Source organism: Bidens hawaiensis, unplaced genomic scaffold, assembly GCF_021521415.1.
Source record: "Bidens hawaiensis isolate Kalapana, Puna unplaced genomic scaffold, B.hawaiensis_p1.1 tig00004773_1, whole genome shotgun sequence".
In the NCBI taxonomy this organism is placed as follows: Eukaryota; Viridiplantae; Streptophyta; class Magnoliopsida; order Asterales; family Asteraceae; genus Bidens; species Bidens hawaiensis.
Genome location: NW_027491297.1, coordinates 1,170,403 through 1,242,491, shown reverse-complemented (window position 1 = coordinate 1,242,491; position 72,089 = coordinate 1,170,403).

Genomic DNA, 72,089 nt, shown 5'->3' with positions numbered 1-72,089 from the left:
TATGCATGCTGCGTTGTCTTCATGTAAAATTGTTGGTCCCTCGCCTGCATAAGAAATACCACAAGATCCACGAATGTGTTGTATTATAGTTCTCAACCAAACACATTTTCGACTAGCTTCATGGATTGCCAATAATTCTGTATGGTTAGATGAAGTGGCTGTGATTGTTTGCTTCACAGAACACCATGAAATTGCAGTGCCTCCGTGTGTGAATTAATATCCTGTTTGGGATCGGCCAGTATGATGAACAGACAAATACCCTGCATCTTCAAAACCAACCAAACTTGTTTACGATCTAGTAAAATACAAGCCCATATCTTTAGTTCATTGGAGATATCGAAATATTTTTTTTACCCAATTCCAATGTCTCCTTGTTGGGCATGAACTATACCTTGCCAACAAATTTAATGAAAATGATATATATGGTCGTGTATGGCTCGCAAGGAACATTAATGCACCGATTGCACTCAGATACGATACTTCTGGACCAAGAATTTTTTCTTTGTCTCCTGGTGATCGGAATGGGTCCTTTTCAACATCAAGCGACCTTACAACCATTGGAGTGCTCAATGGATGTGATTTGCCCATGTAAAACCTTTTGAGTAATTATTCTATGTAAGTTTCTTGATGGATAAGTATTCCACCTTTAAGATGTTCTATTTGTAACCCAAGACAAAATTTGTCTTTCCAAGTTCTTTCATTTCAACCTCCTTTTTCAATTACTCGATTGCCTTTTGGAGCTCCCCAGGAGTTCCAAATATAAAAAATTCAGATTCTGATCTTTTTGAAAAAATGCATTGACAAACAGAGTCATTTTTGTAACCTTCTTTCGACAAATACTCACTAAGGCGATTTTACCACATATGCCCGGATTTTTTTAGCCCATATTATGATTTGTTTAGTTTAATTGAAATATGATGTCGAGAACTGATTTACATGATTCTGGTAGTTTGAATCCTGCAGGTAGTTTCATGTAAATTTCTATATCAAGTGAGCCATAAAGGTAGGTTGTCACAACATCTATTAGACACATATCAATCCCTTGTTGTATTACCAGACTAACAAGATAACCAAAAGTCGTTGCATCTATCACAGGAGAATACGTCTCCTCATAATCAATTCCAGGTCTTTGCAAAATCCTTGTGCTACCAATCGTGCCTTGTAGCGTGTAATCTCATTCTTTTCATTACGTTTTCGCACAAATACCCATTTATAACCAACATCATTTACACCTTCAGGTGTTTGAACTACGGGACCAAAGACTTCCCGTTTCGTGAGGGAATTTAATTCTGCTTCTATTGCGTCTTTCCATTTTGGCCAATCATGTCCCTGTGTACATTCATCAACAGATATTGGTTCATGATCCTCATTGTTTTCCATTATTTCTAGCGCTACATTATATGAAAAGGTGTCATCGACGTCAACTTGGTTTCGGTTCCATACTTTCCTAGACATGATATAGTTTACTGAGATCTCTTCATTTTCTGGTACCTTACATTCGTCTTGAACCATCATGTCTAGTGTCTTTTTAGGAGACTCTTTTTCTGGCATTACTGCTATCTTGATTTAACTGCGCTCATTATTTGCTCCTTTTTTCTGTCGAGGATTTTTGTCTTTGGAACCAACTGGTCTACCACGCTTTAGGCGTGCATTAGATTCATTACCAATATGTGCTGGTCCTTCTGGGACATTGAATTTGATGGGATCATAAGCAGCCGATATATGTGACTTAGTCACTCTTTTTGGGTCAGTAAATGCATCTGGTAATTGATTTGCTAATCTTTGTAAATGAATTATTCTTTGAACTTCAAGTTCACACTGTTTAGTTCGAGGATCCAAATGAAATAACAATAATTCATTCCAACATATATCACCTTGTAAGGCCCCGTTCCCGGTGCCCTACATTGGCGTTGGATTTACTCATAAACACAGTTCTAAATATCAGAGTTAATTAAAACTTTCGTAGAATAGATAAAACTTCAATCATTCATTACAAAACATTCAAACTTGTCTTTAGAGACATAACAAAAACATCTTATTAAACATCATGAAAAATCCTTCAGCAGATGCCAGCTTCTTCAGATCCCGCCATGTGCCTCCCTCAAGTTAGTTGCCTCAGTCTATTAACCTGCGTTCATACTAAAAGTCAGCTACGCTGAGTGAGTTCTAGTCAATACAGGTAACATACAATACATTCACATACTTACTCATACGTATCCGAAGATACATATAACTTACTTAACCTGCTTATCTTTCTTTCATACACACATAAGTATATACCTTCCTTCTTCCTTCATTTCTTTCTTTCATACTTTTATAATTAATCATACTTTACATACACATACATTTTAAAGAGCCTTCCGCCTATAAATTCTCAAATATTATAAGGGTCTGGTCCCTATCATCTAAGATATTATAAGGGTCTCGTCCTTATCCCTTCAAATATTATGAGGGTCTGGTCCCTATCCTCTCAGATATTATAAGGGTCTGGTCCCTATCCTCTCAGGTATTATAAGGGTCTGGTCCCTATCCTCTCAGATATTATGAGGTTCTGGTCCCTATCCTCGTATCATCATACCTTCTTATATTTATTCATACTACCATTTACAATTTCATACATATCCTGCTTTGTCATTCATACATACTTTATAAAACAATCACATATTCAAATAAATTACCTCCCTTGACAACACGTGCAATATCCGAAGATCGTTCACGTACTGACAAGAATTCATTCATAACCTCAATAGCTATCACATAAATCATACATGGCATACACTTACCACTTAAGGTAAGTGTATTAACTCTTCACATCGGGTATGCACACAGCCCCGAAAACATAACAAGGAAATGGGGCTAGAACTCATCTATAGAAGATTCTTCTCGGAGTTTACTGTTATGCCCTTCCTAAGTTGTGCACGGCTAATTGTGTATTAATTAACAAGTATTACTTAACTATTCCTAACCATATTGCATTTCTAAGCCATTTCCCGTTTTAAACGTTACCTTTCATTATTAATTAATTACTGATTTTTAGTTCATATATCATATAAATCCATGTCTATCGATTACGTACGTATACGTTGTTTGTCTTTCGTTTATTCATAAAATCATTACTGCGGGCGTGTAAGTTTATTATGGGCGTATAAGCCGCTGTGGCGTGTAAGTCTACCCTTAGCGTATAAGCCACACATACACATTTCATACATATACGACACACATGCATACATACACGCTACCATACATATACGGAACAAGCACACATACACGCTACCATACGTACACGGAACATGCATACACGTTACCATACATATACGGAACATGCATGCATACACGTTACCATACATATACGAAACATGCATTCATACACGCTACCATACATATACAGAATATGCATACATACACGCTACCATACATATACGACGTATATACTTATACGCCGTATAAGCACTGTTCAGCGTTCATATACCCATTTTGGGGGTTTTTTCTTCGATACCAGCGCCATCAGCTGCCGTTAACCTCCATGGTTGATCGAGGTTTGATCGTTTATGGTCTAGGTAGCTTCGGGGTGTTCAAATATGAGCTAAGGTGGTCCTTAAGCACGTTTTTGGTTGATTAAACACCCGAATAAAGCTAGAGCTAGATCCAAACGGGTCGCACGACATCACAGGGGCTGCGGTGTCGGGTTCTAATAAGTTGGTACAATTGAGTTAAATCATTTCTTACCTTCGGTTGGTCTCGGATCGTTGAATATAGTAGAGTAGAGAGTGTTTGGCTTAAGTGTGTGTTTTTGATGGTGTAGGCTAAGGTGTAGAATGGATGGAAATGGAAATGATTAAGGTATAAGGGTTATTATACTCTTTTAAGCCCATGGACCTTAGGCCCATCTTTCCTTTTTGGTCCATATTTAATTTCATTTAATTAGCCTACTTATCCTTTCATCTTTATTATTTTATTATTTCTCTGCTAGCTCAAGTAAACTTTTCCATCATAATTAAATAATATATAAAATATTATTCCTAGAAATTTCGAGATGTTACACACCTTTTGGCTGCTTTTCATCCCCCCCCCAATTTTGGGAATGCTGATTCATCAAAATGACAATCAACAAAACGTGCCGTAAACAAATCTCCTGTTGTTGGCTCTATATATTTAATAATAGATGGTGACTCATACCCGACATATATTCCTAACCTCCTTTGAATTCCAATCTTTGTACGTTGTGGTGAAGCTATTGGAATATATACAACACAACCAAAATTCCTTAGATGAGAGATATTTGGTTCCTGACCAAAAACCATTTTCAATGAGGAGGAAGTATGGTAACTCGTTGGTCTGATGTGAATTAGGGTTGCTGCATGTAAAATTGCATGCCTCCAAGCAGTCACTGGTAGTTTTGATTTCATAATGATTGGTCTTGCAATAATTCTAAGTCGCTTAATTAGCGATTCAGCTAGCCCATTTTATGTGTGGACATGAGGTACATGATGCTCTACACTTATCCTAATAGACATGCAATAATCATTAAATGTTTGGGATGTAAATTCACCAACATTGTCTAACTGGATTTTCTTAATGGGGTAATATGGGAATGTGCTCTTAACCTTATTAATTGAGCAAGCAGTCGTGTAAATGCCATATTACAACTTGATAATAAGCACACATGAGACCATCTAGTTGATGCATCAATTAGGATCATAAAGTGTCTAAATGGTCAACTAGGGGGATTTATAGGTCCACATATATCACCATGTATTATTTCTAAAATTAAGAGATTCGGTCCCCTCCTTATCCGGGGATGGACGAGTAATTAAATTTCCTTGCGAGCATGCAGCACATGTAATGTCCTTACGCTGAAGAACCTTTTGTTTTTTTTAAAAGGATGCCCGCATGTATTTTCAATATTTGTTCACATCATAATTGATCCGGGATGGCCTAACCAATCATGCCAAATAATAAAATTTTCCCGGTACATAAACTTCTGGTTTATGACCATATTTGATTCAATTATATTAATTTTAGTATAGTAAAAACCGGAGGCAAGTGCGGGTAACTTTTCTAATAAATGTTTTCACCCGAAATCATACTTTTGATTTGAAGATACTAATTATGTCCCTCACATGTTGTCTCAAGATGAAATCCATTTAGACGAATATCTTTAAAACTTATTAAATTTCTTTGAGACAATGGGGAAACAAAGCATTATTAAATTTGAAACGTGTTCCACCCAAAAATACAACATTTTCTACTCCAAAGGCTTCAATTAATTTTGGACTACCCGATATAGTACCAAGGTTTGCCTATTTTATAATTAAATTTGAGAAAAAATTTCTTTTCATGAAAATTGTAAGCGTGGTTGCACTGTCGATTAGACATATGCCTTCACCACTAATAAGACGTTTTAAATGCCCCATACACTTCAAAATAATAACAAAAACATCAGATAAATAAAATGGCTTACGCGTTTCAAATATAACAAGTCCAAAACATTAAAATGGAAATATTATTTCAAAATAAATGTCCAGACATAACATAAGGAAAACCAAAAACTTCCAGACATAACATAAAGGAAAAAATTTATTAAAGTCCAATCATTCACATGTAATGGAAACTGAAAGCATCCAACTAGGGTGTATCATCCATGATACCACCGGAATTCATATCGATTGAATCAATAATGAAATCATCCACATCAAGAGCAGTTTTATTAGTATGCTCATTGTGACCATTAGGGATATCAATGTTTCCATCTTCATATGGAAAGTTTGTTCTTTTCCTTTCGTTTATTTTTGACTGATTGTCGGTAGGGTGTCACCAAGCAAACAGGTGTACGACAAGTACGTGCCTAATAGTTATTACTTCCACATCGGTGACATGCATTTGATGTGGTTTACATTTGTCTATTTATCACTTTCATAATTGGGCTTCTTTCCATTTTCTTGCCCTTTATGATGGGATCTTGTGTTCTTAAACTGAACACCATGATAAGTTCCCCGGTTATATCCATGTCCACGACCACGACCACGAACCCGATGGTAACCATGACTTCCACTTTGATCGTTATATGCTGCCACATTCGCTTCAGGGAATGGGGTTGTGCCAACCGGTCGGGTCTCGTGATTTTTCATCAAGAGCTCATTGTTTTGTTCGACCACAAGTAAATATGAATAAGGTCACAATATTTTGGAAAACCCCTTTCATGATATTGCTGCTGCAATATCACATTCGATGCATGAAATGTGGAGAATATTTTTTCCATCATATCCTCATCAGTAGTATTTTGCCCACACAAAATCAATTAGAGGTTATTCTAAACATAGCCAAGTTATACTCGCTTATTGATTTAAAGTCTTGTAACCTTAAGTTGACCCAATCATAACGAGCTCATGGTAATATTACTGGTTTTTGGTGGTCATATCTTTTTGTTAATTTGGTCCACAAGTCAAGTGGATCCTTAACCATTAAGTACTTGACGTGAGGTCGAAGACTCACTCAAAAATAAACCGAATACAGCTAGTTAGATAGCGATAAGCGGGTATCGAACACATAGAGTTTTTGGAAATTGTGTTACCAAGTAGCTTTATAATTAAACTAAATTAAACTAAGTGCAAAAGTAAATTCAAAGAGTTGGTTTTTTGGTTTTGATTAACAAAAATAGCTAAAGCAATAAACGAGTTTTAAACAATATGAAGAAGTATGCCTTCCCTCAGTTTCAGGTTTCTACAAGAGTCAACTTGAATGTTTAACTGAGATGAACAATAAGTATATAGTTCGTGATTATGCAACAATTGTGATAGTTGATGACTAAGTACTTGGATTATAAATGCAAGGTAATCACTCAATTATCAATTAGATTATCTAATCCCAAGCCCCTCCCGATTAATCTCGATTACATACAAAACCAAGAATTGATGGCTTAGAACACGAACTCAATAATCTAACAAATTAACAATCAATTCATAACAACATAATAATGAAATCAACAAGATTAAACTATTATCTCAGAAATTCATAAACATTCAATTAACAATCATAAAGAAACCTTACAATCCGAGGGAAAACATAAAGAGAATTAACCATGCATCGTTTGATTCATCACCATATCAATTAAGTTGTAGGAATGAATCACAAACATCAAACTAATAATCACAATCACCACAATAGTGTCCTTGGACTCCAAAATCGTCTCTGGGGTATTTTGGAATGAAAAGATAACGAAAAGACATGGAAAAACGTCTAAAAATAATAAGCAAAACGGGTAGTTACGCCCCGCACCGTGGCCCACGGTCTCCACCGTGGGTCACGGTGTCTCTGAGAAAAACTGGACCGTGGCCCACGGTCTCCACCGTGGGTCACGGTGGGCTTCACGGTGACCACAGAGGCCACGGTACGGTGTCCTCTGTGGTGTTTGTTCATTTGGACCATGGCTCACGGTCTAGACCGTGAGCCACGGTGGACTTCAACCACGAATCCTCATTTTCTTCACTTGTTTGATCTTCTTAACTCGTCGGTTCCATAGGTTTCTTCGTTATTCATCATAATGGGCCCCGAAACCTCCTTTAAACCTGCAATTCAACAACAACACCATAGTTATCTAATTCCACAAAATAAACTAATTTAAAACATGATTATTACGGCTTTAACTCACTTAAGGGTTGTCCCATGGACCACCGTCAGTACTCGGTTTTTAAGTCGGCGTGGATATGATGGCGAAGGAAAAACATCGCCTTTGCCTTATCTTGGGTGGATGTTGTATTACCTTCTTTAATCGTGTTACCAATATTGTTAGCATTTAAATGTATTTCCGCATCCAACACCCATAACAATTAAATCTTTTCGGTAATGTCTAAAGCTAATAATTCAAGCTTTGCTAGGTTTGACATATTGAACTATTATATCAAAACACATGAATTAATATATGTCACTCAAGTTATATTCACGTCAATGTTGGAACAACATTGGCTACAATTTTGATTATTATGAAAGAAAAACATAGCAATATGATAACAATATATACAATCGATCACAATAATAAAGTGTGGTGTAAACAAAAAAATGTGTAACATAAAAGTAGTAGTAGTGGTGGTGGTGGTGGTCGTGGTCGTGGTCGTGGTCGTGGCAGTGGTAATGGTAGTGGTAGTTGTAGTGGTAGCAGCAGTAGCAGTAGCAGTAGCAGTAGTAGTAGACTGTAACATTACATTTGCCCACAGAAGCATCATTCTAACAAAATTATATTATTTTAACACGTATGATGACACTGAGATTTTATCAAAAGAAAATGGCATAGATCAAATTCAAACATGTACGTAAAATGTTGGGATCAAGATTCAACAAAGGAAATATTGGAATCTTCTCAACCTCCTCAGAAATGTCTAAATTTGAAAACCGAGCAAACTTGGCACTTCGAGCAAGCCTAGACTTATTAAAACAAGGTATTTCACTTTGGAGTAAATTTATCTTCTAGAATTCTTCTAAGTGTATGTTCGAGCAAACTACACTTCATCAAGAAATGTTGTTCTTCTAGTCGAGCAAGGTTTGTATCAGAGCAAACTCTTGACTTAACCAAGCTAAAACCAAGCATTTTGGTGGATCGAGCAAGGTTTATTAATAATCAGTGGTCCAAGCACACTTTAAGGATCTTATTGAAGAAAGTATTGAAGAAAGCTACAGTGCCACCAGCACACTTAACTTGTTCAAATAAGTTAAAGACAAAAGATTGAAGGGATAAAAAAAGAACAAGTTTGCTCGTAAGATATTATCGAGCAAAGTTTGGTAATATCATGAAGATTGAAGTCTGCTTGAAGGAAAATATTCTAAGTAAAGCTTACTCAGAGAATTGTTCCAAGCACACTTATGGTTACAAGGCCTGCTCGACAAGGATAAAAGCTCACAAGCTTACTCGAAGACCTGTTTACACTTGTAATATTTTTGAATACGTTTGAATATGTAATTTATCAGTCATTAGGTTCTCTAGAAGATGTCAGGTGTGCCTATTTAAGGAAACTTTATGGCACATTTATGAAAACGGACACGGATCAAATATTGTGATTTGACGGCTGACACTTTCTCGTAAAAGAATATCTTTGTATGGAAAGCTGCCTAAAATACAAACATTCCACCTAGAAACCCTAATCGATTTTATTTTTGTATCCTTCACAATATTAATGGAAATATTTTGAGTTACTTTGTGTGTTTGTTACATTTCTGTTGTTCTAGCAACAATTTGAATATTATTGATTCAGCCTTTAATATTCATTGGATCTTCACAAGATCAGAACTCGTAACCGTCTTGTCAACATGTTGTTGTTGGTTATGAGACTGATTGTTGTGGTTGATAGATCGGTCCTGACAAGTGATACCAGAGCTTCGTTTATGCACTTGTCAAGGTTTGTTGCTGATTGTGAGATTTACCGAATATTTTGCTGATTTTGAAGAAGAATGATGATGATGTCAGCTAAGCACTGTTCCATTGATTAGTAACATCAGCAGCTCTGTTTTTCATTTTCTCAGATCAACTATTTTTTGAGGTTTAAAAGTTCTCTATTCTCATATTTACTTTAATTTATCCTTTTTGAGTCTAGATCTTGATCTTATCCATTAATTTTCATCAGATCTGAGGATGAAATCCTCAGATCTGATTGTTTTTCTAAAGTTTGTCAAGTTTTGAGTAAAATTTGATTTCTAAAACCATGGCTAGATTAATAGCTAATCAGGAAGTGTCTACTAACAAAATCCCGAGATTGTTAGGATAAGAGAATTATATCAAGTGGAATGTTTTGTTTAAGGAAGCTGTATGCTATAACGATGTTAACATGTGGATTTCAATCAAAAATGGCCCATATGTTCCTGATGGCATAAACAACAATCAGACCTTGGAAAGAAAGATGAAAAAAATGATGTCAGAGCACTGTCTATGCTAAAACTTGGTCTGTCATGGGAGATCTTGACAAGTGTGGTTCATCACACTACATCAAAGGACATGTTTGATGCAATTGTTGAAATGTTTGAAGGAAACACTGAGCTTAAAGACATCAAGAAAGATAGACTAAAGAAACAACTCGATAGATTCAAGTTCAAGGAAGGAGAGAGGTTGATATATGTTTTGCAAAGGTTTGTTGCTATTGTCAATGAAATCAAAACCACTGACCTTGTAATGACATATTTTGACCTAAACAGGAAGTTGTTATCATCTTTATCTGGAGAATGGTACACTGCAAGCAAGTTCATCAAGGAAAAGACAAATTTCCAAACATTCAAGCTTAATGATGTTATTTGCTTTTTACAAGCTGCTGAGCATGAAATGATTGAGAATCACATGATCAAGGAATATAAACCAAGCTTCCAAGTTGCAAATGCTCTAATTGCACCAATGGGGAATATGTCAACAAAGAACCAACAATAAGTCCCTATAATTGAAGAACCTACTGAGTTTAATGCTGAAACCCAAAGAGTCTTTGTTGATGGTCAGTCTAGCAATCAAAGTGGGTAGTTAAGTTTTAATGTGCAATTGATGGGTGATAGTGATACATCCTTAATGGCTAGTGGACATGCTCCCCATATTGCTAGAAATATTAATCATGGAAATGATTATCAAGTTCCTCTTGTTAATGTTCACTAATTCTTACAATGCATTTGTAGCCAAGAATTTAATTCACACAAGTGTAGTGCAAGAAGATCTTGAACAGATTGATGTTGATGATTTGGAAGACATGGATCGTGGCAAGCTTCCATGTTGGCTGTGAGAAGTAAAAGGCTATACAACAGAGCTGGTAGGTCTTTGGTTTTTGTACCAAATGATAGAAAAGCCAAAGAAATTTGCTATAATTGTCAACTACCTGGTCATTTTGCAAGAGAATTCAACCACCAAGACAACTTCAAAAAATAACCAACAAAGAAACCAGTTCCAATTCCAAAATCAGAATCAAGGCCAACAACGACAATTTAACAACAACAACTTTCAACAACAAATAGTCCCACAACAACAACCATTTCAGAAACCAACAAATCCCTCCACAAGCTCCTACCAATTAAAATAGGAACAATGCCAATCAGCCAAGAAATCAAGGAAATGTTGTCTTAGCTCAACCATAGCCTAATGGTGTGTTTGACTGGAGCAACCATGCTGAAGACATAGAGAAGACAAATGTGGCATAAATGGTAAAGATTGGAAATGAAGCTGAGTCTTCTTCATATTAGGTACATTCAAATACCACAAACTTTGAATTACTTGAAATGAATGATACTTTGAGAAAGGAAGTTGGTAAATTGCAAAGTGAGTGCTTTAAGAAACAAAGTATGATAAATGTTTATGAGATGAGTGAGTTGACATATGAAAACCAAATCAAGAGTTTATGAGATGAGTGAGTTGACATATGAAAACCAAATCAAGAGTTTGGAATAGGACTGTATGGGCAGTTACAACATTCAGTCAAGATATACGACTGAAATTGAAGGTTTTAAGAAAATGTTTCTTGATGAGAAGTTGAAAAATACTCAACTTCAAGTTAAGGTTGGTTTTCTAAAGAATTTGGTGTCTACTAGAAATATTTGTGGAAAGTTGAAGAAAATCAAAGAGGAGGAAAAGTACAAAGTTGTTCCTCCACCCTTTAATGATAATTATTCATTAAAGGTGGACAAGGAAAATAGAATTGCTTATCTTGATCAGTTCAGAGATGTGTATGAAGATAGAAAGGAGTTTGTTGAAAACTATAATATGGTTAAGGTAAATGAGAAAGGTGAGTTTGTGATGAAGGTTATTGAAACAAAAGAAAGATCTGTTGGTGTATAAGTTTCATTGGAAGAACAACTGAGTGACTTGTTGAATAAGAATGATTTGAATGATTCAAGTGACAAATGTTCAAGCTGTGGAAGTTTAAAAGAAATGAAAAGGGGTAAACAAAGTTCATAGGACAAGATTCCTTTGTTACCAAAGATTAACCCAAGATGAAGAAACACCATGAGCAAATGAGAAGAGAACATAGATCATTTGATCTTTGTAGTGGATCCAAAGAATAGAAAAACATTGAAAGATCTACAAGAAAAGTGTCACCAAAAACAGCAAGTGTCAAGAACAACAAGAATAATGAAGAAACCATAAAAAATGATGATCTATTTCTTCCTCTTTATCCAATTTTCTCTAATCAATAATTGTTTGATGCTGGAGGATGATTACATAAGAAGATGGCCAAGAAAAAGAAGTGATAAACAAGATAGCCTAACCAAGATGGAGAAAATTAAATTTGTAAAGAGTACCGTGTCAAGAGAAGAAACAAAAATTGAGCAAATTATGCCATTTTCAATCAACTTTAATGGTCCCATTACTCATCAGAAAACTATTGGTGTTGATCCACCTAGACCAAGTGAAAGATACTATAAGGGTAATTCAAGTGAAAAGTTCAAAGGGCAAGTATGGTGAAAAGTCTATGATATCTATGGTCATCACACTGACTCATGTCAGGAAAGGCTCATCCCTGAACCATTTCATGTCCCTGATCATACAATGTTTGGACAAGATTTTGCATTTTACAAGAAAAGGTATAATGAGTACTTGAGTAAAGGTGAGAAACTGAATGATGATCAAGTCAACTATGAGACTAAAGTTGATAAGAAAAGAGATTTTGTTGACAAGAAAAAGGCTCCATTTCTTAAGAAACTAAAGAGATCACAATATGTTCAATCTCAAGTTTCTTTGAAAACTACTGACTCTGATAAGTCAACAAGTTGTGAAAGGGAAAACAAAGTGAAGAAGAAAAAGGTCAACATGGTTTCCTTTGTGAAAAGAAGAACAAGCAAAGGAAGAAAATTCCAATAAAAAGAAATCAAATGCACTGACTGGAGATTAAAAATTTCCATTGAAAAATGGTTTTGAACCACATGGTTTCCTTTGGAAACCAAAAATATGAAACTCAAGTGACTATCATGAAGAGAGAAACAGTCATTGAAGAATGTACTAGCATAATTCCCTATATTGGAAACTCATGTGATACTGGCTATGAATCTGATGACTCTTATGAGCTAGTTTATGAGGATTCCAAACCAGATGCAATAGTTGATGCAGTTGCTGATGATTTGCAAGCTGAATCAGCTTGTATTTCATCATTTAACTGATTCTTTCCTTTGTTGTGCAAGACAGTCCACTACAATGAATGATGTATGGTACTTAGACAGTGGATATTCTAGGCACATGACCTGTGACAAAAGATCATTGGTCAAATATGAAGAGAAATTTGAAGGACCAATTGCATTTGGTAGTGATGAAAATGGAGGGAAATTCTTGGGGAAATGCATTCTTACCAATGGCAGAGTGTCATTTGATAATGTGTTTTATGTGGAAGGATTACAATATAAACTTTTGAGCATATATCAGATGTATGATAAGGGTTATAAGGTTGGATTTGATGACTCTCACTGTTTAAACCTCAAACCTGAATGTGTTATTCCTCCTGATATGACCATGATAATGGCCCCTAGAAATGGAAATTTGTATGAATTAAGGACAAAATATGCCATTTCTAGAGGTGGTACCTGTTTTTTGTCAAACCTATAACATCCTAGATTTTATAATAATAAATAAAGGAATTTATATTTGTTGAATGTGTGTTAATATTTAATTAAGATTAAATATAATAAAGAGTATGGACTTGGGTGGGAAAAGATGGAATAAGGGATGGACGGGCCTTAGGTCCATGGGCTTAAGTGAGTATAAATACTCCCTTAAACCTCTCTAAAACCCTCATTTATCTCCATCTTATTCTTTACACACTCTAAAAACACACACATAGCTACCATATACGGCCGTGAGCAAAGGGAGAGATCCAAGACCCAAAAACCAAGATAAATATTGACAGATCTTGGATATTTAAGCAAGACACAGGATTTTAGTTCATAATCAAGCTAAACCGTAACCTAAAAAGGAGTAAAGGTACATTCTTTATTGTTAAAGGTTATGTTTGTATGAATGGTTAGCCATGAAATAAATGAACCATAAAGTAGCAAACTTGATGTTAAAATGGACTCAACAAACTTATGGTTATGAATGGTTCATCAAATAAACCCTAGGTCTAGTTTGTGGACATTTTACCATTAAGGTTCAATCTTTATGGTCACTTGGGTTAAGTTTAAGCCAAAAACGGTTAGGGAAACATTTATGGGTCCATACGGAGCCATAACAAGGTGTTAGGGTTAAAACGAGTAAAGATAATGAATGTAAAGGACCAAACCCTGACCCATTTATTCAGCTCGTTCGATTACAATAATGTAGCTCGCTTATAATCTTGATAATCACATACAATAAGCCAAGTCTCTTGCAATCCTTACTCGCTTACAATACTTACTCGACAAGATGATAGACTCGCTTACACTGTTCAAATTCGTATACAACTTATAAACTCGCTTACAATGTGATCATTAGCTTACAATGTGTTCATTAGCTTACAATGTGATCATTAGCTTACAGTGTGATCATTAACTTACAATGTGATAATTAGCTTACAATGTGATCACTAGCTTACAATGTGATCATTAGAATACAAATGTATTCTAATACAATTCGAATACAAGGTATTCAAATACAATGAATAGAATATAGCAGACTTAACCATTTCTGGTGAAACCTGAATAATGTGATTAGGACAAGTATTGATACGTGTAATTAATATACAGTTAGCAGAGCTTAGTTATGGAAAGGATTAATTATTAACAGAGAACGAAACAGGATCTAGGTGAGTTTCTAGTCCCATTTCCTTGTTATGTTTTCAGGGCTGTGTTCATACTCAATGTGAATGTTAATACACTTACCATAAATGGTAAGTATATGTCTTAATGTTGAATGTAATAGTTAGGTATATATTATGAATGAATGCTTGAAAGTACATGAACGATCTTCGGACATTGCACATATTGTTAAGAAAGTTCGTATGTATTAAGTATGAAATGAGTTAATGAGATAAAGTATGTAAGAATAATGCATGTATGATATGTATGTATATATGTATTAATGTTATAAGGATAATGGCAAGGAAAGGTAATGTATGGTTATTTGGTAACGAAAAGGAGCCGGGCCCTAATAATACTCGAGGCAAGAGGGAACCGAACCCTAATAATATTCGAGGCAAGAGGGAACCGAACCCTCATAATATTCGAGGCAAGAGGGAACCGGGCCCTAATAATACTCGAGGCAAAAGGGAACCGGGCCCTAATAATACTCAGGGAAAGTAGTGCGTAATGCTCTTTAAAACGAAAGGTATGAATATGAAAGAAAGAAGGTATTTAGGTAAGTAAGTGTATAATGAAAGAATTTAAGAAAGTATAAAGTATGAATGAAAGTATGTTATTATGAATGTGTTGTATGTTATATGATTAACTACAACTCACTCAGCGTAGCTGACTTTTAGTATGCACGCAGGTGAGTAGAATGAGACAGCTGGCTTGAGCGAGGGCACATGGCAGAAGAATAGGAGGCCGTCATATGAAGAGTTTAGATGTTTTATGTTTATTGTTTTTGATTTTGAAAGAAAAGATGTTTGTTTAAGACAAGTTATGAATTAATATGTAATGTTTTATGAAAGTTTTTATATTCTGCGAAAGTTTTATTTAACTCTGATGTTTAGAACTGCGTTTATGAGTAAATCCAACGTCCAATGTGAGGCACCGGTAACGGGGCCTTACAAGTTGGTATCAGAGCAAAGTTCAAGAGATTTAAGCAGCCTACATGCTTAGACTCGAACAGAGAATGGGGTTAAAGTAAGAAAAGAAAGAAGATGCCAGTTCAAGATAGCCATGTGTCACTCAAGCAAGCTTAGTAAAGGTAAAGTGTATGGTTAAATATTGGATGTTAATATTAGCTTAATTTCTAAAGGAAGGTATGTGAAGGTTAGGGATATGATTAATTGACTGTTTGATTGATTGACTGCTTAAAAGTAGACTTAGCACAAATAGACTCATAAAGGGAAATGTATAGGACACGGAAAGTAACGTGATCAGCTAATCACAGCTGGCCACTGTTATTACCTGTTAGCGTTACTATCATTGTACTAAATAGTTCTTTGAGTGATGACGTTTGTGTTTTCCCTTCCAGAATACGATAGCTGGAGCTAGACCGGTAGTCGGAACAGGAGGTCGCACTGGACGTCATTGTAGGCCACAGATTGTCCGACCATCTTCTGTAGAATCAGCTTCTAACACAGGGGAAGAAGGAAGTGCAGCTGGGCGAAACCCGAGCAACAACGAAGGGTATCAATTTGACCCTGCAGTTCAAGCTGCTATTGTTCAAGCTGTAGCTACTGCTGTGAAGAACTTAAGTCCCAAAGGATCTGCTAGAAGCTATAGAAGAACCGCTGAAGGATCAGGAATAAATGGTAAGAAGGATGATGAAAGAGAGAAGGAGGACTCGAGTGAGGTTAAGTCCGTGAAAGTTGGTGATAGGAAGAGAGGCCGAGGTGGGTGCAACTATAAGTCCTTCAAAGGTTGTGACCCGTTGAAGCTAACTTTTTTGGGAGACGCAATCACTACTCTTCAATGGATAACCGCGATGAACAAGGTTATCCGAATCAGCGAATGGCATCCAGACCAAGCTGTGGGTTATGCTACCCAATCTTTCGGTGATGAAGCGATGTATTGGTGGGAGTCCATTGATCAGAGGAAGAGTCAAGAGGAGATTAGGACAATGAAGTGGGAGGATATGAAGGGGTTAGTGATGAAGAGGTTCTGTGCTGATGCCGAAGTTGAGAGAGCGGAGATGAAGTTTGAACTTGAAAGCTGGAACGATGACACATCGTGAGTATACCACAGAGTTCAACCGAATGTTTAGGTCGGTGCCCGACATGGTTATCACTGAGGAAAAAAGGATCAAGTGCTATGTAAGGGGATTGCCACAGAAGGTCCGCACGTTAGTCAGGGTGAATAAACCTGCTACTTTTGACTCAACTGTCGAACTCGTAGAGATGGTTTATTAAGACCTGGCTGTGGACGATGTGGTGATGGGAGAAGAGAATAAAGATAAGAAGTGGGTCAATCATGCTAAGCGACCCGGTACTCAGTTGTGGAACTCCAAGGACAATAAACAAAAATTATGGGAGAAGAAGTCGTGTAAGATTTGTGGTAAGATGCACAGTGGTGAGTGTAGGTGGGGTATTGGTTCTGATACATGCCATAAGTGCGGGAAGATACATGCTGGGAGTGCAGAGTTGGAACATATTTTTGCTATAAGTGTGGAAAGGCAGGCCATTATGCTCATGAGTGTAGTGTAAAGCCTGCATGTTACAAGTGCGGTAAGACATGTCATTTTGCTAGGGAATGCACCGATGGTGGAGCTGGGGGAAGTGGAAAGAAGGATGCCGAGCCAACAAGACCAAATACCAGAGCCTACATGTTGACCCAAGAGCAAGCTAAGCAGATTCTAGATGTCATGACAGGTACATTTCTAGTAAACCGTATTTCTGCTTCAGTATTATTTGATTCACGACCGAACAAAAGTTTCATAGCCACGCCATTTAGTAAATTAGCTAAAATGAAATGCTGTCGAGTATCTGAAACCTTTATAGTAGAAACTACTAGTGACACTTCGGTTAAAATAATGAAATGGTTAGGGACTGTAAGATAGGGTTAGAGGGACATGAGTTCCCTGTTAATTTGTATGTTATGACCTTAGGAGGGTTTGATGTGGTTTTGGGAATGGACTTGTTATCTGAGTATAAAGTTCAGATAGTGTGTAAGAGTAGGATAATAAGGTTAAAGTCCTTGGATGGTATTGCAGTGACGGTATATGGTGATAAGAATAGTTCTGGGCTTAATGTCATTTCGATGATAAAGCCGAGGGTTTGTTAAGGCGAGGGTGCGGTGCCTACCTAGCGTATGTTGTCAATGCTACAACCGAGAAGAAAGAAATGAAAGATGTTCCTATGTGCGCGACTACCCAGAAGTATTCCCTGAGGATCTTCCAGGGTTGCCACCGGAGCGTGAGATAGAATTCCAGATAGATTAAGTACCAGGAGCCCAGCCCGTCGCGAAAGTGCCTTACCGTATAGCGCCGTCTGAGATGAAAGAATTGATGTCCCAACTACAAGAAATCCTCGACGAAGGTTTTATCAGACCAAGTGTTTCCCCGTGGGGTGCACCAGTGTTATTAGTGAAGAAGAAGGATGGAAGTATGAGAATGTGCATAGACAATCGCGAGTTGAACAAGCATACGATAAAGAATAGATATCCTTTGCCAAGGATTGATGATCTGTTTGACCAACTACAAGGTTCAAGTTGGTTCTCACAAATAGATCTCAGATCAGGCTATCATCAGCTGAAGGTGAAAGAGGCAGACATTCCTAAGACAGCGTTCCGAATGCGGTACGGACACTACAAGTTCCTCATGATGTCATTCGGTCTAACGAATTCTCCTGCAGCATTTATGGACATGATGAATATGGTGTGTCGGCCGATGTTGGATAAGTCATTTATCGTCTTCATAGATGATATATTAATTTATTCAAAGAACGAGTCTGATCATGCTGAGCATCTGAGGGAAGTGTTGGAGACTCTGAAGAAAGAGAAGTTGTATGCTAAGTTTTCGAAATGCTCATTCGGGTTGCGAGAAGTGCAATTTCTAGGTCACATGATAAATCCTGAAGGGATTACCGTGGACCCAGCTAAGATTGAGGCGATAACGAATTGGAAGACTCCACAAGATCCGACTGATATACATAGCTTCTAAGGTTTAGCTGGCTACTATAGGAGATTCATCGAAGGCTTCTCCAATATAGCCGTACCATTGACGTAAGTTTCAAGAAGAAGCTTTTGAAGAATTAAAGAAAAGACTCACACAAGCTCCAATCCTTGCTCTACACGATGGATACGTGGTTTTGGTTGTTTGTACTGATGCTTCGCATCATGGGTTAGGTTGCGTGTTGATGCAACGAGGGAAAGTGATAGCTTATGCGTCTAGACAATTGAAAGTCCATGAGAGTATTTATCCGACGCATGATTTAGAGCTAGCAGCAGTAGTGCATGCTCTCAAGATGTTAAGACATTATCTGTATGGTACTAAGTGTACTATTTACACGGATCATAAAAGTTTAAAGTACTTCTTCGAGAAGAAAGAATTGAACATGCGGCAGAGAAGGTGGTTACAATTGATAAAGGATTACTACTGCGACATTAAGTACTATCCTGGCAAAGCTAATGTGGTCGCCGACGCGCTAAGTCGTAAGAACGAGGAAGTCATTGCAACAGTGAAGTCATACCAGTTGATTATGAACTCAAGCCTTTTTGAAGAAATCATCAAGGTGCAGTCAAAGGTGCTTGTAGATGAAAGACTAGTGAAAAAAGAAAGGATTTTTGGGCAGCAAGACAAATTGATGGAAAACACTCATGGTGTTAAAACTAGGTTTGACCGTATGTGGATTCCAAGCCATGGACATGTTAGAGGTCGAATCTTATATGAAGCTCATAAGTCAAGATATTCGATTCATCCAGGAACTACAAAGATGTACCAAGATTTAAAAAGAGACTACTGGTGGCCAGGGATGAAGAATAATGTAGTAGATTATGTCAGTAAGTTCTTAACTTGTTTACAAGTCAAGGCTGAACATCAGAAGCCGTATGGGAAGATGCAACCGCTAGAGATACCTGAATGGAAATGGGACACATCACCATGGATTTCATAACTAAGCTGCCTTGTACAGCTAAGCATCATGATACCATCTGGGTGATTGTGGACCGTTTGACCAAATGTGCTCACTTTCTGCCCATACGAGAGGCTATCTTGTCAGAAATGTTAGCAAGTCTGTTCGTCAAAGAGGTTGTATCTAAGCATGGAGTACCATTATCGATCGTGTCTGATAGAGATACTCGGTTTACTTCGAGGTTTTGGAAGAAGTTCCATGAAGATATGGGGACAAGATTGAACATCAGTACGGCGTATCATCCTCAAACAGATGGACAGTCTGAAAGGACGATCCAAACCCTTGAGGATATGCTACGTGCTTGTGTTTTAGACTTTGGAGGAAGTTGGGATGATCATCTGCATCTAGCAGAGTTCTCCTATAACAACAGCTACCATTCAAGTATTGGTATTTCGCCATTTGAGATGCTATTTGGTAGACATTGTAGAACTCCCATGTGTTGGGTGAGAAATTGGTCAGAAAGAGATGGGAAGTTTCGAAGTTGTTTAAGAAACCTCTTCAAAGTTCGATCAGATTAAGGCAAGAATGAAAGCTGCTCAGTACAGACAGAAGTCGTATGCTGATAAGTGGCGACGACCGATTGAGTTTAACGTTGGTGACAATGTTATGCTCAAGGTCTCGCCTTGGAAAGGAATTATCCGTTTTAGGAAGAGGGGAAAGTTGAGTCCAAGGTAGGTTGGACCATTTAAGATTATGGATCGTGTGGGTGAGGAAGGTTACAAGCTGGATTTACCCGAGGAGTTAGAAGGAATTCATTCAACCTTCCATGTTTCTCATCTGAGGAAATGTCTAGCTGATGACACGTCTCATGTGCCATTGGTGGATATTGAGGTTGATGAACAACTGAACTACATTGAGCAACCGATAGAGATTGTTGATCGCAAGGAAAAGCAACTTCGACACAAGGTTATACCCTTAGTGTATGTGATATGGAAGCATCGCAAAGGATCGGACGCTAAAAGGGAAGTTGAAAAAGAGATGCACAAGTTTTACCCAAATTTGTTTAGCAATAGTTAGGTTTCGGAGACGAAACCTCTTTAAGGAGGAAAGACTTGTAACATCCTAGATTTTATAATAATAAATTTATATTTGTTGAATGTATAATTAAGATTAAATACAATAGAGAGTATGGACTTAGGTGGGAAAATATGGAATAAGGGATGGGATGGGCCTTAGGTCCATGGGCTTAAGACAGTATAAATACTCCCTTAAACCTCCCTAAAACCCTAAACCCTCATTTCTCACCATCTTATTCTTTACACACTCTAAAAACACCCACATAGCCACCATATACGACCGTGAGAAAAGGGAGAGATCCAAGACCCAAAAACCAAGATAAAGATTGATAGATCTTAGATATTTAAGCATGCCACAAGATTGTAATTCATAATCAAGCTAAACCGTAACCTAAAAATGAATAAAGGTACGTACTTTATCTTTAAAGGTTATTTTTTATGACCGTTTAGCCATGAAATTAAACCCTAGACTAGATCGGGTTAAACGAACCATAAAGGAGCAAACTTGATGTTAAAAAGGACTTAACAAACTTATGGTTATGAACGGTTCATCAAATAAACCCTAGGATTAGTTTGTGGACGTTTTACCATAAAGGTTCAAGCTTTATGGTCACTTAGGTTAAGTTTCAGCCGAAAACGGTTAGGGAAACATTTATGGGTCCATACCGAGCCATAACAAGGTGTTAGGGTTAAAATGAGTAAAGATAATGAAGGTAAAGGACCAAACTGTGACCCATTTATTCAAATCTTTCGTTTACAATAATGGAACTCGCTTACAATCTTGATAATCGCATACAATAAGCCAAGTCGCTTAGAATCCTTACTCGCTTACAATCCATAATCGATTACATGATAGACTCGCTTACACTGTTCAAATTCTCATAGCACTTATAAACTCGCTTACATGAACTCACTTACAATGTGATCATTAGCTTACAATGTGATCATTAGAATACAAATGTATTCTAATACCATTCGAATACAAGGTATTCAAATACAATGCTAATAGAATAGATCAGACTTAACCATTTCTGGTGAAACCTGAATAATGTGATTAGGACAAGTATTGATACGTGTAATTAATATACAGTTAGCAGAGCTCAGTTACGGAAAGGGTTAACGATTAACGGAGAACGAAACATGATCTAGGTGAGTTTGTAGCCCCATTTCCTTGTCATGTTTTCGGGGCTGTGTGCATACTCAATGTGAATGTTAATACACTTACCTTAAATGGTAAGTGTATGTCTTAATGACGAATGTAACAGTTAGGTCTATATTATGAATGAATGCTTGACAGTACGTGAACGATCTTTGGATATTGCACGTATTTTTAAGGAAGGTATTATGTAGTAAGTATGAAATGAGTATATGAGATAAAGTATATAAGAATAATGTATGTATGATATATTTATATATGTATGAATGTTATAAGGATAATGACAAGGAAATTTAATGTATGGTTGTATGGTAACGAAAGGGAACCAGGCCCTAATAATACTAGAGGCAAGAGGGAACCGAACCCTAATAATATTCGAGGCAAGAGGGAACCGGGCCCTAATAATTCTCGACGCAAAAGGGAACCGGGCCCTAATAATACTCGATGAAAGTAGGGCGTAATGCTCTATAAAACGAAAGGTATGAATATGAAAGAAAGAAGGTATGAAGGTAAGTAAGTGTATAATGAACGAATTTATGAAAGTATAAAGTATGAACGAAAGTATGTTATTATGATTGTGTTGTATGTTATATGATTAACTAGAACTCACTCAGCGTAGCTGACTTTTAGTTTGAACGCAGGTGAGTAGAATGTGACAGTTGGCTTGAGCGGGGGCACATGGCAGAAGAATAAGAGGCTGGCATCTGAAGACCCAAGATGTTTTATGTTTAATGTTTTTGATTTTGAAAGACAAGATGTTTGTTTAAGACAAGTTATGAATTAATATGTAATGTTTTATGAAAGTTTTAATATTCCGCGAAAGTTTTATTTAACTCTGATGTTTAGAACTACGTTTATGACTAAATCCAACATCCAATGTGAGGCCCCGGTAACGGGTCCTTACAAGCCACTGAAAATTAAACAAAATTGTGGCACAGAAGCTTTGTCATGTCAATGTGAAAAGTATGAACAAACTTGTTAAAGGTTAACATGTCATTGGTTTACCTACAAGAGAATTCAAATTAGATGACAAATGCATTTCTTGTCAAAAGGGAAAATAACATAAATCATCACACAAAACAAAACTTATAAACTTCATTAAACATGTACTTGAGATGCTTCATATGGATCTCTTTGGTCCTGTGAGTGTTCCAAGTATTGGTAAGAAGAGATATTGTTTGGTGATTATTGATGATTTTTGAAGATATACATGGGTTTATTTTCTGAACTCAAAAGATGAGGCTAATGAAATGTTTAAAAGCTGTGTGACAAGGATTGACAACCAACTAGATGCAAGGGTGAAGGTCATGAGAAGTGATAATGGTACTAAGTTCAAGAATGAGATAATTACTGAATTTTGTCAAGCTGAAGGAATTTTTCAACAATTAAGTGCCCCTAGAACTCTTGAATAGAATGGGGTTGCAAAATGAAGGAACAAGATATTGACAGAGGCTGCAAGAACCGTGCTAGCAGATGCTTACTTGCCTATTACATTTTGAGCAGAAGCAATAAACACTACTTATAATGTTAAGAACATGGTCCTTCTCAACAAAAGTCATGCCAAGACTCCGTACGATATTGTACAAGAGAAAGCCCTACATCAAGTTCCTCAAGCCTTTTGGTTGCAAGTGTTCTTTATTGAATACAAAATACTATTTGAACAAGTTTTAATCTAAATATTTATATTGTTTCTTTGTTGGATATTCCACACACTCAAAGGCTTACAAAGTCTATGTGAAAGTTTATTCGAGTGTGATAGAATCTTCAGATATTATCTTCAATGAAAATCAATTTAGCACTATTGATGGAGCATCATGGCTATTTGATCTAGATAAGTTAATCAAATCTTTCAAAATTTACCCTAAAGACTTTAATGAAACTTTATATAGAACAAGTGTCCCTGAAGCTACTTTAGAGAAGAATGTTGATTTGGACAGATTATGGTCCAAGGTTGCTGATAAAAACACTGAATATTCTTTTAATAAGAATGCTTCTGTTGTTTATTATGATGAAGAACAAAATGAACATGTTGATCATCAACAAGATCAAGAAAATCATGTCTTGAATGATGAACATACAAGTAACAAGCAAGATCAAGAACAAGCTGATAGACAATCAAGATATGAAACCTTGTTTCAAGACTTGAACATTAGAAGTGACCTTGCTTCAACATCAACTCATATTGTTGAAGAAGAAGCTGATATGAACAATATAGCATCTGATTTAGTTATTGAAGAACCTGATCTGAATGACACAAATCTTGATTCAACAATTACTTCAAATCAAATCATCCAAACTTCTTCTGTTGAAAGAAATCTTCTTGCTGAAAACATAATTGGTGATCTTTATGAGAGAGTAACAAGAAGTGCATCTGAATATGCAAACATCTGTTTGTACTCCTGCTTTTTATCCCAAATTGAACCCAAGAACATAGTTCAAGCATTGAAAGACAATAGTTGGGTGGAAGTTATGCAAAACGAGTTCAAGAATCTGCAAGTCTGGGAGCCTGTTGATAAGCCAAGATGAAAGTTTGCAATTGGCACCAAATGGGTTTTCAGGAATAAGAAGGATAAAAGAGTGATTGTAAAGAAGAACAAAGAAAAACTAGTTACACTAGGATGCTTACAATAAGAATGGATTGATTTTGAAGAGGTTTTTGCTCCAGTAACAAGGCTAGAAACTATTATAATCTTCATAGCCTATGATGTTTCTAAAAAATATCAGAGTATTTCAATTGGATGTCAAATCTGCTTTCTTAAAAGGTAAGATTGAAGAGGAGGTGTATGTCACTCAACCTCCAGGCTTTGAGGATCATGAGTATCCTAATAGAGTTTATAAACTGAACAAAGCTCTATATGGACTACATCAAGCTCCAACAGCTTGGTATGATGAGTTGTCAAACCATCTACTTGTGAATGACTTTCAAAGGGGAGCCATTGATAAGACACTCTTCCACAAGAAAAAAAGGAAGATATGTAACGATTCCGACGAAACCAGGTATACCCTAACCGGTAGACGTTAGTTACGTCATATGTAATGTCGGGTACATGAGTTACCATGGTAATTATACGAGAATACATGGTTCGTTGTATTAATTGTATGTGAATATATAACTCACCGTATTGAATATGCGATCAAACGATCGATAGTTATTGAAACCCGAATGAATCGAGGGTTCAATTATAGACGAGATATATGTTATTTAGTGATGTTACGAAGTATTAAAGCTTCGGAATAAGTGGATTAAAGCACTGAAAAAGGATTTCGATTTAATAGTACGTCGGTACGTTAAACGAAACCTTTAATACCAAACAAAGTCAGAGACGATCGATCAAGCCGAAAAAGATGCACGATAATTAATGATATGATATTTTAAGTTAATAAACATCATGGTTTAAGTTTTTAAAGTTTTTAAATCGGTTTTATATAAATTTCTTTTTAAAGCCGAAAAACGACCGTTTTAAGCCGAATTAGACGTTTAACTGAAAAACGAACTGAACCAAATTATCCAAAACATTATCGAGATTACGGAAATCGGAATGAGTGGCTAGAAATGAAGTTGTGGGACCCCCCACCCACCCAACATAGTCCGATCGGACTATCAACACCACCAAAACAATTCATTTTCTTTTTTTTACAAACACAATCCCACAAACCATGAATTCTCTCAAGCTCTTGAACCAAAACCCGAGCTTTCAAGCAAGAACACAAGGTAAAAACCGAGTTGTAATCGTGTTTATCTTCCTTTCTTAGGTTTTCTTTCAAGAAAATGAGGTTTCAAATGAAAAATGGGTGAAAACCCGAGATGAAACCGATTCTTGCATGATCAAGTGATGTATACGGGTTATACAAAGGATCTTGGTCCAAGAAATGAGTTAAACGAATTAAAAACGAATTTTTACGGTTAAATCTTTGTTTTCAGTATCATAACCGTAACCATGAAAGAAATGGCTTGATCGTGAGTGTAACTTGCTTGGTATTGTGGTATGTTGTTTGTAGGCTCTGTATTTAGTGGTAGATAAGGCGGAAAGATGAGTTTGTAGCTTGTAGTGGGGAAAACGAAAGGTATATTCGGTTTTTGTCGGTGTATGTGTTTTTGGACAGATTGTTGGTCGTTTAGAGTTAGGTCACGAAATTTTACAGAGGTGTTAAACACATGGAAATATGAGTTCTGTGAATATTTGGTAATTTTTGGATGAAGGATGAATATTTGGTGAATTTAATGCTCGGTTTTGGCCAAAAATGGTGAAAAATAGTTAAATATCATGAAAAATTCTGGAAAATTGTGGATAAGCTTTTCATATCATGTATAAGTCACACACAAAATTTGAGGTCCGTTGGAGAAGTCTAAGTAGGCTTTTCGGTTAAACGAGTTCTAGGGATTTCTAGCTTGGTTTTAATAAAAATGGCATTTAAAAGAAGATTTTGGTTCTGGAAAAATTACAGGGGATTATGTGGATGGTAGGGGACATCCAGGAAAAATTTGGGATTTTTCTAAGGTCGTTTGGTATTTACGACATATTTAGTGTTTAAATGGTGTTTAAAAATAGATAAATAAATTTTAAATATAAGAATTAATTCTGGAAATATTTTTATAAAATTCCCCACTATTAAAAAAGTGATTTGTGCAAAATTTCAAGATCCGAGAGTAAACGGATAATTAATCGTGCTAATTATCAAACTTTTAAAGTTAAAACGCGTAAACCGGTGAAGTTCGCTTAAGCGAGCTGACTGGTGTACAAAAACCCTAAAAATGAACTATTTTCATATAAATGAGCTAAACAAGTAAAAATAAATCATCCGAAAATAATTCGGATGATTTGAGTAATTTTAATCTATTTTAACAGTTTCCGGTACGCCAAAGACGGAAACGGGTCCCGCGGCCAATCGGACGTCTAAACCGAGCTATAATTTCACATTTTAAATTAAATTATCAGACAACCACTATTTTCGGGTCGTGTGTGACCAAACTCATTTTTGAAACATAAAACGGATATTCGTGCTAGGCACGCAAAACGAGAAAACGACTAATAGAAATTGTGACCATGGAACTCTAAACGACATCACAATCTGAGTCCGGAGAAGTATTTCTGGGTTAACATTGCCCCCGGAACAGGTACAGTACTGGGTTAACAGTGTCCCCAGATGTACCGATTGATAAGGTTAAAGATCATATAACCAATAATTGTATAATAACGATCGTAGGGATCATATTACAGATTGGACGTATTAATTGATAATGATTGTTGTTACCTGCTTGCATGTGCTAAGGTGAGTTTTCACGAGCCCCTTTTACTGAATTGTTTTAAATATTTTCCCGGGGCGGAAAGCATGTTTTTATCAAAGTGTTTAAGTACATGCTGATCGCATGGAAATGAACGTATTTATATAATGTTTATTGTACGGGAATCGTACGGTAATGAATTAAGATGGTAATTGTCTGAGTTGCTAACAGTGTAAGGCCCGAAACAGTGTTTCTGGGGTAACAGAGTTCCCAGAGGTTATTGGAAGTATTCTGGGTTAACAGTGTCCCCAGAGGTTATTAAATGTGATTCTGGGGTAACAGAGTTCCCAGAGGATATTGGAAGTATTCTGGGTTAACAGTGTCCCCAGAGGTTATTAAATGTGATTCTGGGGTAACAGAGTTCCCAGAGGTTATTGGAAGTGGTCTGGGTTAACAGTGTCCCCAGGGGTTATTTGATATGTGTTTCGGGATTAACAGAGTTTTCACTTGTGAACTCAGCATAATTACATCACTTATTTATGATTATTATAATGATTTGTCATGGTTTATTTAAATTTGTGAAACTCACCAACTATTCGTAGTTGACCCGTTTTCTCACATGCTTTTCAGGTACAACTAAGATAAAGTGATTGATTACGTGCTAAGTGCTTGATGTGTGTAAGGTTTGCGTGCTGGACGTTAGGATACATTATAACAGATAGAATTATGAACCGTATTGTATGATGTGTGTATCACCTAGACGGTAAAGAAAGATGAGATAATGTAATTTTGAAGTATATTAATGCATTCGGTTTTCTTTATAAACAATGTGGTTGATATCATAGGTGTCTGTTGCATCCCGTTTACGTTTCCGCTGCGGTCACGGGGTGTTACAGAACTTGGTATCAGAGCCATTGGTTATAAAGAATTAGGATGTCCTTAAAAGATACCTAAAATATAACTAGTAGCTCAAGTATTATAGGATCTGAATATCAACTAATAATTTATAGTGACGAGAGCTGGATGAACTTGGATGGACAAGTGGGTTATTATGGTCCGGAACATAATAACAGACTTGTCCGCACGAGGGAATTCAGGGGAAGTCACGGGGTACGTTAATAGGTAAAAATGGCAACATATGTGTAAAGTATATTATATTATTTATACGTGCTAATGTGTATATATATATGTACATATCTTGTGGGTACATGTATTGAGAAATGGGACCCGGATAAGGAACCGGGGAAGGAAATAATAAAATGTACCGAGGATGCCGAAATTTCTAGAGCATCGGTTGATGATAAGTCTGACTTATCGGGTTATAGTTATGATGGTACCAAATCAAATCTCCCGTTTGACATTAACCAGAAATGTCTAGTAACCGTCACTCCCAACCAAAAATTGATAAATCCCATACCCTACCAACACCGGTACCGCCTATTCTAATAACTTCCTATGTTATCCTTACATACGTTAGATGTTTACACCCATGTATGCTCGAATAGAATGATTACCTATACACAAAGAAGTGTTGGAATCATTATGGCATAGTTGGTTGTTCGTTCGTAGGAGGTATACTGTGTATGCCGGATATACGAATAGACACGGATATTATAACTCCGTGGTACGTAATCGTTCGGTGCTCACGGTGAGCGTGTATCGGTTATGCGGACATGCAAAAGGATATTGAAATCAAGCATATTAAACATTGATCTTTGTTGAGAAAGGTCTATATGTCAGTTGGTGACAAGGGTTATGAAACACATTTAAACGTTAACCGATGTCAGGTTAAGTCCATATGTTATTATATTTGTGGGACATATATACTAGATGCCGGTATGTGTAATATATGTGATAATATTTGGTGTGTATGTGTACCTGTTGTTATGATTGAGCTGGTAACGAGTTATATGGTGAGATTAGTATTGATTACTGCGTACGGGATGAGTACGGCAGAATGACATAAAAAGAGTAACTCCAATGATGGAGATTGATATGATTCAGTTGATTGCTCAAAGATAGCAGATGATGATACCGAATGTCGTATCACTGTTCACTGCTAGTGTTGATGCAAATGTGATCGCAGAATTATAGATCGAGCAATCACATGATTATGAATATTTCAACTCTTAATGTAATTACTAAGAGTGAAAATGTTACACCGAATGCTATTATAACTATAAGTATTAGTTATAAACTAAACATGAATAGTAGTCGTAATGAATTAGATCCGGTATGAAGGATATGTTTGTTGTTTGTGGTAAGGAAATTATTAATAGTTTACTGATGGTAAAGGGAGGAATAGATTAGCGAGTGGATGGAAAAGATCGAAATGGTTAAGGATATTGGGAAGAGTCTAGAACATTGTGTAGTGAAATATGCTACAGATATGTTGGTAGATTATGTTGTACCGTGATGGAACACGATGGTACAAAATTATAGTTAGAAAATTATTGCTCAGATGATATGGTCAGGATTTAAAATTCTTGTGCTAGAGCATTTTTATTCGAGTAATTAAACTCAGAGATTGGAAACTGAGCTATGAAAGATAGAAATGTTGTGTGCTGATCACTTAGAACACGCAAATCGTTTGAATGAATTGTCATGTCTGGTAACATGGCTAATTACTCCTGAAACAAAGCAAAGTGAGTGCTAGATTGGGGACTAACTCCATCGATAAGGAGTATAGTCAACCCTGTAAAATATATACAACCTTTGGAAGGGTTGTGGCACAAGCCAGCATTGATATATTTGACTTTATGGGAAGCGGAATGGAAGGACGTTAGGTGAGACGTCGAGTGTTAAAGAAGGGTAATGATAAAGGTATAGTGCAAGATAGACTTGTGAATAAGTAGGTATGTCCTACAACCCAGAATTATACTAAGACTAGTTCTGGGGTGAAACCATGAACCGCATAAAGGGTCCTTCCCTGAATGTGGAAAATATATAGTTATCGGCAGGAAGAAAAATGTCGAGTGATAGTGGGCCACAGGTGTAGCAAGGATGGACGTAATGCCCCAATTGTAGAACCAATTGAAGCCATGTGAACCAGCAACCCCCAACCCATTCCTGTACGACCACTCCGAACCCAACAACTTCAATAACAATCCACCTAAAGAAATCAAATTATGCCAAACAGTTGTATTTGCTATGAATGTGGCAGTACAGAACGTTTCAAGAGAAATTGCCCAAAGTTGAACCAAGGTGTAATTGGAAGACGAACCTCATGACAAGCATCAACCTCTGATCAAGCAAGGAGCCGTGCTTTTGTGAGTAATATGAATAAAGCACGTCATGATCCAAAGGTGGTATTAAGTATGTTGTAGTTTCAAATCAATAGGCACCAGTGATATTTTTACGGTCGTCGATAGTAGTTAATTCCTGTTAATCTCCTACCCTTTGGAAAGATACCGATTAGTGAAACTATAGAACCCTATACTGTAGAATCGCTAACGGTAAATCCCTAATGGTTAACTAAATTGTTCGGAATTGTCCTATTATTCTGAACGATTAACCTTTCCCTTTTGACCTACGACCAACAAAGTTAAGAAGTTTTGACGTAATAGTTAACATGGACTGGCTAACTCAACATGAAGCTGAGATCAAATAGGAAAAGAAGACGATTAGAAGCTCTCTTTCGGACGATGAAGCGATTAGATACAGAGAAAAGTGTACGGTATTATGTTACCACTCTAATCTCATCTTGAGATGTTATAATATTTACGACAAGAAGACGTGGTGTATTTAACAAATGCAATTGCCAAAGTATTTAAAAGAAAACATATAGAAGATGTTTCAGTGATACTTAAATATCCAGAAGTTCTCCCAGAAGAACTTCCTGGATTACCGCCAACCCGACAGGTCGAATTCAGAATCGATTTAATACCTCAAGCTGGCCCTGTTGCTAAAGCATCTTACCGACTTGCGCCAACTGAAATGCAAGAATTATTGGATAAAGGTTGTATACGACCTAGTTAGTCGCCATGGGGTGCACCGGTGTATTTGGGAAATGAAGGACGGAAGTGTTAGGATATGTATCGAGTAGGGAGAATTGAATAAAGTGACGATCAAGAATAGGTATCCACTTCTTCGAAGTAAATGATCTGTTTAACCAACTGCAAAGGGCGATTTATCTTTAGAAAAATTGATCTTAGCTATAGTTTTCACCAAATGAAAAATCCAAGAGGAGGACGTTGCAGCAACAGCGTTGCGGACTCGCTACGGCCATTATGAATTTTTATTCATGCCGTTCGGGTGAACAAATGCGCAGGCAATATTCATGGAACTCAGGAATCGAGTCTGTAAACCTTACTTTGACAAATTTGTCATAGCATTCATTGATGATATTTTGATATATTCGCAACGTAAAGAAGAGCACGAACGACGATTAGGGAAAATTGTGGAAGTGTTAAAGAAAGAAGAGTTGCACGCGAAGTTTTCAAAATGTGATTTTGAATAAAGAATGCATAATCCCTTGGTCATGTTGTAAGGCGACAAGGATTTCACAAAGATCCAAATAAGATAGAAACAATTAAAATTGTGCCAAGCGCCGATTTTAAGTCTCCCCGATGGAGACGATGGTTTTGCCGCGTAATTGTGATGCATCGCGTAAAGGGTTAGGATGCGTGTTGACGCAGTATATTAGGGTTATAGCTATGCTTCCCGACAGTTAAAAGTACACGAGTGAAATTACACTACCCACGACTTAGAACTGGGAACGGTTATCTATGCACTTAAAATGTGGAGACATTGTCTCTACGCTACGAAGTGCACCATCTTCACCGATCATAAAAGTGTGCATCACATATTCAATCAGAAAGAACTAAACATGGGGCAACGAAGATGGGTCGAGTTGTTAAGCGATTATGACTGTGACATCCGTTATCACCCTGGCAAGGCTAACGCCGTAGCCGATGCCTTGAGTAAGAAAGATCGGGTTAAGCCATTGCGAGTGCAAGTGCTGGGGATGATAGTCCAGTCGAACCTTCGAACCTGATTCGAGTCGCTCAACGTGAGGCGTTGAAAGAGGAACAATTGGAAAAGAAGGAATTTTACGGCAACGAGAAGAATTTCGAACAGCGCGTGGACGAAACTCTCTATTTCAAAGATCGGGTTTGGATCCCGACCCTCCATGACCTTAGTGAATTAATCATGGACGAAGCGCATAGATCGAAATAATCCATACATCCGGGATCGGATTTGACTATTGACGATACGGATATCTGAAAGGATTTTTATTAATGGTCGAGTTTGGAGAAAGATATGGTTACGTGTATTGGTGAATATTGAGTTATGCAAGAGATAAGGCTGCATACCGAAAACCCTTGGGAACGCCACAACGACAGAAAATTCGCCAATGATAGTGGGAATAAATTACATTGGATTTCGGGACGCGAATTCCCAAGATATATCAAAGGCATGAGGTAAATTAGGTAATCGCGGATCGATTAACCAGTCCTCGCATTTCATCCCAATTTATGACGATTGCCACAATGAATTCTCGTCCAAATTTATGATGTTGAAATGGTAACTCGTCGTGGAGTACCATTTTCAATGAGCTCAGATCGAAATAGTCATCCTACTTTCATTATTGGAAGGAAGGGAAGGAAGCATCGAGAGCCTGAAGCTTTCTTTGGGTGAAGTAGTTATCACCAATTTGTTAAATTGAAAATGGGCGTCGATCGAGCCATAAGATTTGAATTGACCCGAGAAAACAATCAATCGGATTTATTATATTTAAGGTAAGTTGAAAGCAGCGCGAGATTGGCAAAGGATTTATGCCAACATTCAAAAGAAACCATTGTCACTGGAAAGAGGTGACAAGGTATTTTTAAGGCATCACCTTAGAGAGGTGATATGAGGTTTGGCAAAACCGAAAATAACTCCGTAATATATTGGACCTCATGAAAGTATTTCCATGATTGGTCATTTAGTTTATCGATTAAAGTACTCCAGGGGATAAGTACTATACATGATATTCTGCCATGTATACGGATTGAAAAGTGCCTAAGCGATGAGGCAACGAAAGTACTAGTAATAGAAGTACTCGTAGAAGACATGTTTGATATCATAACTAATTCCGTAGAGATAGTAGACGGGAATAACTAAACAGTTTGGACATACCAAGCTTTGTTAATTAAGATTAAGTGGAATTCACAGCGAGGACCAGATTATACTTGGTAACGCGAGGGTGAATTCTGAAGGAAAAACCCCCCACCTTTCTCTCGAAGGGAGATGTGGGCGTGTAAAATTTCGAGGACGAAATTTCTTAACGGGGGGAGAATGTAACGATTCCGACGAAACCAGGTATACCCTAACCGGTAGACGTTAGTTACGTCATATGTAATGTCGGGTACATGAGTTACCATGGTAATTATACGAGAATACATGGTTCATTGTATTGATTGTATGTGAATATATAACTCACCGTATTGAATATGCGATTAAACGATCGATAGTTATTGAAACCCGAATGAATCGAGGGTTCAATTATAGACGAGATATATGTTATTTAGTGATGTTACGAAGTATTAAAGCTTCGGAATAAGTGGATTAAAGCACTGAAAAAGGATTTCGATTTAATAGTACGTCGGTACGTTAAACGAAACCTTTAATACCAAACAAAGTCAGAGACGATCGATCAAGCCGAAAAAGATGCACAATAATTAATGATATGATGTTTTAAGTTAATAAACATCATGGTTTAAGTTTTTAAAGTTTTTAAATCGGTTTTATATAAATTTCTTTTTAAAGCCGAAAAACGACCGTTTTAAGCCGAATTAGACGTTTAACTGAAAAACGAACTGAACCAAATTATCCAAAACATTATCCAGATTACGGAAATCGGAATGAGAGGCTAGAAATGAAGTTGTGGGACCCCCCACCCACCCAACATAGTCCGATCGGACTATCAACACCACCAAAACAATTCATTTTCTTTTTTTTACAAACACAATCCCACAAACCATGAATTCTCTCAAGCTCTTGAACCAAAACCCGAGCTTTCAAGCAAGAACACAAGGTAAAAACCGAGTTGTAATCGTGTTTATCTTCCTTTCTTAGGTTTTCTTTCAAGAAAATGAGGTTTCAAATGAAAAATGGGTGAAAACCCGAGATGAAACCGATTCTTGCATGATCAAGTGATGTATACGGGTTATACAAAGGATCTTGGTCCAAGAAATGAGTTAAACGAATCAAAAACGAATTTTTACGGTTAAATCTTTGTTTTCAGTATCATAACCGTAACCATGAAAGAAATGGCTTGATCGTGAGTGTAACTTGCTTGGTATTGTGGTATGTTGTTTGTAGGCCTTGTATTTAGTGGTAGATAAGGCGGAAAGATGAGTTTGTAGCTTGTAGTGGCGGAAAACGAAAGGTATATTCGGTTTTTGTCGGTGTATGTGTTTTTGGACAGATTGTTGGTCGTTTAGAGTTAGGTAACGAAATTTTACAGAGGTGTTAAACACATGGAAATATGAGTTCTGTGAATATTTGGTAATTTTTGGATGAAGGATGAATATTTGGTGAATTTAATGCTCGGTTTTGGCCAAAAATGGTGAAAAATAGTTAAATATCATGAAAAATTCTGGAAAATTGTGGATAAGCTTTTCATATCATTTATAAGTCACACACAAAATTTGAGGTCCTTTGGAGAAGTCTAAGTAGGCTTTTCGGTTAAACGAGTTCTAGGGATTTCTAGCTCGGTTTTAATAAAAATGGAATTTAAAAGAAGATTTTGGTTCTGGAAAAATTACAGGGGATTATGTGGATGGTAGGGGACATCCAGGAAAAATTTGGGATTTTTCTAAGGTCGTTTGGTATTTACGACATATTTAGTGTTTAAATGGTGTTTAAAAATAGATAAATAAATTTTAAATATAAGAATTAATTCTGGAAATATTTTTATAAAATTCCCCACTATTAAAAAAGTGATTTGTGCAAAATTTCAAGATCCGAGAGTAAACGGATAATTAATCGTGCTAATTATCAAACTTTTAAAGTTAAAACGCGTAAACCGGTGAAGTTCGCTTAAGCGAGCTGACTGGTGTACAAAAACCCTAAAAATGAACTATTTTCATATAAATGAGCTAAACAAGTAAAAATAAATCATCCGAAAATAATTCGGATGATTTGGGTAATTTTAATCTATTTTAACAGTTTCCGGTACGCCAAAGACGAAAACGGGTCCCGCGGCCAATCGGGACGTCTAAACCGAGCTATAATTTCACATTTTAAATTAAATTATCAGACAACCACTATTTTCGGGTCGTGTGTGACCAAACTCATTTTTGAAACATAAAACGGATATTCGTGCTAGGCACGCAAAACGAGAAAACGACTAATAGAAATTGTGACCATGGAACTCTAAACGACATCACAATCTGAGTCCGGAGAAGTATTTCTGGGTTAACATTGCCCCCGGAACAGGTACAGTACTGGGTTAACAGTGTCCCCAGATGTACCGATTGATAAGGTTAAAGATCATATAACCAATAATTGTATAATAACGATCGTAAGGATCATATTACAGATTGGACGTATTAATTGATAATGATTGTTGTTACCTGCTTGCATGTGCTAAGGTGAGTTTTCACGAGCCCCTTTTACTGAACTGTTTTAAATATTTTCCCGGGGCGGAAAGCATGCTTTTATCAAAGTGTTTAAGTACATGCTGATCGCATGGAAATGAACGTATTTATATAATGTTTATTGTACGGGAATCGTACGGTAATGAATTAAGATGGTAATTGTCTGAGTTGCTAACAGTGTAAGGCCCGAAACAGTGTTTCTGGGGTAACAGAGTTCCCAGAGGTTATTGGAAGTATTCTGGGTTAACAGTGTCCCCAGAGGTTATTAAATGTGATTATGGGGTAACAGAGTTCCCAGAGGTTATTGGAAGTATTCTGGGTTAACAGTGTCCCCAGAGGTTATTTAATGTGATTCTGGGGTAACAGTGTTCCCAAAGGTTATTGGAAGTGGTCTGGGTTAACAGTGTCCCCAGGGGTTATTTGATATGTGTTTCGGGATTAACAGAGTTTTCACTTGTGAACTCAGCATAATTACATCACTTATTTATGATTATTATAATGATTTGTCATGGTTTATTTAAATTTGTGAAACTCACCAACTATTCGTAGTTGACCCGTTTTCTCACATGCTTTTCAGGTACAACTAAGATAAAGTGATTGATTACGTGCTAAGTGCTTGATGTGTGTAAGGTTTGCGTGCTGGACGTTAGGATACATTATAACAGATAGAATTATGAACCGTATTGTATGATGTGTGTATCACGTAGACGGTAAAGAAATATGAGATAATGTAATTTTGAAGTATATTAATGCATTCGGTTTTCTTTATAAACAATGTGGTTGATATCAGAGGTGTCTGTTGCATCCCGTTTACGTTTCCGCCGCGGTCACGGGGTGTTACAAGATATTTGCTTCTGGTTCAAGTGTATGACGATGATATCATCTTCGGATATACAAATGAACAAATGTGTTTGTAGTTTGAGGAGGTTATGAATTCTAAGTATTGTATGAGCTCAATGGGTGAGATGAATATCATTCTTGGATTGCAAGTTCAACAGAAGAAAGATGGCATATTCATCTGTCAATATAAGTATGTACAAGACATCTTGAACAAGTTCAAATGTCAAGACTTAAAGACAGCTTCAACTCCAATGGACACACATAAGAAGATGGTAGCTGATGAAAAAGGGGAGCCTGTAGATAAACATGAGTATAGATCCAAAATTGGATCACTTATTTACTTAACTTCTTCAAGACAAGACATTATGTTTGTTGTATGTGTGTGTGCAAGATTCCAATCAAATCCAAAATTTTCTCATATGACTACTGTCAAGAGAATCTTTAGATATCTGAAAGGAAAGCCTGATTTGGGTATATGGTATCCTAAGAACCATGCCCTTGATCTACTTGCATATACAGATAGTGATTATGATGGATGTAACATGAGTAGAAAGTCTACTTCAGGCGGTTGTCAATTCTTGGGAGACAGGTCAGTGTCATGGCAATGCAAAAAGAAAACAACTGTTTCAATCTCTACTACTGAAGCTGAATACATTGCTGCATCTGCTTGCTGTTCTCAAGTCCTCTGGATTCAGAATCAACTACTGGACTATGGTCAAAATGGATTCCAATAAGCTTGTCATGATTCCTACAAAAATCATCTATCAAAATTTTGAAGAAGAACTAAAGAATGCTTTAAAGAAAATTCAAGCCTGAAGTCTGAGGTTGAAAAGACCTTAGATGCACCAAAACAGGGGGAATTCATTAAATCTTCTATCAATTTGTGATGATGAATGTTCTAATCACGAGAAAACTGATGACTTTCCTGAAAAAAAAAAGAAAACCAAGTTAATGAAAGAAAGAAGCTCAAAGGCAAAGGGATTGTAGTAGAAACTGATCAATTGCAGCTCATTAATTCTCCAAAAAGAAGTAAAAATGCTCTATACATTGATGAATCTGAATTGAAAGCTAAAATGGTATTTGAACAAAGAATGATAGAAATTCAAGACAGAGAGTTCCTGAATCAAATGATGTCTGAAAAGGAAATTGAAGAACAAAGAAAAATATTGGAACGTAATGAAGCTAAGAAGAGATCAAGGGATAAATCTTACAATTCTAGCCAAAAAGAAATTCCACAAGAAGTAATTGAAAAATGTATAAATGATGAAGAAATTCCAAAGGGAGTGATTATTTCACTACTCAAACTGATTAAGAAAGAAGAGACATAAAATGCTGCCAAAGAAAAACTAGACATTGTGATTGATAAAATTACAAAGGTCTTAGATGAAGAAAATGATCGAAAGACCGTCAAGAATACTGATTTAGCAACTAAAAATGAACAGAATGAGAAGATAGAAATTGAAAAATTCTGGTGTAGATATGGTGGCAAAAACCAAAATTTCTTGTGGAAAATGGAGTTCCCTTTGATACTGTGAAAATCATGACGAAGAAAGAAATCATGTGTAGTTTCAAGGTTATAAAAGGAAAACTTCCGGAAGAAGAAAAAGCAACTGCTCTACTTAGTAATGAAAAGAACAAGAGGGTGACACAGAAGAAAACTTTCCAATCAAGGAACATGAGAATATCAAATAAAACATCTCTAGGAAAGTTAAATTCTTCATCCTCTAAACCAACTGATTAAAATGAAGGAAAAAGGTTAGAATATACGACAAGAAAAACAGAGCCAACTTGTAAAATAAAAACAACCTTCAAGGAACCTGAACCCGCGTCAAGAGCAAAAGTTGTGGAAGAAAATCATCCAGTCAATAATGATAATATACCAGATGGACTATTTAATGATTCTAGAGTTTAATATCTAAATGTTCTGATGAAAAATGGAGAAATTGAGAAAATCTCCTTCAAAGATGACTTCAACAATTTAAATCTAGAGCAATTAACTGTGATAGCATCACTGCACTTATCTGAGTATCAAATAAGACACAAGTCTGCCAGTTCATAACAATATGAACTGTTGAGATACTTAAGACAACAAGCAAAGTTGGGATTTCCCTTTCTGAACCATGAAATGGATTAGATGGAACCAAGTCAGAAACTAAGAACCCAATTTTTGCAGGTGCATCAAGTAAACCCTATTTTGATATCAAAAAAGGGTAACAACTTTGAAAGAACAATGAATTTCTCATAAGACCTAAGAAATGAACATATTGCAAACATTCTGTATGATGACAGAAATGAAATGTTCTTGCTGAGAAACAATGAGGGGAAGTTAATTCATGTAACTTCAAATGAATATGAACTAGAATATCTCCATGTGGAAGATCTTGAAGACATAATCACATGGAATCTGTCGTCTCAAAATCCATACCACAAGGAGATCTCCCTATTTCAACAAAAGGCAGCTGCTGTCAAGTTTGATAGAAGATCAGAGACTGGAATCTCAAGAAAATAAAAACCTTTTATTTTTCTTTTTGAATTTAATTTGTAATGTCCTGGTGACAGCCTTTTGAATATGTAATTTTCTTTAAGTAATGTAATTTTACTTTTTGAAATTTGATGTTGACTTTGAAAAGTGTAAGTAACCTACAGATGTTTTGGTGCATCGGAGTTTGTTCCGGATCAAGATTCAACAAAGGAAATAGTAAGGCCCAGGTCCTGGTGCCCTACATTGTACACTGGATTTACTCATAAACACAGTTCTAAATATCAGAGTTAAATAAAACTTTTCGCGGAATAGATAAATGTCAACCATTCATTACATCAGTCTTAAAATTTAAAACAATAATAAACATGTCTTTTAGTTTGAACATCATAAATAAAGTCTTCAGATGCCAGCTTCTTTATTCTTCTGCCATGTGACCCTCCTCAAGCCATCTGTCTCATCCTACTCACCTGCGTGCATACTAAAAGTCAGCTACGCTGAGTGAGATTTAGTTAATCAGGAAACATACAATACATTCACATACTTTCATATACGTATCCGAAGATTCATATTACTTAACCTGTTCGTCTTTCTTTCGTACATACATAAGTATATACCTTCATTCTTACTTTCATTCTTTCTTTCGTACTTTCATATTTTAATATTAGTTTACATACATACTTATATGTTTTAAAGAGACTTTCGCCCTATAGCCTCACAGATATTATTAGGGTCTGCCACCCTCCTTCACATATATTATTAGGGTCTGCCACCCTTTTACCGTCAATTCATACGTACCTTCCTTTTCTTTTACATTATTATATACTTTCAAACATACTCTTAATCTTTTCTACATCATACATACATCATTCGTATACATTCATATATCATACATAAACATTCACATAACATACACTTTCCATTTAAGGTAAGTGTATTAACTAATCATATCGAGTATGCACACAGCCCTGAAAACATAACAAGGAAATGGGGCTAGAAACTTACCTGCGTCCTGTTCTTCTCTGAGTTAATGGTAACACTCTTCCTTAGCTATACACGACTAACTGTGTAATATGTTTAAGTGTTAATTAACTAAATCTAGTTTTATCATACTTCTATGTTAGTGAAACCCCTAGCTACGGGGGTTCGGGGGCAGCGCCCCTGGCAGCGGAGTCTAGGGGCAGCGTCCCTTAGCAGGGTCCAAGGTGCAGAGCCTCTGGCTAGGGTTGAAAAACTTAAGTTTGAACTAATTAATCAAATTCTAATTCTAATCGAATGACCATTTCTAATCGAATAGCAATTCTAATCGAATGACTTGATCTAATCGAATGAACCTTTCTAATCAAATGAGCATTTGATTTGATCACTTTTCCCACTTGATTCGATTCATTACTTTCTTTATTCTATTCGATTACAATATCCTATCGAATCTAATACACCTCTATTCGTTTACATTTTCCATTCGATCACTTTCATATTCGAATGCTTTTCTATTCGATTAGATAACTTTGCTAAATCAAGTTTCATAAGAACCTGATTCATATGTTTCCATTCCCATCACCTTCTTTTCGAATACTTTTCCATTAGAATACCTTTTCATTCGATTACTTTCCATTCGAACACTACTGTAGCATATTAACTCTATTTTTATTATTACTTCATATTTTGTCACCCGTTACAATATTTTACCAATTCCTCATCTTTTAACCATTTCCATTTCTATCATTGACCAAGATCTAGCTCGTTTAGAAATAAATTTTAAACCTCTAATGATTTCAAAACCCAATTTTTCTAGATGTATGCTAAGGGGTTTAATAAGTCCACGTTTTATCATCAAGTTTATATTTTTGTTGTGTAAAAATACCCGATTTGCCTTAATCTAAAATCTTAGGGAAAACCGTCCTTAAATTCACAGTCTTTAATCTTCAACGTACCTTTTGGTTTCACTTCGAGCTACGGTTAGCTTCAATACGTGACCTTGGACGTGTTTCTTGCTTGTATAATCAAATATCTAATACATCTATGTTCGACTTTGGGTTTTAGATCTGAGTCGTATGGTTTGAGGGTATTTGTGTGTGTTTTTGAGTGTGTATGGAGGCTAGAATATGGAAATGAGGGTTTTAGGGTTTTAGGGAGGTTTAAGAGATTTTATATACCCCTAAGCTCATGGACTTAAGGCCCATCACCATCCCTTATTCTATATTTTATTTTCCAAACCCACACTTCATTAAACTTCACAAAATAACAAGACACCCTTAAGTAAAAAAATTTCTTTTCATTTATTATTGTTAAAAGTAGGATGTTACAGAAAGATTGGAATCTTTTCGACCTCCTCAGAAATGTCTAAGTATGAAAACCGAGCAAACTTGGCACTTCGAGAAAGCCTAGACTTATTCAAGCAAGGTATTTCACTTTCGAGTAAAGTTATCTTCAAGAATTATTCTAAGTGTGTGTTAGAGCAAACTATCCTTCATCAAGCATGGTTGTTCTTCTAGTTGAGCAAGGTTTGTATTAGACAAACCCTTGACTTAACCAAGCTAAAACCAAGCATTTGGGTGGATCGAGCAAGGTTTATTAATAAGCAGTGGTCCAAGCACACTTTAAGGATCTTATTGAATAAAGTATTCTAAGGACTTCCAACAAGCAAGGTTCAACCTCGAGCAAGCTACAGTGTCACCAGCACACTTAACTTGTTTAAATTAAATAAAGACAAAAGGTTGCAGGGATCAAAGAAGAACAAGTTTTCTCGTAGGATATTATCGAGCAAAGTTTGGTAATTTCATGAAGTTTGAAGTCTGCTTGAATATTCTAATTAAAGTTTACTCAGAGAACTGTTCCAAGAACACTTATGGTTACTAGGGCTGCTCGACAAGGATAAAAGCTTACAAGCTTACTCGAAGACCTGTTTTACTTGTAATATTTTTGAATACGTTTGAATATGTACTGTATCAATCATTAGGGTTTCTGAAAGATGTCAGGTGTGCCTATTTAAGGAAACTTTAGGGCACATTTATGACAACGGACACAAAGTGAATATTGTGATTTGACGACTGACACTTTCTCATAAAAGAATATCTTTATACGGAAAGCTGCCTAAAATACAAATATTCCACCTCGAAACCCTAATAGATTTTCATTGTATCCTTCACAATATTAATGGAAATATTTTGAGTTACTTTGTGTGTTTGTTATGTTCGTCTAGCAACAATTTGAACCTATTAGCAATATATAAACTCAAAAAGGAGAGAAGTGTTAAACCACCCTAGAGCTTCAATCGATTGATTAATTCATATCTATTAGTAACCGGATCTAGTTATATGATATATGTATATGTATAATAATCTTAATTATGTTAACGAAGTGTTGAGTAATCAGTTGGACAGAGTAACGACAAGGAGAAAATACTTTTAAAAACACTTGAATTAATATGCAGGCTATCAACCTAAATATAGAAAAAAAATGCCATTCGTTACACATTCTGTAACGAATGGCCTTCATTAGTCTTCATTACATAATAACAAAATGGTATAGTGAATGACTCATTTGCTATACCCCATTCGTCAACATTCCATGACGAATGGATAAATAACACATAACAATTAATGTCCACTCATTAAACATCCTTAACGAATGGACAGTGATAAATATGATTGGTTTCATTCGTTAAACATCCTTAAAGAATGAGCTATAACAATAACGAATGGGACTTATAAATTGCTAAAATGCCTTTACATTAAAATAATAATAAATTACAAACGATTAGAAAGACTCGAGACGACCAAAACCATTCACTAACAAACACCCCTCGTCTCGTGCTCTTTGTCTTTACTTTATTTAAATCTTTTAGTCTTACAGTCACGAAAACTATGAATTCCAAACGCGTGACATACACGAAAAAATCCTTGAAATTGCATAGCTCGATCATAATCTTCAAGTCTTGCAAATAAAATCTTGTTCTTGACCCAAACGTCGTTTTCGGTCTCTGATAAATTAAGGAGCCACATTGGGTCTATAAAATTAGTCTTCAGCCCTTTGCCCAACACGATGACCGCCTCGCCTATTTTATTGTCATCGTACCATCAATTAAACGACAAATGAAGATCTTATGGAAAGGTCTTCACCGGTACTCGCTTCATAGTCCTAGGCGGCTATACTTTAAGTACAAGCTTCCTCCAACTAGTTTGATGATCAATCTCATCGATATATTTCCTAGTTGGCACCTGCGGTTTAAAAAAATTAAACCCGTGGTTGACCTCAAAGAGAAGGTGCTAGTAAAACCATTCTGCTAATTGATTTCCACCACGTTTTAGGAAAGGTCGATTGGCGAGCGTCCGCACATCCCACCTCGGCAGTGAGAGAACGTCAGTAGTATATTGAAAGTACTGGACGCCGTTCTCCCACTTAATAATACAAAACCTTAACTCCGAATCGTATAACCAAGAAATGATGTCACCTTTGACGGTTTTCACGGCTTTGAAAGTAGTCTTCTGATTTGCTTTGGCACGTGCACTGACATCCAACTTGTGTTCTTGATCAACATATCAATAGGCTTCAATGATCTTCAAAGTCAGAGATTTTTTGTTATCCCCAAACCAACCCTCATCATCAGGATCCAATGAGCTTGACCCCTTTGCCGATACTTTCTCTTTCATCTTGGTTGTCTTCTCAAGATGATCTTCGGCAGCTTTAACATGTTCTTCTGTGAATGATGGAACACCCTGATCAACATTTGACCTTGTATACAAATCAGGGTACTCATGAGCCTTCACATCTTCAATCTCGATCTACTCGTCCTTATAAATATACGACGTATTACCGTGCGGGATACTCATGTCAAACAGGACCTCCTCATCATTAATTACCTCAACATCTTCCTCAGATTCCAATGCATCCAACTCTTCATCGTTCAACCCTAATAATAAAGAAATCTGATCATGAGTCACGGCATAATCAACAAATTAACCCTCCTCGATCTCATCCGCATTAGCCGTACTCATCACCACACCCTTATCAAAATCCATAAATAATATGGTGTTGGCATATGAGATAAAATCTATTGAGGAATTGAGCCAAACCTTGGACCAGAAGATTCAGTCGTCATAAGAGTATTTGTCAGGGTGCTAAAAGTAAGCGACACCACAGGCCTTTGTTGAGTACACGAACTAGGCACTTTTGGACCTATATCGACACCCGAAGCATGCCTAATCCAAAGCTTGGGTGGTTGATCTTGAATTTTTTTTTGCCCTTAAGTTTACATTGAGTAGTAGATGAACTGGCTGCCTCAACGTCAGCTCGTCGGCCATCACCCCCATTTCCACCGTCTCCACCTTCATCATCACCACCATCGTTCCCACCTGATCCCTTTTCACGTTCCGAATCCGAGTCATCATGGATCCAACGATCATCAGAAGGACATATGTAACATTTGTCAATTTTTCATATTCGTATTTGTATTTGTTAAACCGACCCGTTTAGTCATTTCATTATATTCGTATTTGAAAGTTATCAATTTATATCAATTTCAATGATTAAAGTTGTGTTTCCGTTCATTATATATTCGTAGTGTTCATCTCTAAGCTATAAAAGTTTATAATATAATCAAAGTTAAAAAACTATAGGAGTGAAAAAAAAGTAAAACAATCCAAAGATAATAAAATATATCAAGTTTTGACTAAGTTATATATAATTATAGAGTTCAAGGTTCAATATGTAAATAAAGTTTTGTTTGATCCGTTAATCTAATCCTAACGTCGTCTCCACTAATATTAAACATTAACAGGCAATTTATTTCGTCATTAACGATGTAAAAAACTCTAATTAAGCTTCACCTTTCGGATTATAATCGAAGTAGTAATAATACGAATTAAACACGAATTGATCCAATTAACACTATAAATACGACCCTAATCGTCGTCTAAGACTGCTGCAAACATTACATTACACAAATAAATTATCTACAACCTTCAATCCGTTCATCAAGTTTCATTCCGGCCGAGTCTAGTTCGTCATCAAACTGTAACCTTTACAGGAAATTGTTATATGTAATCATATTGTTTTTAGGCGTATAATAAAACCACTAACATAAATCGGGCAAACATGGAACGGATTAAGAGTATTAAATCTAGGATTTGAATGAGGAAGAAGATGAAGTTAAAGATTTGTTTATGTTCAACAATTTCCATCTTTTAAACACAAATCGGGTTTGGTCCAGTGGTTTAGTGTGTTTGCTGTGGTCATGAAGACTCGGGTTCAAACCCAGGTCACCGCAGATTCATTTTTTATTTTTTGCAAACCATTTTAATAGTTTTGAAAATGCTAAAGTAATCTGAAACACCTTTTATTTAACTTTAAAAATGTTTTCATTTATTTTTTAACGATTTAAAAACATATTTTTGAAATGATTTCATAAAAATGATTTCATTGTTATATGAAATCGTATAGTTTTTAAGCGTATAATAAAACCCCTAACATAAATCGGGCAAACATGGAACGGATTAAGAGTATTAAATCTAGGATTTGAATGAGGAAGAATATGAAGTTAAAGATTTGTTTATATTCAACAATATCCATCTTTTAAACACAAATCGGGTTTGGTCCAGTGGTTTAGTGTGTTTGCTGTGGTCATGAAGACCCGGGTTCGAACCCAGGTCACTACAGATTCTTTTTGTATTTTTTTACAAACCATTTTAGCAGTTTTGATAAATCAAATATATGTTTTTAAATCGTTATAAAATAAATGAAATCATTTTTATAGTTAAATAAAAGTTGTTTAGATTACTTTAGCATTTTCCTCCAAGAATACAACTTTTACAAACCCGAACCAATCGTTACAACTCATAAAATAACTATATAAATATGTATATATATATAATCTAATATCGTTTTAACTTTAACTCTAAACCGAAAAACTTTTATAACAAATAAACATACCAGTAACGCTAAAATCCCATAAACATTATTATATTCAACATTCATCTTACAAGTAATATTATAATAGTAACTTGTTAAAATCCGTTAGACCTAATTACTAAAACACGTTAAAAGGTGTAAAGGTATATATACAAACAATAATACATGAACTTTAAAACTGACATATTATTTCCATTAATTAGTTAGTAATTCTCATTTTCTTATTATTTTAGCTCGTGAGATTCGAACTTTTGGTTTCATATAACACGCTTCCCATTTCATTTCCAAGTTGTTCTTCCAATTCCAAAGGTGAGTTTCTCACACCCCTTTTTACTCTTTTACTACTTTTTGGGGTAACACATATATCGTATTCAAACTCATTTACATATTGTTTCTTATTACAAACTACAATTCGCATCATGGACTTGTGTGCTTACTTGTTACTTGCTCAAATATTAAGTGTATGGATTTCTTCGATAAGTATGATCATACGCCCCCCTTTGCACTCAGGACCATGTTTCGAGTGGAAAAGGGACCCGATCTGAGTACGTTGGTGCACAATGCCAACTGGAAAAGACCTTCATTTATTCATTACACTCGACATTTGATTCGAGTGTAAAGAACCCTTATTTTCTTTTCACAAGTTTTCATGGAATTGTATGGTTTTTATGTAGTATTTAAACTGTGTGAACTCACCAACTATTAAGTTAGTTGACATTATTTTATATATATGTAACAGGTACAATTATTAGAGGATGAAATGGATGAAGACACTAGACCTATGATATTTTAAATAAGAGTTTAACGTTTATTTTCATTGTAATTTCTTTATTTGAAACAACCTGTGTACTTGATTCCTTAGAATGAATTAATGATAATATTATCACTTAATACTGTCATATGTGTTTTGAACAATCTGTACGTCACACTTGAGCGTATTACGCTTTAGCCGGGGTGTTACAACATACATAATCCGGATTTGCCAAATGACCAATTAAACGTTTGGTCCATAGACGATCTTCTGGTGCTTTACCAAGATATGTCTTCATTCTCTTCATCATATTGGCCGTCATGTGTTCTAATTCCAACACATCATCTTGTGACGACAGATGAATCACTAGATCAGGAATCAAGTCCTGTATAAATAACTGCACGAATCGTGGATACATGAGAAACTTGCTCCAACGATTTTTAAACAAACAATTCTTCTTTAGATGGTAAAAGATGAGCACGGAGAAATTGAACGGTTTGTTCAATATAAGAGCAACGAACGCGAATTGGAGTATTAACCGACATTCGTTAAAACCTCCCTTTCGTCCCCCAAGGCAATGGATCAACACATGTATGTAGTACACAAGTACGCCTTGTTTTATTGGGAACGTTCAAGGTCGCCAGTGTAGAACAACCTCTGAAATAACCCACGTATCAGCGTCTTATCAAATTTACATGGAAGGTCCATGTTGTCGGAAAATCTCAGTACCCGACGTATCACACCCGGAGTGATTGTGATAGTCGTCTTGTTAATCTCGGCAATGACGTGGTTCTCGGGCTCCACATATTTAGCTGAATCCCAGAATGAACGTATTACGCTAAAATGTATCGGAACATCAGTAGTGATAGCGTAATGGATCCAGGATTAGCATAGAAATGTAATAATGTCCCCCAAAACATCTTGACCTGCAAAGTTGTCCTGTACAAATGCACATATATTGTGCTTCTTGTCATATTGTAACACTAGACCAACTTGAACTTGTTGCTATACAGGAGGCTGCCCTGGTTGATCAACAGGTTGATGATCAATAACAGGACCATCTGGGATCATTTCATCAGCCATTGTTGTAGTCACAAAAACCCTAGCATTAGTAACATAGAACATAATATTAATTTAAATAAAAAAATTCAATATATATTTAAACATATTGAATTCTATTTGAAATTACAAGAATCATTCGTTATGACGAATCATGCCATTCGTTATAATGAATGACACCATTCGTTGTCATCTTATTACCGAAAGAATGAATAACGAATATATATGGACGAATGAGTTTAGTCGTCAAATATATGGGACGAATGAATGTTCATTCGTTACATAACTCTATGAAAAAGACTTATTCGTTATGAAAGCTCAAAGAATGAGTTCATTTAGACACGAATGAACAACTATTCGTTATTCATTAACGAATAGACACCAATAATTATCAATTTTGACTCCAGTTCATCAAAGTCAAAATCAATTGGAAACCCAGATAGTCAACATGCAACCAAATTTCAATTAAACCATGTATGACGATGAATCAACGAATACAAACATCACGGACCTCGTATACACAACGCTAACCATTCCCAATTAACCATTAAGATTAAAATACGAATTTAAATTGAGTTTTGGTTCATTGCATAGTCTCGGTTAATAAATTGACTTATTAACCAAGCAAATGTTAATGAAATTTGATGAAAATCATCACGTGAACATCGTCTTTACCTTATGAATCTCAATCAATAAACAAAAATCGATTTGGTGATGGTAAAAAATCTGAGAAAAATTGGACATGGTTTTGCCTTGTTTTTGTGATAATCGAGGTGTACGAATGAGCTGATTTGTTCACCTCATGTTCATTATATAGGATAAATATTGCACGCAATCCCAGACAAGCGAATGGACCCATTCGTTAATTCAAAATTAACGAATGGTTCACATTTGTTGGCTCATTCGTTAACCCCGTTAACGAATAAAAAATAAGTTACATTTCATAACGAATCAACCAAGATTCGTCTTTCATTCGTTATCATTATAAATGACGAATGAGGTCATACGCTATCCGAGTGAGCGGAATTGATTAGGATAGAGAATGAGTACATTCGTTATACTGTTGAAGGCACGAATGACCATAAGTCGTTATTAATATTGCTAACGAAAGGGTTCTATTCGTTATGAATGCTCATAACGAATGAGAACAAATCAAGAAATATTTATTTTGAATTTTCATGAAATAAATAATGCATCCAAACCCGTGTCCCGATGAACTTTACCTTATATCTCTTACCACTCGGAGTAAGATGCAATACCTTAACGTGTTTTACGTTCAAAACACATAAGTTAGAGAATTAACTTAAAAACCGATTAACTTAAATATATTAAATAAAACAATTAAATAAACGGATTAAATAAAAACGTGGGAAAATATTTTTGATATTTTCTTTTTCAAAGTTGTACCCTTTAGCTCGAAAATCAAAAATAAAGCAGAAAGTAAACTATAAACATAATATTTTTGTATTTTTGTATATATTTGAATTAAGACAAAAGAAAAACAAAGAAAAATATGAAATCTATTCTACGAAAGCATTACATATTATTGTGAGTTGAACATAGAATCATATAAACCAAATCGCCCTTCCATCGCAGTTTTATATTTCAGCGCTATTATGACTGGTGTTAAGTCGGTCGTTGATATTGTTGTCCACTTAAATATTATAACGAACCTTAGAGTATTTTTGTGATATGATTTCATTTTCAATTAAGGCACAAAATATCAGAAACTATCAACCCCTAATCTAGGTTCAGGCTTAGTTTAACTTTTACCATATCACCCCAACTTGACTTAAACCATTATGCTACTGATCAGAATATAGGTTTTATAGATTTATAAACACTCTAAGCTCATAATCTCCACTACAAGGTATACCTCCGTTATCAAGCAATACACCAAGCTTCCTTTACTGTGAGTGAGTATGCACGAGTTCATCTGTAGGCTTACAGACATTGTATCCCTTAGGGTCCGTTTCTTATTGGTATTAAGACGCGCGCAAGGGAGGAATAATATATGACTAACATCGGATTTTGATCAAGTCAGTAATGAGTTTGTATAATGTACAATGGTGATCAAGTTTAATGACTTTGGGTTTGCTCTAAAAGCGTTTGAAATATTCATGTTTATGAATACCCAGATAATTAAGCCATATAAAGACTCATAGTGTCCAGAAACCGGATGCATCTCATCAATACAGGATTGGAGGCCATAAGACCATACATCGTTGAAGCGTTCACCATAAACTAGATGCATGCATTTTATTTAGAATTTTTGTTTTTGGTTATCAAACAAACATAAGGCTTGAGTATGATAGGCTATTACATTTCTACCTTCATTACCGAAACTTTTGGAAGAGACTAACACCTCTTTCAATTTGGCAGTTCTTTATGTTTATATCACATACTTTACCTTAACAGTTTGTTTAAGACCTATCAATGCACCAATGTAGTTAAGCACTTAGCCTTTAAGCTTATTTCTTTCTGTATATGGGACTAGATGATCAATGTACTATCATTTTCTCTTTTCGCTTCAAAACTCATTTTTTGAGGAGCATTTTTCTATGTTTTTGTACTTTTGAAATATTTGAATGTTTTTGGTTTTTCTCTATACAAACAAAAAATCACAATATTTTTGTATTTTCCCGTTTCCCCCACCCCCCCCCCCCCCCCAAAAAAAAAAACCCAAAATAATAGAATGATCAGAACAGAATATACTTTACAAAATAAAATTGATTATCCGAGCATAAGGATATCAACAAGAGTTTTTTTAATCCGTTTAAACCAAGAAAAAAAATTAAAGAGAGTCTTATCAAAAGCTTTGGTAAACAGATCAGCTTTCTGAAAATCCGTTTCCAACTTCTTAAGATCAATTAATTTCTTTTTAAAACAATCACGGATAAAATGATATCGAGTTTCGATATGCTTCTTCTTAGAGTGGTGTACAGGGTTCTAAGTGATACTAATAGCAGCAGAGTTATCAAAAAATATGGGAGTCGTAAGAAACTTCAAACTGTAATCCCGCAAGTGTTGCTAGATCCAAAGAACCTGTGAACAGCAACTCGAGGCTGCCACATACTCTACTTATGCGGTTGAAGTGAAAACCTTTGTCTACTTCTTATATTGCCAGAAAACAAGCCTGCTTCCTAGAAACTGACAACCCGATCTAGTTGATTTGAAATTTATCTTGCATCCTCCATAGTCCGAATCAGAAAAAAAACAGTGAGTTAAAAGCTATCATCCTTCGCATACCATAATCCGGTGTCAGGATTACCCCTCAGATAGTGAAATACACGTATAACCACCGCCAGATGAGTCACTCGTGGATTAGATTGGTATCTGGCACATGAACAAACAACAAACATGATACCAAGGTGAGAAGCAGTTAGCACACTAAAGAACCAATCATTGCTCGGTACAACGTTGGATCTACGGTATCCTCCAATTCATCCGGTGGCAAATTGTAACCCATGGGAAGAGGCGTCGAAGGGGTTTCCAGTAGTTATCTTGAATCAGCTCAAGACGTAGTTCATATATTTCGTCTGATGAAGAAAAATTCCAGTATCATACTGATGAACCTGCAACCATAAGAAGAAATTCATCTCCCCCATCGAGCTCATTTCAAACTTCTCAAAATACTTACACAGTCTTATAATGTCGTCAACATATATCTGGACGAGGAGAAAATCATCACCGAAAATCTTATAAAAGAGAGTATAGTCCAATGTCCCTCGTTTGATGACACTATCAGTCAGATGGTCCGCAAGTGTTCTGTACCAAGCTCTCCGGGCTTGGTATAGACCATAAAAAGCCTTGTTTAATCAGTAAACACGGTCAGGATAGTCTGGATCCTCAAAACCAGGAGGCTGCAACACCAACACCTCTTCATGAAGTTCCTCATTGAGAAACACACTCTTAACGTCCATTTGATAAACTTTAATATTCTTGAAAGCTGCATAGGCCAAAAATATTCGTATAGCCTCCAATCGAGCGACTGGAGCATATACCTCCGTGTAATCTACGCCTTCTTGCTGATGAAACTCCTGCACAACTAAACGTGATTTATTTTTGACGATGACCCCACGATCATCCGTCTTACATTTAAATACCCATTTGGTTGGAATTGATTTCTTAACTCTATTAGGCTTGTCAATGAGTTCCCAACACCTAGTCGATTAAACTGTTCCAATTCCTCTTGCATTTCTTCTACCCATGAAGAGTCTTCAATAGCCATACGAACACTTGACGGTTCCATTTGAGACAGAAAGCAGGTGTATTTAGCGAGATTCATAATACCTGAAGAATGCATATCGGCATACACACACAATACATTAACATCACTAGTATCAGCAATCTGATGGCGTGTTTGCACACCAACATTCAGATCACCAATAATGTTGTCCGGAGGATGATACGTGTGAATCCGAATTGTCGGAATCTCCGGCACAACAACGTTATCATTTAAATTAGTAAGATTCTCTTCAGCATCATGAGATGATTCACTATTCTCATGAGTTTTAGGAATGGAGCTGAAGAGGAGTCAACAAAATGAGTATCACTCGATGAAATAGAAATAACATCAGACGTATGAAGAAGATCATCTTGTGTAACATTCTCATAAGAAGAAACTGAAGACCTTGGTGTGGATAACAATTGATCTTCTAAATAAACACGCACCAAGTCTTCATCAGGTTGATCAACTATGGGAGTGAAAGAATTAAATGAACTCTCATAATCAAACATCCAATCAGCTTCCTTTCCAGCAGGCGAAGTTGTGTATCGTTGGCTATCAACATGGTACCACTCTTCAACACAGCCCGAAGTAAAGTTGAAGAACCGTTTCTTAGGTGATGCATAGCCCAAGAAATATCCTTCAATAGCCTTTTTATCGAATTTTCCCGCATCTCTATTCAACAAAGTGCAAGGACACCCAAATGGTTCCAAAAACCTTAAATTAGGTTTTTGATTGTTCAGAAGCTCATAACTCGTGTTTTGCCTGTTCTTCACAATCAGATTACGATCAAGCGTATAAAAAAGAAGTGTTCACCGCCTCATTCCAGAATTGGACAGGAAGCTTTGAATCTTCCAACATTGTTCTTGTAGCTTCAATTAGTGTTCGGTTCTTTTATTTAGCAACACCATCCTGTTGAGGTACATATGGAGCACTATATTCACGATGAATTCCTTTTTGGATACAAAAGAAATCCAATATAGTATTTTTGAACTCCGTACCATTATCACCCCGAATACGTCTCACATTGTGTTTGTACAGTGATTCGATCTTTGTGATTAGATTTTGCACAAGAATAGGTGTCTAATATTTAGAGCTCATAACTACACCCATGAGTATCTTGAATAGTCATCAGTGACAACTAGACAGTACCAATCTCCAGCAATACTCGCATGATTAATAGGACCAAACAAATCCATATGAAGTCATTCTGGGTGTGACTTCATTTTCTGTTAGCCCTTTTTGCATGCAACATAGTGATCGGTCAGCTTGAAGTGTTTTAGGGAAACCCCATGCACCAAATCATTTGCCATCAGATAATCTATCTTTTTTGACTTGAATGTGACCCATACGCCTATGCCACATAATCGAGTCTTTCTCAGTTGCTTTTGAGACAAAACACGTTTCAACAGAAGTGGATACCTTAGTACTCATATTCAGTACGTTAATATCATTTAACCGAGGAGACCACATAACAACCATGTCTTCTGGAATGACATTTCCTAGTTTGAGTATTATGCACTCCTTGTCAGTAAATACCGTAGTATACTTCTTATCACAAATTTGAGACACACTCAACAGATTGTGATCCACTTTTTCACAATCATTAACTTTCTCAAATGTATTATGACTATTTGACACATCTTCTTATTTTGTAATCATTCCCCCAGAATTACCCGTGAAAGCTACATAACCCCCTTGAATATGCTTGACATTGGTTCAGAGGTTGATGTTACCGGTAATATGACGAGAGCATCCAGTATCCATAATCCACTTTTCACCAGATATAGTCTTGGATGAACTTTGCACATATAGGTAAAATGATTAGTTCAAAAGGCAGCCCAGGCCCCAGTCTTGGGCACCTATTTAATTTCACTTGAAGAGTTAATTTTGATTGAATCCAAATGCGGTTTAGCTGCTTGTGAATAAGTCACAGGACTTTTTGACTTTCGTCTCAAGTATACAGCTCGAGCTACATCTGTGTTCACATTTTTACAAATTGGTTCCGTAGGGACAAATTTGGGTTTTAAATTAACTTTACTTTCATCAATATGAAGCACGATGCGTGGATTCACATATGAAAACATGATATGAGTCTCATCATCATAAGATATAGGTCTTTTCAGAATTTCTTTAACCAAAGGAACTGTTTGGCTTGTTCCTTGATAACGGATGAAGATTCTATGATTTTTTCATTCCAAAGTTTCTTACAACGTGACCACGTTCACCGCATAAAAAACATGTTCTCATGTCAACAAATGTACATTGTGGTTTGATATAAACTGGTGTAATCGAAGGTTGATGAGTAATTCTCGGAACATGCACTTTATTCAAGTCATCAAATGTAACAGATTTCTTTTTCATATAAAAATCAAGGTTTGAACAATTAGAAAAACTCTGTAATGTATCAGTTCTAGTTGAATTAACAAATTGAACTTTCTTAACAGATTTTAGCAAATGTTTTGCTTTAACCATTGGATCTATTGTGTTTGATACTTTAAATTTAGCAAATGCATGTTCAAGATCTTGTATCTTTGAAGTTTCATTGTTAAAGACACTCTCGATCAATTATGGTTTGATCATATTAAGTGGAATGTCTTTCTCAGTGAACACTTTGCTAAGACCATTTAACTTAAACACACGACCAGTGTTTTCATTAGAAAGAATTGGATTGATGAAACGCATCAAATCAGCATCAGAAATTGTTGGTTTTTCTGATTTCTTAAGCTTAACCTTAGATGTCTTAGTCTCTTTTATTATAGATGTATTTGAATGTTACACGGCCTTTTCAAATTCATGAGGTTCACAAAAAATGTGATTCGAACGTGGAATGTTTAACTTCATGTGTATAATTTCTGGTTAAACTACATCCTCAATAATGACTTTCTCAACAAAGACTTTGTTACTTTGAATATGTGGTTCTTGAGTTGAAGATTTTTCTTTGTCAATTTGTTTCGGTTTCTACACATGAATGGTTGTTTCAATTACAACTTCTTCCTTTCCCACAATAGGATTTTGGGAATAGTCATCATGAAATGGTGGAGGAATCTCAACAAATTTTAAACCACTTTTAGAACCCTTTTGTTTACCAGATACTTCAATAATTTCATTTAACAAAAAGTATGAATTCTAAATTTGTCTAATTTGCTTTTTAACTCTAGAACATCATTTTCAAGCTCGATTATTTTAGATCTTTGTTTAAGAATTTCTTGAAATTGTTTTTCATTAATGGTCATTTTCACTAAGAGTTCTGCTTTCAGATCATGATTACTTACAGACAATCCCTTAATCTTATCCTTAGATTTCTTTTGTGTTTCTAGTGACTGTCTATATGTATCCTTGACCGAAGCAAGTTTTTTAAGCAGTGAATCATTTTAAACATTAATTAAATCAATTTTTGACTTCAATGTTCCACAATTTGAACAAGACGCATTTTCTGATAATTTATTAGAAGCAGATGAAGAACTGACCTCGTCAATTTTTGCCATGCAAGCAAAGGTAGTCAGTTTCATGTTGCAAGAAACATATGAATCTGATTCAGTGTCAACTTCACTTTCAGAAGTCAATCCTACTCCACTTGCATTTTGATAATTTTCAGTGTGCTCAAACATTGCCAGATTATCTTGACCTCTATTGCCCAGTAGTCGTTGATTCCAATCTATCCTTTCAACTGTGAGTAAAGCTTGTGATCCTGTAGCCTTTGAAGAGTCTCTCCCAGAAGGTTTATCTTTCACCTCAGTAAAAGTCTTTCCTGAACTTTTGTCTTGAGAACGGGGACCGTTGTATTCCTTCTTTGGCTTATCACATTCCTTAGCAAAGTGACCAAACTCTTGCCAATTGTAACATTTGACCTTCAATTTGTCAAAACCAACCCGTTTGTTCAATGATGGTAAATCTTTTCTAGTTCGTTGCATAAACTTCTTCACTTTTTGTACTATCATAACCATGTTTCACTTGAGATGCATTAACTCTCTAGATCATCAGGATTAATTTGATCATAATCTTCATTAGTCAAATCACTCGTAACAATATTACTTCCCACCAAGTTTTCATAGGATGTCATGAAAGCACTAAGGAAAGCAAAAATATGTTCAACCTCCTTCATGTTTACATTAGGTGATGCAGTGTAAACATTTTCTGTTGATCCACTAGGGATGTCATTAAACCCAGAAGCCATGAAACATACATTCGGATCACTATAGGAAGATGATCCCTCGTGTGCAATTTGAGTAAGAAATGCATTAAATGGAGCAGCAGAACTACTCAAAGGCAAACAATCTCCATATAATGTCGGGTCTAGAGTTCCTTTTGATGACTTTTGACATTTCAAGTCATACTCTCTATCTTCAATCTTTTGCATAAATTCCATTGCAGTAAGATCTTCATTCTTAAAGAAACTATTTTCATTAAGTACCATGAGAAACGTTGAGTAAGAACTTGGAAGAGTATTCTTCACAGTATCAATCTTATCAACCTCACTTGGTTCCATCTTTAACTTATTCATCTCAGCTATAAGATGATTGAATCTTGAAAGCATTTCCTCGACAGTCTGTCCTTTTAACAAGCTAAAATTTCGAAACTGAAATTTTAGCATCACCTTTTTACTTTCTTCAGTATTACCCATACTTCTCATTTAAATTTGTTGAAACAAAGATGCACAAATTTTAATACTTCCCACTTGATGGAAAATATTGCTTGGTAATGCCATTGTTAATATGGAATATTCCTTTGTTTCAATCTCTAGAGCTTTCTTTTCTTCTTGAGAATATTGAGAAAAAGCCTTAGGTGTAAATCCATTAGTTTCACTATCAACCAAACTCATTAATAGAGGACATTTAGAGGCACAGTGTACACAGTATCAAGACACCTTGAGTAATCAGGATGGACAGAACCTAGATGTGCTTGGAAGCGAGGTTCTCATTTAGCAAAATCATAAAACTTCATTAATAGAGGACATTTTGAATGAGATCCAATCTCAGCGTCAAGATGTAACATATGTTGCATCAACACGTTCTAAGAGGCCAGTACATAAAAACCAGCCATTTCAAAAAGTAGATTAAAATAAAAGTTTAATTTAAAAAAAATGTCCAAACTTGATACTTAGAGGTTTAAAATGAAAATATCAGTAACGAATGGGTATGACGAATGAATGATAAAGTAACGAATGATGAACAATGGAAAATGATTGAATAAGGTAACGAATAGGAGAAGAATCATGTGACGAATGAAGTGACGAATGGTTCTTAATCTTTACGAATGAGGATAACGGATATCTATCACAAATGAAGGGTTAAAGATGACGAATCAACACCCGGATAGCTTAGTGAATGACTGACGAATGCGGTAACAAATAAGATAACGGATGATATGATGTCTATGTAACGAATGAATTTGGCATGAATGAGTTTCTATGAAGAATGAGGATTCACTGGATGACGAATTAGTGATGACGAATAGGTTTCAAGAACAAATGTGGACAATTTTTATATATACGTTGGTCACCAAAATGATTCATTTTATATATACTAAAAAGAATAAATGTGGACAAATTTATATATATAATCAGTTAACTATTAATTGTTGTTAACAAAATGTTGAGAAAAATGCAAACATGAGGGTTAATACTAGAACTACAGGGGTGAAGACAATAATACAAGTCCTTTAAACATTCCGAATGAAAGGCCTGTAAGTCTATATTGCGTGGCATGTAAGTCCAAAAGCTCAACCTCAATACGTTTGAAGTTTTGAAAAGAAAAATTTAAATCAATTTAAATGTTCTGTCATAAAAAATATTTTAACCAAATATCTGGGGGTTGAAGTCAAATTGGGGTGATCTGGGGAAAGCCAAATAAGCTTTGAGAAGAGATATGGGACATCATAGCACAATCAGTGTTGTCCATTTTTGAATTATGCTAATTAATTGAACCTTAAATCATATCACCAATAAGTAATGAAAATCATGTTAAGTCTAGACCTGCTGTTAATGTCATAATAATGCTGAGAATGAAAGATTAAGAGGCAACTAAACCAATATGATCCCATGTTGAGATCTTTTCAGAAAAAGAGAATGGAAATATAACTGAAATTTGATCTCTTAATGCACCATTTGCTCTTAAACATTGAATTTTAATGATAAATCTGTGTGAAAAATGGTTTAAGAAAAAAAGTGTTGCATTTTAACCTTGAAAAGTCTGAATCTGTTAATACTAGCAAGCTTTGCTGAATTTTGAACTTTCTAGCACAATTAGTTGTTTGACAGGTTGTTTAAACTCATTCTAGCTAGCTTTACACTTAAAAAGGTTTGAATATGTGAATTCTAGCAAGCTTTGATCATTTCTGAATTATTCTACCAAACTTAGTTGTTTTATAGGATGTTTAGGTCATTCTTGCAAGCTTTACATATGAGTATGTTTGAATTTGAAAATTCTAGCAAGCTTTGATGTCTTTGGACTGTTCTAGCAAACTTAGCTGTTTTGATTGAATGTTTAAGATATTTGAGCAAGCTTGATGATTATCTGTACTTAAATGAATTATTCATATATTATCGGGTAGACTTTGATAAAATTATGATTTTGAGTAAACTTGGATGTTCAGAAAGTTGTATGTTTGTCTAGCACACTTGATAATTATGTGATACATGTCCGAATATGCTTTACTTGTCTGTTTCAGGTAAACTTTATTGTTTTATTTGAAATTTGTCCTTGTCTAGCATACTTCATAGTTTTTGGTGTTATTTTATGAAATTACAAGGTTTTACTAGTAAACTTTGTTTGCCTAGCAAACTTTATACTTAAAGCAAACTTGTAAAATGTTGGCTCATTCCAAGTGTTCTCCTAGCATACTTGTAAACTTTAGAAAATTCCCAGCAAACTTTACTTTCTGTGTACACTTTGTGTTTAGAGCATACTTTTATGTCAAAGGATAAATAAGTATTCTTTAGCAAACTTTGCACTCTTGAAGTATTTTCAGGCACACTTTTGTTTTAAAGTGTACTTGAATGAATATTTGTAAATTTTATAAGTTTATCGGGTAAAGTTTGTGATATTAACATATTCGAGCAAGGTTGACAATTAGAAATATCTCTAAGTTAGTGTTTGTGGATTCTTTGATGATTCCTAGCAAGGTTTCCTATTTGATGCATTATACTTGATTATTTGTCTTGTGATTTAATTCTCGAGCAATCTTGTATATTCGATTAAGCTTACTTAATCTTATCCACTTAGTGTTATTTTTAATTATTTTAAACATCTGAACAATTCTGGAACGAGCAAGCTTTGCAAATGGACTTTACCTAGCAAGCTTTGAAAAATAAACCTTTCCTAGCAAGCTTTGTAAACATGAACCTTTATCGAGCGAGCTTTATGTTGATACATTTAAACATTGATTTTTTGGCACTATTCATGAGCAAAACGACAAAATGCATTTAAAACCCACTTTCAAACGGTATAAAAGAGGGACTTTGAGAAATTTTCACATTTCACTTCTCTCTCTTCCTACTTTTGCATCATTTCCGCTACTCTCGTTCCAGAATATCAAACGTTCTTCTGAATCCCTACCCTAAATTAGTCAGCCCTCTTATTCCGACTCGGTAAGCATCAATTGATTGTTTTTCGACACTGAATATACGGAATTGGGATTTAATTTTCATCTTAAATGACTTCTCTGTTTTTGTGTGTAGGTTAACAATTTGTTGAAGAACAGGTTCATAAAGTAAATTTTCTTTTGTTCTTTATATTGTTACTTATTAAATGTCAAAGTTGTGAACTTTATGACTATTTTTTACTTTGAATGTGTTTTTGGTGTTTGACAGTTATGGCAGAACCGACGTATCCATTTGAGAAAAAAGCACAATATGTGCACTCTGCTTCAGATTACTCCTGATAATCAGCCGGTTGCATTGATGGTACGGTGGCTACAGAAATAACCAACTGGATTTCTGGCACTCTGACCAACTTTATGATGATGCTCGGGGTAGGAGGATAGAGGCTACCGTTGCCCGACAAGAAATTGTAATAACTGAGCTACTAATCCTGGAAGCCTACAGTTGAACGATGCGGTTGAAGCCCCAATCCATTTCTCCACGAACCGGTTGTTGACTATTTTTCAAGAGTGTATGGGCTACCAAGATGATGTAATGAGGGACAATTTAAGTAGGGCATGTTCCCTAACCTGTACCGTTTCTTGATACACCACATTGTACATGGATATACTCCTAGGAAAGGCTCTTGGACTTTGATGAGCCGTGATTTGGCAAACGCCACTGTGGCTGTTGTGTTTAGACAGCCTTTCAGCTTTTCAAAGATGATTTTCGATGGTTTAGCTGCGAATTTGAGGAAGCCTAACAAGGACAAAATCTTGGTTTACCAAAGAATTCTTCAGATAATATTCAACCGGGTGATTCCTGATTTGCCAACAATTGGCACAACACATCTGATACAGGATTCAATTGTGTACAAATGGATAATAAAGTTGACTTCTACCATCAACTTCAATAATAATACCGAGTTTGATGTATTACCATGGTTACTGGATAATAATTTAGAAATCATGGTTGTACCAGAGTCACCTCGTGTGACCTCTGAGGAGGAAGAGGAGAGTGAGGAAGATGGTAGTGATGACTCAGATGATGGAGACGATGGAGGTAGTGTAGGAGATGATGGAGATGATGATGCAGGTGATGGAGTATGTGTTGATGTAATTGTTGAGGAGGTAGTTAAAGAGGAGGTTGATGCTGGTGCACAGGGGGAGAACCAACCTATACCTATACCACTAACGTCACCCCAAAACCAACCATTAAACCAAAACATATCCCCACCCCAACACCATACCCCATCCCCACCACAATACCTTGACCATGAACCTTATATTCCATCCCCACCTACACATATCCAATCACCACCCCAAACTGAAAGCCCACCTCAAACTCAAACCCACAGCCCAACCCATATCCTAAACCAACCATTAACACAAATCCAAACCCTAATCCAAGCCCAAGACCATGACATCCATGAACCATACATACCACAACATATCCCAGCCTACCTAATAAAATTTTCAAACACACCATATCAATTCCCTACCCTAACCCAAACCACTGATCAACCAACCTTTGAAATCATACACACTTTCATACCAGTAATCCAAACTGTAAACCCATTACCTTCCACAAGCATAAATGTCATTCAAAGCCCACCACATGAACCTATCCAACCCCAAACAACCATTCTTTACCCATTTTCAGATACTACTTCCCGATCCCCTTCCCTTGGTGCTCATTTATTTAGCAGGTATATGGATGTGGTGATTTGAGAACGTTGACTTAAGGAGGAAAAATGATAACTTTGATAAGGAGAATATTGAATTGAAATCCTTGTTGGCTCAGGCGAAACAAAAGATTCAATCCCTGGAGTTTGAGGTTGAGAAGGCCTCAGCTGCACCAAAACAGGGGGAGAATCTGCCTGTTGTTAATGAAGATGATCATATGGAGGAGGACACATTGAAATATTTATGTGATCTATAAGGAGGAAGTACTACTGATGATGAGAGTGAAGATCGGAGAACAGATGATGGTGGTTATGATGGTGATGAATCATATGGAGGAGAACAAGATTATGATGTTGCTTATATGACTGTTGAAAAGGAGGTGGTTGAGAATGAGGTTATTGCTGATGTGAATGTGAAAGTGGATAATATTGAAAATGAAAATGTTGTTATGACTGAGTCCATAACAACTGATGCTATTGGTACTGAGCCACAAACATATGTATTTGTTGATGATGGAGGAGATACTGTGGAAGTTGTATTGACATATGAGCATGTTGAGAAAGCTGTTGATATAGAGATGGAGATGAAGAATTGATGAATGAGATTGACAATTATCCCAGTGAACTAGAAATGGTGAGAGAAACTGATAAAGAGAGGAGGAAATCCAAGGGATAATCAATTGCAGAGGATGAAGAGAAATTGCAGCCCCTAAATACTCAAAATGAAAAATCTATTGATGACAGTTTGGATGTGGACGAAACTGATGAACAAGCTGCCAAAAGGCATGCTGATACTCTGAATGAGATGTTGAAGAGATAAAGGATTGCAAAGTCCTTGACTGATAAAGAGTTTGTGCAGCAGAAGATATTGGTAGAAGAGGCTGAGATTACTAAAAATTTAAATGAAGAGGGGGAGCTTGATCAAGAAGTGATTGAAAGCTTGATAAAGCTGAAGCAAGTTGAAGAAGTTGATAATACCATTGCTCTTGTAATATTTAATCTGAAAAAGGCTGAATAAGAGGCACCAACATCAACCACTGCTGAAAACATTACTGAAGATTCGTATAAGCAGTTGGTGACTGATGAAGCTGGAGAGCCAATAATCAAAATTTTATCCAAGAAATGGATAAAGTATACTGAAGAGTTGGAAAACAAGAAGGATAAATGGGAAAAGCATGATGATGATAAATTTGGGAAGAAATACACAAGGAAGAGAAGTAGGTATGATGGAAGAACAGATGATAGTGATGAACCAAAAAGGAAGAAAACTGACAAGTCTGACGAGCCTGAATATATTGTTGAAAGTCCAAAAGAGCTGAAAAGCCCTATTGAGGTTGTTCCTTTACAAACAATTGTGCCAGATGATTTTGTTAATAAGCCAAGGATAGAAGCTCTAGATGACTTTTTCAGATGATGTGGATGACACTGTTGACTCCCCTATTGTTGAAATGACAGATGAACACAGGGAGAATATACAGACCTTGTTGGATGATACAAGGTGGAATGACCCTAAAATCTTAGGATTGATTAACCATGGGTAAAAGTTTGAAACACTGGCTCCAATGACTGATGAGGAGCTACAAGAGTTGAGTGATGGTGAAGCGGATGATATTAAAAGGAACATGGAAAAGAAAAACCGTAACTGAAAAAAATTCAGAGCTTACATGAGATTGCATGGATTTTCTGACAAGCAGCTGAGCCATATGAAGTTCAGTGAACTGGAAAAAGCCTACCATGTCATAGTTGAAGCTGTTAAGAAGGATGAGTTGTATAGAATGAAGAAGGCTGGGTCCCAAGATGAAAGACTTGAAAGGCTATATACCAAATTTGATGGGAAGTGCAGGTTATGGATTGCACATGGATACTCAATTGAGCTGGTTGATAGTTTATGTAGGGATCAGGTCAAAATTCATCATAAAAGAATATCAAGAAAATTCAACATTGAAGTTGCAACAAAAAGACCTCGAATCATGACCCTGGATGAGAAGGAGAAGAAACAATGGGAGGAAGAGAAAATAAATCTCTTTGACATGTTGATGGAAGCTAGGGGAGAACTGAAGAAACTCAAAGCATGAGCAGATCTGAAAAGCTTTCAATGTACAAGTCTAAAAAAGAAAAGAATGATCAAGAAAAGGCTGAGTCATCAAAAGCTCCCAAGGTTCCTCCATTTGTGTTTGTAAAAGAGGAACTAGTTAAACACCTTGAGCCATGAGAAGAGGAGAACAAGATCAAGACCTTTAAATGCTTGATGCTTAGTAAGAGTATGGCAGAAGATGTTTTTGACAATCTTGGCAAAGATCAATTGAAAATTTTAATCTATACTTAGAAGGCTGAATGGGAGCAACTGGAGGCTGAACAAAGAGACCTCATGAACTTCCAATGTGGACCTAGGGGAGAAAGATTTATCCTTGCAGGTCAACTAGGTGATGAGGAAATTATGGGCATGATCACTACACTTGCTTAAAAGGGAGAAAAATTTCTGGAATTGATCATGTTGCCCAAGTAGATGATCATAGCTATGTATGAAAAGAAATATGGGCATGTGAGGGCCACTGTTCCTAAGAAGAAATATACTTCTAGGCCCTCAACTGTAAGTGTCCCAATTCCTACCACCAGAGCCTCTCACCAAAGACAACAAAGGACACCTTCTAATGTGGACCTGCCAAAGAGGATGTTCTTTGATTCTCAAACTGAAACACTCAAAGTGATTATGTCTAGTGGTGATTAGAAGGAGGTGATTTTTAGAGATAACCTTTTTCAATTTAAAAGAGAGCAATTGGATGAGATGACAACTATGAATCTATATGATTATCACAACAGACATAGGTTTGCTGGAAGACTACAAAACTATTTATCTAAACATCTCAGGGACCAGGCTAGGAAGGGGTTCCCCATGCTGAACAGGAAAAGAAAATTGGAACTCTCTCAATTTGAAAGGAATAGAAAGGCAAAGAGAATGATGGAGATCATTTTCATTGAAGAGACATACAAGGTGAAGACCAAAAGCAAGAACCCTCTTGCAACCATGATGGAATGTATCAATATGAGGTGGCAGATGACAAGGCCCAATTATGAAGTCCAGAGAAATGGAAGGATTGCAAGCATTGCCATTGATGATAAAGATGGATCCTTCATTCTCAGAAACTCAGATGGACTAGCCTTGGGCATCATTAAGGAGAACACTGATTAGAATTTCTGCATGTGGAGGACCTCGAGGAAATAATCAGATGGACTCTACCTTATGAGCATCCTAACCACAGACAGTTATTCATCTTTAAGGAAAGTGCCGCATCTATGATGTTGGCTAGAAGACAAGAAACCTCAAGCTCAAGGAGATAATATTACCTTTTATAGCTTAGGTTTACTTTGTAATATCCATGGGACAAAATTTCCAACCTGTAATATTTTTGATTATGATATGTAATTTCTTTTTGAAATTTGATGTGTATTTTGGCTAAGTGTATGTAACCTTAGAGGTGTTTTGGTACAGCTGAGGTTGTTCCAATCTAGGGTGAGATTGTTGGGATGTGAAAAAGGCCAAAGAAAGCTTCGAAACTTCTCAACCTCTCTGAAAACTGCTAAGTATGGAAACCGAGCAAGCTTTTACTTGTCCTAGCAAGGTATTTTACTTTCCCAACAAGGTTATCTTCTAGAATTCCTCTTAAGTGTTAAACCGAGTAAGGTTCACTTTGTCTAGCAAGGTTGTTCTTCTAGTCAAGCAAGGTTTGTTTTCCTATCAAACTCTTGGCTAAAGCCAAGCCAAAACCAAATCTAGCAAGATTTATTCTTAATAAATAGTGGCCCCAGCAAGCTTGAAGGATGTTGATCAATAAACCACTACCGAGCAAGGTTCAAATCCTTGCAAAGCTACAGTGTTACCATCAGACTTTGGTTTTCTTATTAAGTTAATATTGATAAAAGGTTGAAGAGATTCCTGAAGAACTTGCTAGTGGGACTATATCGAGCAAAGTTTGATATGGTCAAGAGGATTGAAGTTTGCTAGGTGAATATTTTCTTTGAAAAATGTTCTAAATAAAGTCTGCTCGGAGAACTATTTCCCAGCACACTTCATGGTTACCAGGTCTGCTCGAAAAAGATACATGCTGCAAAGCTTGCCCGAAGACCTGTTTTACACTTAGCATTTATTGTAATAGATTTAATTATGTATATATAATTAGGGTTTCCAAAATTGGAATGTCAGGTGTCAGGGCAGACCTATAAAAGGAATATTTTAGGGCACGCCTATGACACACCTAGACCTTACACCTGACTGTGATTTTGACGGCTGACTCCCTCCTGCACGGAAAGCGGCTATAAAAATCCAAACATTCCATTCTGAAACCCTAATTGATTTATGTTGTATCTGACTTAATACTAATGGAAATCTTTTGAGTTACAGTTTGTGTTTGTTCCTTTTGTGTCTATTAAGCAATATTTAGGGTGTTAGTGTTTCCGCCATTAATACTCTATTGTTCTTACAAATATAGTAAGTCGTTAACCTTCTTGTCACTATTGTGTGGGTTACGACAGTGAGTGAAAGATATATCTAGTGAGTAATACGAGACTGACAATGAATCTTCAAATCTTCAAGACAAGTTTCCAGATCTGGAAATTTTCCAGATTCAAACAATAATTCTGACGATCACAAATCTATGGATTAATCGTCCAATTCTTAACCAAATCACACGCGTAATAACTCTAACTACTCGTATCAGTCCCGCAGACAAACTTAAACACATCCAAACCACTATAATCAATCCAAACACAGTCCGAAAACCAAAAATAATACAAACATGATCATCTATTCCCGTAACACACCAATTCAATTCCATCTTTGATCACCTTAATAACACAATTCAACCACTACACAATCCTAACAACCAATACCAAATCCAATTTCAATAAATATCATCCAATTAACATCTCATCATGTTAATTCAGTGAAAATCAGTAAAACTAAATTTGAATAAAAAATCAGCAATCAAACTGTGAATTAACAATTAATTCATGTTGAAATACCTTAACACATACACAATCTAACCCTGGTAAGCTCTGATACCACTTGTAAAACCAACCTAGAGCTTCAATCGATTGATCAATTCTTATCAATTAGTAACGGGATCTATTTATATAATATATGTATATGTATATGTATATGTATGATAAGCTTAATTATGTTAACAAAGTGTTGAGTAATCAATTTGACAGAGTAACGGCAAGGAGAAAATAATTTTAAAAACACTTGAATTAATATGCAGGCAGATCAGCCTATATATAGAAGACGAATGCCATTCGTTACACATTCTGTAATGAATGGCCTTCATTCATCTTCGTTACATAAGTAACAAAATGGTATAGCGAATGACTAATTCGCTATACCCCATTCGTCAACATTCCATGGCGAATGCATACATAACACATAATGATTAATGTCTATTCGTTAAACATCCTTAACAAATGGACAGTGATAAGTACGATTGGTCTCATTCGTTAAACATTCTTAACGAATGAGCCATAACAATAACAAATGGGACTTATAAATTACTAAAATGCACTTACATTAAAATAATAATAAATTACAAACGATTACAAAGACTCGAGACGACCAAAACCATGCATTGACAAGAAGATTGGGGAATGAATTCTTCTTTTATTTTTACAATATGGAGCATGAGCCCTCTATTTATAGGCTCATTACATTGACTATATGAAGATAAGTTAAGTACATGGAGAGTCACAATATAATGGTAGAGTGTCACCATAATTACAATAATTCATAACAAATTATAAATTATTTGAAAATTGTTAAACATTAATGGAATAAAGGATGACCAAGATTGCATGGATGAGTGCATTCACATTCAATCCATCAAATATGTGAGTGGAGTTTTTATAATGTAGGGAGTGGTTTAGGGTGTTGTGAGTGGACGAGAGAGAAATGATGTGATTTTTCTATATATTTGAAAAGAAGTGTTAATGTCATATAATATTTAAATATATTTTGAAAGCGGTTGTGAGTGAAGGAAAGAGAAACAATAATGATAAAGGTATAAAATGTATTTTGAAAATGAGAGATAAAATGTAGTGGTTTTTGTTATAATTTTAAATTTAGAGATAAAGAAAGAAATGGGAATCTACATTTACTATTAAAGCAATAGACTTTTTGTATAAATGACATATTTCTATCGTTTCATCACTATAGTTTCCATACATACTAAGACTTCTCAAATTTTCTTGGTAATTTAAATAATTCAAAAGTAAATAATATTATTCTATTCCTATCCGATTTAATTCATATATTAATGTTAATTAATGTTAATGATTGTGATATCTATTTATCACTAATTGTAAGTTATTAGATGGACTGTTTTGCTTTAGAACATCAATGTATTAAAACTAGTAGGTGAGGCTGATGGTTGCTGCGGGAAGATGGGAAAGCAATGGAGATTTGGTCGATATGAGCTCAGTTTACGGTGCGAAGGTAATACGAGGATTCAGTCGGAATTTTTTGTTATGGTACCATAACAATAGTTTTACATGTAGCTCAACAGAATTCCACAATATAATTTTACATATTATATAGTGCATGTATTACTTCATCACTTGTCCCTTGTTGACGTCCGTTAATTATGTTTGTTTTCTGTCATACAGACTATGAGAACATGTTGAAATTGGTAGAGGATACTTGTTTTTTCTCAAATATGATTATACTTCATGTAACAATTTAATCTTAAGTCTCAACTATCATGTATGGTAAGAAAGTGAATAGATGTTGATCAAATATCGAGAAACTTTATTTTATTTTTTTACAAAAATGTATAGGGAAATTTATCATATGCGATGTTAATGCCCTAATCTTTTCTATCCTAAACCAAGAAAACAATGTTAAATTTTTTAGTTACTGATTTCGTCACGATGCCTAAAACAACATCGAACACCCTTTTCGTATTAACAACACACAAAAACACAAACCTTCCAGTCAATGTTTACATGCCAGTTTCTTTTAAATATCATCAATACACCGTTGACCGTGAGAAGACCTTCAAGAAGCTTGAACATGCTTAGCTGATGTAGCATATTGTTGTGATACCAAGTAGTGAATAACAGTGACCACATTAACAATTAGAGGTATCATGTTGGGTTGTTCTTCCCAAACTTCCTTGCAACTATTGCTAGTGCTTGATATAGTCCTCGCACAAGATATTCACATTTTATAACATGGTCCGCCATCTTCCCAAACTTCATTATATATTTAAGCAATGGTTGCTCCTATTAAAAAGGTTAAATATTAGTTTCAGTAAATATTTCTAAAAAAATGTCAAATAGTAAACAAGTTTCGTATACTGTTTAAGTTATTTAGTTTAACCGCATAAAACAACAAAATTTTGAAGTATATGGGTTAAAAATACAAGTCCAAAAATGTTTTTGTAATAATATTTTAAATTAAAAAAATGAATGGTTTATCATTTTTGAGTTTGTAAATATTATATGATGCTTTTGGAGAGTTTAGCCTCTTTGAATTGTCTAGGTTTTATGTAAGGGTTATCATTTGACTAGTTAGCAGCAAAAAATAACGTAAGCCGACACTCGTCAATAACAGAACAAACAGGTCAGTACCACTTTACTTTATTACTCAACATTGGTGAATCACTCATTCCATGTCTCTTGTATTCAGTTTGATATGGACGTAGCAAGAGTAGATAACCATCCCTCTCGGTAAAGAAATGCCAAAAAAATTCCATCCAATGCACGTAAGAATTCTACCCATATTTTGTGTATTAAAAGTCAAAACTTTTATAAAGTCAATGAGACTATAGGGCTACGAAACTGATCTTATTATTCAAGGCACATACATTTCACATAACAAAATACTGTTGTGCAAATCAATTATGAACAAAATGCTTACATCCAGTTGATTTTGAACGGATTAAGACGGCCACTTTGACTTTTGCGACAACCTCCGTTCTACTATTGTCTACATCCATGCATGTAAGGCCCAGATCTCGGTGCCCTACTTTGGAGTTGGATTTACTCATAAACAAAGTTCTAAATATCATATTTCATAAAAAATTTTCGCGGAATATATTATGTTAACCAAATATTACATAACTTTTCAAATCTTGTCCTAGCATCATTCAGATTTGTCTTTCAAAAAAGAAACATAATTAAATATGACAACATAACATACCTCTCAAGATGCCAGTATCTCTAGTCAATTCCATGTGTCTTCGATCAAGCCAGCTGCCTTAGCCTATTCACCTGCGTGCATACTAAAAATCAGCTACGCTGAGTGAGTTCTAGTTAATCAGGAATCATACAATACGTTCATATACTACATACTTAACCTTCTCTACTTTTGTTCGTACATACATAAGTATATACGTTCATTGTTACTGTCATACTTTCGTACTTTCATACTTTCATATTTTATATTACTTTACATACATAATTATACGTTTTAAAGAGCATTACGCCCTACTTCCTAGAGTATTATTAGGGCCTGGTTCCCTTTCTGTCTCGGATATTATTAGGGTCCAGTTACCTTCTTCCTCGAATATTATTAGGGCCCGGTTCCCTTCTATCTCAGATAATATTAGGGTCTGGTTCCATTCTTCCCATATAACCATACCTTACCTTTCTTTATATTTATTTATATAAACCATCATACATACTCTCAATATTTCCTATAGCATTCATATATCATTCATACATCATACATAAAACAATATCATATCATACACTTACCACTTAAGGTAAGTGTATTAACTAATCACATCGAGTATGCAAACAACCCCTAAAACATAAGAAGGAAATGGGTCTAGAAACTCACTTGAGCTCGGTTCCTTTCAGAGTTAATGCTAACTCCTTTCCTTAACTAGGCGCGGCTAACCGTATAACAATTACACGTATCAATTAACTATCCCTACCCATATCATATTTCTAGTTAAATATAACCCTCAACGAACGGGGTCCCGGGGCAACGCCCCTAGAAGCGGGGTCTAGTGGCAGCAACCCCTAGCAGTGTCCAAGGGGCAGAGCCCCTGGCTGCTTAAACTATTTTCATTAACGGTCCATTACTAAAATTTCATCAAAACCAACTTTTCATTAAATACATAAATGATAATTCATTTCTGGTTAAGCATCATTCGCTATCTCATTCATTATGACGGATGGTTCCATTCGTTAAAATAAATGGTTTGGTTCGCTGTCTCATCAAGGAAAATGAATGAATAACAAATAAGCAAGATCATTCGTGACTTCTATGAGACGAATGAGGGGTTCACTCGTTACAAGAGCACATGAATGTATCTTATTCGTTATGACGGTTCAACGAATGACTAGCCATTCGCTTATCAAAACGAATAAGCATCAGTAATATCCACGTTTGACTCAATAGGCTCGCATACACATCGTCTATTAACCCAAATCAGCCAAACACCAAAACATATCATATTATTGGTGCATTTGATCGATATGTATATACGGTTCATTATTCGATTTATTAACCTATCAAATGTTAATGAATTTTAATGAGAATCACTGCGTTGATTCGTCTTTACCATTTATATAGATCTAGAAATACTAAACGAGCCGAGCATAAATGAACAAGTTTTTTGTTATAAAACATACCTTAGATGAATCGGTTTCCCGAACACAATATTGTGTTGGTGTATGTCTTGCTTGTCAAGATGCTCTAACACCCATGATCTCGGGTCTTTTCCTTCGGATCTTGGTCCAAGATAAATGAGGGTGTTTGTGTGTGTTGTTGAGTGTGTATGGAGTCTAGAAGATAAGAATGAGGGTTTTAGAATTATAGGGGGGGGGGGGGGTTTAAGGGGTTTATATACCCTTAAGCCCATCGATCTAAGGCCCATCACCATCCCTTATTCAATCTTTTAATGTCCAAGCCCACACTCTAATATTTTATTTAACTAAACTAAATAATAACACATTATTAAATAAAAAAAAGTTTTAATTTATTATTAAAAAGCCAGACATTACAATGCAACATTTTTTCATCAAAATATATCATTCAAATTATATTGTAACTCTTAATAGTAAGAACTATAGGATTCCAAGATAAACATAATGTTTCCCAAACCCCTAACCGCAAAAAAATTATGGAGTTTAAAATACAAATCCGGTGAAAAGTTGTTTAAAAATTAAGAAAGTGTGATTTATACTTTACCTTAGATCTGCAAGGCATGTTGAAAATAATACCCTATGCCATTTAATAAGGATTTCCATTTGTATAAATCTGCATTTTTGCCCAACTAACTTTTGAAAGAATATTATAAGTCCAATAACAATCTATTTTTTTGTAGACTTATTCAAAAATACAACAATGAACTACTGATAAAGAAATTTAAATTATCGATATAATCCATAAGTGATAACTACTTGTATGAACTACCAAACAACAACGTCAAGCATTTTTAACATATTTAAAGGACACAAAATTCGTAACACGTTTGAGTTCTAGTTGATTCAAACTAACAAGCTAGAATGTCTAGGATTTTCAACATTAAAGAATTCACAACTTGTAGTACTTTTCAACTCTACTTGATTCAAGAATCATCTAAGTATAACACTCTTCGTAAAATTCCCCATCACCTAAACATTATCTATCTTGCTACAATATAATCAACTCCTTAATCAATTACCTAAAGTGAATTAGCAACTGAACTATAGTACTTAAGCTTAGCTAGTGAATGATGAGCACTTATGCATTATCTTCAATCACTCCTTAGATACAAAGTCCAACGAACTTTTGGTTTTGTTACAGAACAATAGTAACTAATTGTATGGCCCCGGTCCTCGTCCCCTATAGTGGCTTTGGGTTTACTCATAAGAACAGTTCTAAATATCGGAGTTAATTAAAACTTTCGCGGAATAAATAAAACTT